This window comes from Salvelinus alpinus, chromosome 12 (assembly GCF_045679555.1).
Source record: "Salvelinus alpinus chromosome 12, SLU_Salpinus.1, whole genome shotgun sequence".
NCBI lineage: Eukaryota > Metazoa > Chordata > Actinopteri > Salmoniformes > Salmonidae > Salvelinus > Salvelinus alpinus.
The window spans coordinates 37,404,794-37,476,256 of NC_092097.1; the positions used below are offsets into that span (position 1 = coordinate 37,404,794).

General features: G+C 42.4%; 3 protein-coding genes across 13 annotated transcripts; 1 reads left to right on the forward strand and 2 right to left on the reverse strand.

Annotated features, from left to right (window-relative positions):
• Positions 1-572: 572 nt before the first annotated feature.
• On the reverse strand, positions 573-8,242 carry LOC139536043 (double-stranded RNA-binding protein Staufen homolog 1-like). 4 transcript variants are annotated; one of them, XM_071336159.1, is made up of 16 exons: positions 8,038-8,242; positions 6,862-7,180; positions 6,665-6,786; positions 6,237-6,387; positions 5,902-6,055; positions 5,582-5,756; positions 5,086-5,181; positions 4,738-4,956; positions 4,396-4,539; positions 4,002-4,148; positions 3,747-3,825; positions 3,289-3,446; positions 2,929-3,096; positions 2,203-2,325; positions 1,832-1,920; positions 573-1,615 (listed from the first exon to the last, which is right to left on the reverse strand). In XM_071336159.1, exons 2-16 carry the CDS (start codon positions 7,049-7,051, stop codon positions 1,531-1,533), a joined length of 2,100 nt encoding a protein of 699 aa, XP_071192260.1. In that variant the 5' UTR covers positions 7,052-7,180; positions 8,038-8,242; the 3' UTR covers positions 573-1,530. The 4 variants fall into 4 exon arrangements, with proteins under 4 accessions (XP_071192260.1, XP_071192258.1, XP_071192259.1 ...); XM_071336157.1 differs by having other exon boundaries at positions 5,902-6,058; positions 8,038-8,241; XM_071336158.1 differs by lacking the exon at positions 8,038-8,242 and adding an exon at positions 7,644-7,996 and having other exon boundaries at positions 5,902-6,058.
• Positions 8,243-8,506: 264 nt separating this feature from the next.
• Positions 8,507-23,703, reverse strand: LOC139536042 (protein polybromo-1-like). 6 transcript variants are annotated; one of them, XM_071336151.1, is made up of 31 exons: positions 23,561-23,699; positions 22,874-23,023; positions 22,543-22,640; positions 22,174-22,321; positions 21,749-21,898; positions 21,265-21,450; positions 20,968-21,066; positions 20,578-20,755; positions 20,218-20,434; positions 19,816-19,957; positions 19,476-19,573; positions 18,955-19,096; positions 18,487-18,624; positions 18,186-18,297; positions 17,790-17,997; positions 17,194-17,494; positions 16,764-16,900; positions 16,325-16,536; positions 16,034-16,216; positions 15,794-15,951; positions 14,897-15,139; positions 14,354-14,499; positions 13,884-14,041; positions 13,507-13,690; positions 12,704-12,872; positions 12,062-12,260; positions 11,664-11,777; positions 10,944-11,105; positions 10,197-10,261; positions 9,827-10,025; positions 8,507-9,585 (listed from the first exon to the last, which is right to left on the reverse strand). In XM_071336151.1, exons 2-31 carry the CDS (start codon positions 23,009-23,011, stop codon positions 9,422-9,424), a joined length of 4,848 nt encoding a protein of 1,615 aa, XP_071192252.1. In that variant the 5' UTR covers positions 23,012-23,023; positions 23,561-23,699; the 3' UTR covers positions 8,507-9,421. The 6 variants fall into 6 exon arrangements, with proteins under 6 accessions (XP_071192252.1, XP_071192251.1, XP_071192254.1 ...); XM_071336150.1 differs by having other exon boundaries at positions 12,665-12,872; positions 23,561-23,698; XM_071336153.1 differs by lacking the exon at positions 10,944-11,105 and having other exon boundaries at positions 12,665-12,872; positions 23,561-23,698.
• Positions 23,704-23,794: 91 nt separating this feature from the next.
• LOC139536044 (calcium/calmodulin-dependent protein kinase type 1-like) lies at positions 23,795-60,354 on the forward strand. Of its 3 annotated transcripts, XM_071336161.1 has the most exons (13): positions 23,795-24,347; positions 28,322-28,423; positions 29,418-29,547; positions 44,128-44,259; positions 46,947-47,021; positions 47,272-47,410; positions 48,218-48,344; positions 48,898-48,973; positions 49,770-49,882; positions 50,143-50,221; positions 50,794-50,881; positions 54,061-54,232; positions 54,533-60,354. In XM_071336161.1, the coding sequence occupies exons 3-13, from the start codon at positions 29,456-29,458 to the stop codon at positions 54,733-54,735; spliced, it is 1,296 nt and encodes a 431-aa protein (XP_071192262.1). In that variant the 5' UTR covers positions 23,795-24,347; positions 28,322-28,423; positions 29,418-29,455; the 3' UTR covers positions 54,736-60,354. The 3 variants fall into 3 exon arrangements, with proteins under 3 accessions (XP_071192262.1, XP_071192264.1, XP_071192265.1); XM_071336163.1 differs by lacking the exon at positions 28,322-28,423; XM_071336164.1 differs by lacking the exons at positions 23,795-24,347; positions 28,322-28,423; positions 29,418-29,547; positions 44,128-44,259 and adding an exon at positions 45,076-45,095.
• Positions 60,355-71,463: the final 11,109 nt, after the last annotated feature.

Sequence of the window (71,463 nt, forward strand, 5' to 3'; positions counted from 1 at the left end):
GGCTGGCACCCTAGGTCCTGTTCAGCTCGCTTTAATAAACCGAGTTCTGCTGGAACTGCGATGGAGAGGACAATGTAAAATAAAACAAAAAACCTGAGCTAGCACAGTAAGGTTCAGGTTGGCAAGATAGTGTAACATGGTTGTGTGTGACACTGAGCAACAGAAGTTGTCCTGATTGCATGTGATGGAATGCCAGTAATTGTCATTGGCCAGAAATTAAGTCTTGCAGGACAGGGTGGTTGTACCATGTGTTTCTGACAGGTCAATAATGTGTCAGCCATTTGTTTGGCTTATTATACTAAACTGTGTTGATATGTGGTAAAAACATCCACTGTTGTCAAAGTAAAGCCACTGTGTGACTGGTTGGTTGTTCACTCATTGATATCACATCTGTGTAGGGCTAGACTCGCTTTGGCAGAAACACACCTGTTGAGAGAGACTAGTTTAGGCTTACACTACACATCCAGTCCAAAAAGTACCCCCAAATGTACCTTTCTCTATCATCTACCATTTTCTCTTGGAACATGAGGGCACATACAGTAAGAAGAACAAATATACAACAACTCTGATGGTTTTGTTTTGTGCGTGATAGCATACAAGTTTTACTTACATTTCATGGGGAGCAGAGAGGTGGTTTGACACTGAGGGAGGGACAACAAGGGGAGAGAGGGGGGATATCGTGCTAGGACCGTACGCAACACAGACTTATACTGCCCCGACACCTCTGACAGTGGGGACAGACAAAATCACAGGACATCACACACGCTATACTTAGTCACAAAACCTTCGCAGCCCTACATGGTAATGTAGATAAACACTGTTCACTTGCGGTGGTTGTTATCAAGCACTCTAGGAAAATCAACAGTGGTTCGCTAGCTGCATCCCATCCTTCTATGGGGTCCCATACTACTTCACAAGTAAACACTATTGTAACAACCAGACCTGGGTTAAAAAGCTATTTTAAATCATTTCAAATACTTTAGCTGGGCTTGATTATTCCATTGCTCCAGGCAAGCTCAGAGGCAAAACGGCAAACTCCACCCATCTGGCACTCATAAAGCAAACTCTTTGAAAGATTTCATTCGTTTTTTAACCCAGGTCTGTTATTAACAACCCCCCAATAATTCCAGGGTCAATGAAGAATTAAACAACATTTAAAAATAAGAGAAAGATCTCATTAACAGAAAAAAAAGGGAAAAATAGACAAAACACTTCTTCTCAAAAGCTGATTTTCACAGTTATCATATTAACATTATTCCATCTTATCTCAACATATATATATATATTGGATATGATGCAGCAATTTTTTTCCTATAAAGCAACAAAAATAATGAATAATGTGCACAATTAAACAAAATCAATTTTTCTTCTATCAATCTTGTTTAACTGTGAATATTTTGGAACATTTAATACAATATGAACACTAGTGATGGTTGCCCTCAGCTTCCTGTGGAAATCTAAAACAGCCTATCAGAACAGTGTTAGTTTTCTTTTCGTGCTTCTTTCAAACAACCAATGGTGTGCGTCTGTCTACACAGTGCCATCCAGAGTCTGTTGTCCCAAGGTGCTTGAGTTAGCCTGTTTGATGATGCCCTCCATGTCCTGTTTACCACACCTACAGAAACCCAACACAAGACAAACAAGTGTTACCAAGTCATATGGACCTAGTTCTCAGGTTGGAGAGAAACTAGGATTTCTGAAAAGCTTTTGGACTGTTTTCGGAGTTTTGCAACCCTAGAAAACAAGACAAATATATTAAACTATTATTATTCAACCTCAATAAGTGTTCTCTTATTGGTCCTCATCTGACCTATTAGATGCATGGTCTTACCCAGAGAGTGGTGCGTTCCCTGTCCTGTCATTGGTCTGCTGCTGGTGCTGGTCCAGCTCTGACAGAATCTTCAGGATATTCAAGGCAGCCTGTAGACAGAGGGAGGATGTGGAATATTTGATGTAGCCTATATCATCATTTCCCTATTGCTTGTGCTTGTATGTCTGATTTAGAGCATCAGCGTCGTGTTCAGAGGGCACATGTGTAACTTTGTGAACATGTCCAATATACTTTTTTTAATAGCAATGCAGTGCCTTAGACCGCTACGCCACTTGGGAGACCAGCTTTTTTTTTGCTACGGTGTGCCCTAATGAACAAGATCCTGGTCTAAACACTAAAGCTCCTTCAGTGTGGTTGTGTGCGAGTCTAACCATGTCGTGACAGGACTCCACGTCCTTGCCTATGCCGTGACTGATGAGGGGGGGCTGGGAGGAGCAGTTGATCAGCGATACAAATTCATTCTTGTTGTTTTTGGGGAAGTCTTTGTATTCCACCTGCAAGAAAAGCAACAGAGGATATTAATACTAACATTAACACTCCACAAAACATTAATATAGTCGTTTCAAAAACGGGGTCGCGACCCCAGGAACTGCAGTGGGATCGCCCAACAACAACAATAAGGTAGAGATTGTATGGGACAACATGCAAACATTTTTGAGAAAGATCATTTTAAAAATGTAATAATATTGAGTAAATATACTTATCAGTTTCTTATCATTTGGATAAGAGATGAAAATGTAATGAATTGAAGGTTATTTGTTGATGTAAAAATGTATGAATTTACTGATTTTAAAGTTGGGGTGGGGTGGAGTAGCCAGAATTTTGTGGGAGAAAAAATTATGTCCCCAGATATTCTGGCGGGGAAAAAATGCGGTCCCCACTGAAAAAGTTTAAATACCACTGCATTAATAAAAGGTTTAATTGTGTGTGTGTGTGTTTGTTCGTGTGCGCACACATGCATGCGCACCATTGTGTCTATGACTACCTGTAGTCCCTGTACATTAGGCCAGGTAGCTGAGCAGTTTGGAGGGTCTGGTCAGGAACCCATGGGGTAGGTGTTTGTGTGAGTTAACGTACATGTGTGTGTATGTGTGTACCTGCAGTCCCTGTACGTTGGCCAGGTAGCTGAGCAGTTCAGAGGGTCTGGTCAGGGGTCCATGGGGTACTAGATGACCCACACTGTTCTGGCTCTTCAGAATGGTATCGGCGGTCAGGGAGGCACCAGCGTAAAGCAGCTCATTGGCGATGATGGCCGTCAGGGTGGCCTTAATATAATAATAACAATACTGTTTATTTGCATAGTGCTTATCTTGCTAATCAAAGACACTTTTACAACAAAATATTGAAGAAGTAAAAGAGAACATCAAAGGACTAAAATAAACATACAAACTGTGAGGTAAAAGATAGCAGAGCTAAAATAATACCAAGGCTAATTCCACTAAAACAAAGGGACACACCTTAGCAGGGTTGGCCCGGGGACCGTAGTCCTTGTTCTGGTGCCCCTGGCTAGGGCTGGCCCCTACAGCCTGGGCCACCTCGGGCACCATGAGCAGGATGCCTGCTGGGAGCTGCTGGTGGCTGAGGAAGGGCAGGCGGTAGTCCTCTTCCTTGGAACCTGAGAGGTGGGGGGGGGGAGGGGTCGCCAGAGACATAGTCATGTAAAACAGGAAGGAAGGAGAACACGGAATGAAACACCCATGTAATGTAAAAGTATCCCACGTTCCAAAATACTAAATCAGTCATCCCGCATAACACTCTGGGGGAAGTTTGTGGATTACCTATGCTCCCCAAAAGAGACAAAATGGTTTAAGTCGAGTAAGTAAAACGTCTCATACCAAATCCAAACAAAGTGTACTGCATAAAACAGTACATATCAAAATATGTGTAGTTTCAACCCTGCGCCTGAACCACTCACCCAGCGACTGGCTCTCCTCCACAGAGCCTGGCTCAAAGAAGGTCACTTTCCTCCCGTCTCCATTTTTCTTCAGTGGAACCTTGGGTCACATGATCAACAGAAAGAATACACGTCAGTTGACGGCTCAATGATCATTCAAGTCAATACAAACTATCTCTGCTATGTACTACTGGATAGATAAGCACATGAGTGGAGTCTAACTAAACCAGTGGTCTGGATGGGATGCCTCTGGTGGTTCTTGGGGACCTACTGTACCTTTTCGTCCGTTTTGAGCGCAGGTTTGTGGGGCTGCGGCTGAGGCACTTTGAAACCTAGAAGCTCCAGCATCTTCTCTGCTGCGTTCTTCTTCGCTACCTTCTTACTGGGGCCCAAGCCCTCCGCACACTGACCACACACCGTCACCTGGTGACCACAACTACAGGTCAGAATCAGAGAACCATAGACACTAGGGAGATCTGAGAGAACTGGCCTAGATAGGCATACACACTATGGCGCAAGCTCCACATTGCCCTCTGATAGGCTAGGTGTTATATTGCTCACACCTGTCCAATCCCGTCAGACCTACACAAGTGCCCTAGGCCAATAGTATGGGGTTGATTTGGTCAAGAGCAGGTAGTGGTAGGCTATGTGCCAGGGCCTCCTGTCTCACCTGCATAACAAACTCCCTGCGTCTGGGCAGCCCCCTCTCTGTCAGCATGTTGTACTCTGGTTCCTTCTCTTTCTTAGCCTGCTGGATCTGAGCCAGTCTGCTGATGGGGTTCATGCCCTGCCCATATTCTGGACTGGTCTGCAGCTGGAGGGGGACGGAGAGAACATGCACAAGATCAAACAATCCTATAAAACAATTTTCCGACCCTGCAAAAGCTTTCCCCATCACCCCTTCTCTCCCTTCTGTTGCCCTTCAAGAATTAACAATGGCCTTCTTAGAAGCCCTTGTTCTTTTTAATGATGTACTCTACTCTCCCTGACCTCATCCACCTGGTCCTCTCACCTTAATGATGGACTTGGTCTTCTTCTTGATGCGTGCTGGCTGCATCTTTTCCACGCAGGGGATCAGCTGGGGCAGTCTCCTCAGTTCCTCCAGCACAGCTGTAGCTGCCAGCTTCTTAGCAATCTTCTTACTCTTGCCCTCGCCCTCACCACAGAACTCCCCCACCGCCACACGCACCATGAAGCTCTTCATGTGGGGAGGACCTGCCTCCTTGAGAACCTGTGGGAAGAAGTAAGGGAAAGACAATTAGAAAAAGACTTGGAAAGGTATATCCTCAGGGGAGAGAACATAATTAGTTCCACTATATAACTGGACTGTTAGTTGAGCCAATACAGGACCAAAGCCTACCTCAAAGTTGACAGGCATGTTCCTCTTCAGTGCGATCTCAAACACCTGGCTGATTTCTGATTTGTTGAGGTTCTCTTCAGTGTCTTCTCCATTCATCTGAAATGAAATAGAATGTTTTGACACAAACTATCTGACAGCTGTGTATGTTGCAGCAGAGTGGCTATAAGATGCAGCGGAATTGCTCTGTGTGGCAGTATTGAATCAAATATGTGCCCTTCACGTTGTGAAGCAGACCGGTGTAGTGATCCATGTAGCAGGTGTTGCCCTTTGGGAACATTTCTGGTATTTTGCCCAAACTTTCATCCAACTTTTTCCAGGAATCCCAGTTGGAGTATTCCCAGAAACAGAAAGGAATAAGCAGGGACTGTTCCATCCCTAGTGTTTTCTCCCCAGTTCTGACCCCAGGCAGTTCTGACCCCAGGCAGTTCTGACCCCAGGCAGTTCTGACCCCAGGCAGTTCTGACCCCAGGCAGTTCTGACCCCAGGCAGTTCTGACCTCAGGCAGCTGCTGCAGCAGTATGGGCTCCTTCTGCAGAGTCTTCAGGGCCTTGGAGGCGGCGTCGTGTTTGGCGAGCTGCCGCGTACGCCCCTTCCCGTGGAACTGCTGGCCCCCGATGTTCAGCTCCATGTGATACAGCACCGGCCCCACCGGGGGAAATGGGTAGTAGTACCTGACCACACACCGAAAAGACAGGAGACGCTCAGGTATAGCTTTTACTGACCGACTTACCTAATCATGCTGTCCTCCAATAAACGCCTGGGGCATTAATTGAAGTTTTACAATGAATACCCCCCCAGAAAAACAAATGGACGTACTGTTGCATGGAGCGTTGGTAAGGCCCCGGGGCCCTGATGTTGTAGTTGAAGCTGGGTGGTCTCATCCCGGGGTAAGGGTCTATGGGCTTGTACATAGGCTTCATCCCTAGCTTCATACAGAGGGAATTCAGCTCCACTGTTTGCGTCATGCATTCTACTGTGGTAGTACACACACAGACGAAACAGAAAACAAACAGAACACATTAAAGAACAATAGGCACCAAAACTTGAATACACCTAGTGATCAAACTCAAACCCTATTTAATGTAGACTACTTAATGCCACTGACTATCAATGTTTCCCTATCATGATACTGAGCAACTCAAAGTGATGACCTGTGTTGTTGCGGGTATTGTTCCTCATGCTAGGTTTGGGCATTGTGGTCTGGGCCAAGGCTGTGGCAGCTGCAGAGTGTTGGGCCTTCTTTATGCTGGTCCCCTCTGCCTCCCAGTGCTGATCCCCTAGCGATAACCGCACTGAGAAGATCTGGGAGAGTAAAGAAACAGAAGAGAGAAGTAGATAGGGATAAATCTCTGTTATAAGTATTAAAGAGCAGGAAGGTAGACATAAAAAGCACACTGATGACTGATCTTTCCAGGCTTGTGTTCAGTTGGCCAGAAATGGTATGGCACTATCTGAACTTGTCCAACAAGAAACATTTGTTTTTATATTCAGTTGCAAAACCTTTTGCTACAGTGAGTGTATCCTTATAAACACGACCTAAGTTTGCTAGTGAGTACCAGTGGCTGGGTTGTTGAGTTACCTTGGAGTGAGCTGGTCCTTGCTCACAGAGCAGCTTATACTCAGGCTGGATCTTATTGAAACGGGCTAACTCATTCACCAGACACATGGGGGTCTTCTCTTTAGGGTTTGCCATGTTAGATACTAAAAACAAACAAACAAAAACAGATAAGCCCATTGAGAGAGACACACAGACAACTTTGACACACACACACACACCTGTGGAGGTGGGGCTGAAGGGAGTGGCTGAGCCCAAGGGCAGGGCTGAGCTCCGGAGAGGGTGACTGGCGCTCTCAGAGGGCAGGGGACTCGAGGCACAGGGGATGCTGTACCCTGGCTGAGGCTGAGACAGCTGCTGCATGGGGCTGGCAGCAGCGCTGGACATAGGGTTACCCGGACACTGGAACATACTGGCTGGTTGGGTTTAGGTGAGTCAGGCGGTTAGCTCAGGTTGAGTTGAGGTGGGTGCTTTTCAGTGCAGCAGCGATAGACGTTTAGTGTTTATTGGATTTTGAGAGGAGTGACTGCAAAGATCTCCCTGAAGAGGATAACAAAGACAATGGTATAGAGTTTGTTTTGGGGTAGCTTGTTAACTGCATTTTGAGATGCCACATTCGCATCACTACAACAAAGCCCACTGTCAGTGCCTTGCACAACTGGCTTTCAGGGGCCTTTGTTGTTCCAGGCCAGCAGTGACAAGACAGAGCAATTAATACGTTGCAACACCTGACAACACCCATGCATGAAATGGTTATAAGGGTGCTGTGATTTTGCGTCAGACATAAAACATGAATGGATTGCAATATATCCAATACAGAGAACATTCAAACGACAGATATTTCCCTGCAATATGGCTAACATAGTCAGTATACCTTAATACCAAACTTGGTGAGAGGACAACTTTAGAAGAGTGTGTCGTTTGAAGGTTCTTTGTAAGGCGTGTTCCGCTAGCTACAACGTCTAGCAAGCTGGCTAACTTCGTTTCATAACACATAACTTACCTACTAACGTTAGTATCCAACTTCTGGTTGTCTAGACAAATTAATGTGGTTGTGCCATTTGTTTGCACGCTTGTTAAGTACCGGTAGATAGCCATCGAACCAAGCCTAATATTAAGCTAGATATGCAAGTTATCTAATTATCGAGGCGACGTCAATACATTTCACACTCACGGCGTTTGTATTTGAATTTTAAATGTGCTTTGAAAACAACTACAGTATAGTTATATTTTGTAATGACACGTTTGCATCCGGCATAGCTACATCTGAAGCACTGAGCTTATAAATGAACGATCCGAAGCCGCAAGCTTAGCTATCTAACGTTAGGTAACTCCTGCAGCAAATCATGTCTGGCTAGCATTTAGCTAGCGTCTAAGAGTCGTCTAATAAACCTCACCTCGTTATCTTTCTGTTCAGTTCTTAGTTATTCCATTTGGATACGTTGCTTAAGTGTGGTATTGGTTTGTTTTTGCGCCAGTGGTGTAGGGTTTCCGTGTGATTTTGGATCAAAATGTTTCTAGTGAAGAGGTGGGGGAAAGGCAGACAAGGCAAACACTAAAGAGAATGGCCCAATCTTGGCTGTCTCTTCCGGGAAATGACATCGTTCAGCTAGGAGGATGTCTGCCTGTAAAGTGGACTATTTTGTAACTAATGAATGAACATTAGATATTTCATAGTATAGACATACATGTCTGTTAGCCACAGACAAGCAGATCCATAGCTCCAATAAAAGGCTCAGAAACCTTTTGTGAAGACTACATATGAGAGTGGCCACACCTAGGCCTGTATTTTATGCGGGATATCTCCCGTTATAAACCTTGTGATGCATGGGTGAATCAAAACAGACAACACAAATGAAACAACCATAAATGTCCTCAGCAAATGTATTTTGTCAGTGACTGACCATAAGCTGCTAAGAACATGAACTTACATTGAGAAATCTTCACAACCATGATACAAAATAAAGAAATGACAAACCTAAGCTTATTCTGCTCTAAAAAATATAAAATCCATGATTGATTCACTATAAAATATTGCTTCTCTATCACCTAATTCTTCTTCCTGTGTCCATTCTACGATGAGGACAGTGAGCATGTGACAGTGGCCGTGTACCAGGTCAACTACATTGCAGACATTTGCATTGAATCAACCAATGGTTGTGTAAGGAATTGTATTAGATATTGGTAACTTGTTTTGACAACTTCTCAACATTAGCTATGGTTGACACAATATACACACTCCCTCTTTCTATTGGACATATGCTGGACTCATTGGACACATGCACGACACCCACAACTCCCCTCCCCCATGACAATCACTCAGACACACACAACTCAGGGTTGGAGCTACAGACAAAGAACTATGTCAGGAACCAATGGAACGTGGACACCAGGCCTGTTCAGGACTACCCAAGACCCAGATCGACCAATCGGAAGGCCAGACTCGCAGATCTACCTACTTTGCTTGTTGTCTATATAATACTGTACGGTTCTTGGAACTATCTTTTTCCCGGACGATTCAATAGGAATCAGACAGAAAGAGCCTTGCTGCAAGATTTTACTAAGATATCTTTACATGTGATTAAACGGCCTTATTATAAAATTATCCACCTCGTCCTATTGTCTCCTCTTGTTCTCCTGTCAACAGTAAACGTTTTACTAACAGTTGTGTGCCATATCATGTGGTTAGCTAATATGTTAAACACCTATCCAAGTATTTTGGAAATCTGGCAGGTGTCTGCAATGTAGTCAGCCAGGAACACGTACAGTTGTTAGAGGTTTCTACAAGTTGTACGCCTGACGTATGTTCAGTGAGTCTCGAAGCATCAAGTCCCGCAGGCGCCACAGTGCGTCTGCCATCGTCGTGTGGGCTCCCTTGCTCTTCAACCAATGGGAAGGGAGCCTGCTCTCCTGCTCTTTGGACAGGTGGACATCTCTCCTACGTGCTGTGGAAATTACATAATGGAAATGTGACACTTTACCCATCACAAGTAATAACACAAACCCCAAAAATTCAACAATAAATACACCTAAGAGGACAGCTATTCAAGAGAAAGTTAGAAAACATGGTAGTACAGTGAGAAGGAAATTGTTGTAGTTCATTCAGTATACTGTAGGACAGGTGCATGGAAAGAAAATAGGCAAACGCAGTACAGAAGAACAGCAAATTTGTGAGTAGAAATATACCTTTGAGAGATTGGTCCCACTTGCTGACAGTGTTGTTCTCTGCGTTCAGGCCCTCAATGTACTTGAGGTAGGCCTCAGAGTGGAGCACCCTCTGGGTCTTGGGCGGTGGAGCCACGAACATGGGGGTCGTGGGCTGGAGGTGGGAGGGTTGCCCTAGCTGGCCAATGCCTGGGTATGGTGGAGGGGCCTGCATCCCAGGCTGAGGGAGATACAGGAAAACAATAACTTTCCCACTGCATTTGGATACAATATAACATATGGAACTAATGGAAATCCAATCAGGAATCATACACAACATGCAAATAGTTCCAGATGATAGAAAACAGTATCAGTGCAGTAGCTCATTGGTCATTGTAAGTTCGACTTTTACCTGTTGCATGTAGTGGTGGCCTCCGGGACTTCCTTGCATGCCATTCATACCAGGACCCATCATACCTATCACAACGAGTTCCCACAAAATCGTGACAAGACGGCAAGCACTGTTGTATGAGGGTAATAGTTGCTGCATGATACATTCATAGTGTAGGCTATATAACATGGTGGATGTGCATAGAACGCATGCTGTAAAATAAATGCGTGTGATCTTTACAGAAACTGACGAGATAGAGGGTTAGCTGTAGTCATAGCTCCACAGGCATTACATGGTTTGTTCATGTGTTAATTGAGGCGAGCATGGATTCCGATGTTTGAGAGAAATTAGATGTGTAGAGAAGTAAGTGTGTAGAGAAGTAAAGGACGGTGGAACCCCTGTAGTGCTTGACGGACAGACGGACTGAAAAGGTAGTCAGTCGCACACTATATAGCTACGATGCAGAGCATCTTCAATTCAAACTGTCTGTCTGCCAGGCAGTCAAGCAAGCACCTCTACACACTACCTTCTTTACTTTCAATTTGTTTTGTTCTGCAGCTCACCAACTCTGGACTGCACTTTATCTCCCAGCAGACAGAGATGTTTGGCAGCCTGAGTGGTCAGTGGGCCACCACAGCACAGCCTGCCTGTAGACCAGGTAAGCCCCTCCAGCAGGAGAGACAGACACGACTGACTGGGAGCTACTGACTGACCAGGACAGGTGTGGCCTTGGCCTGGAGTGGACGGTGGCTGGTTGTGGGTCCTTACCCGGGTGGGGCATGCCAGGGTGGTACCCAGGCATACCTGGCTGGAAGTGTTGGGGGGGCATCGAGCCCATATGGTGAGGTGGCATTGGGCCCATACCCAGCAAGCCCTCATAGGGGCCCTGCATGGGCATACCGTAGGGGGGGCCATAAGCTCCCATCATGCCTTAAGAGGAGGAGGCAGGGAACGAACAACAACATATCCATGCATAAGTGACATGCAACTGACATGCACTACACATATTAAATAATATATATATATATATTTTTTTAAATTGTTCAACCAGTTAGTAGGCAAAACAAGCATGGTGTTACTGTATACATGCTGATGGAATGAAATAAAAAGGTTAAATAAAACAAACACTCTTCTTGGTCATGCAGTTGATTTGGATCATGCATTTGATGCAAAACAAATAAACTGATGGAATACTATACATTTTAATTAGTAGCAACATAAACAAAAACAACCACAGCCTATAATGAGGATGCAGTTGAAAGGCACTGGAAAATTTTCAGATAGGAGAAAAAGGTAAATAAATAAAGGTTGAATCGTTTTAGCAGTCCAGTTTCATTATTTCCTGGTTGTTGCTAAGTCCCAAGCGATCGTGCTGTCTCCCTGAATCACAAATCAACCCCTAGCCCCTATTCTATAGAAACATCTGTGTGCTTAGGGGCTAGTGGTGTATTTGGGTTTCGCTGCCTGTCTCTGCGAGTAAGGGGTTACCTGGACCAGGCGTCATTCCCATCATGGCCCCTACTGGGGTACCTGCTCTAGGGGATGCTTGCTGCTGGGCTGCCCTCTCCCTCTCCTGCTGCTCCACCACCCTGGCTGCCCGCTCTGGAACAAACAGTAACATGCATGCTTAGATAGATTCATAACGCTAACATTGAAGGGACATTACAGTCCAAAATCAAAGTTTGTCAGATGTTTGGCATGGGATTTGGACTACTTTCGTGACCTGAAAACAGATTATGGAGTGTAATAATGTCCCTTTAAATAATAACATTGTCACCTGGCTGGTACATTGATTGCAGATCTCAACCAGTGTATGAATCTACTGGTGTAACTAAAAGGCTTTGTATAGAAACCTCAGTACTAGCATGCTTCCCTGGCCTTCCTACCTTCATACTCCACTTTCTTGGGAGCCTCCAGGTTCCTCCACTCGGTTCCCACCAGACGGCTGAGCTCCCCAAAGGAGAAATCAGGGTGGCGGGTCTTGATGACTGAACGCATCTCACTGCTGAACAGGATGTAGCCGCTCATGTTCATCTTTCTCTTGGCTCCATCCTTCTTAGACACACCCTTTACCTTGGGCGTGGACTGTGAAGAGAAACAGGGGGTAGATGGGTCAATCAACAGTAACACGTACAGTTAATGAATTCAAGCTCAATTCCATAAAGAGATAGATTGAGAGGCCCTAGGTAGTGATGTCTGGCCTGGGTAGTGATGTACACAATGGTTTTGTAGGAGTGTGTGAAGAGCTTTAAGATCTTGGAATGATGGTAATGGGTGTAAAATCTGGGTAGGGCTGTGTGTGATGCATGAGTGGCTGAATGGAGGGGTTATGTGGGGTTGGGTGCGTTTTTGCTTGGAGGTAAGAGACTTGTTGGGGCAAAGGTGGGTGTATGCATGGAGGTGGAAGGGTAAATCTGTTGAGGTGGGTTGTGTGTGGGCAGAAGGGTACAGCATTTGGGCAAAGGGTGTGGGGTGCGTGGATGTAAGACCTGAGGAGGGGTGTAAGGCATGATGTCCAAATCGCTTGCCAGAGGGGTCTGCATGATGGGCATGGAGGGAGTCTCTGGAGCCTCGTCCTCATCCTCCAGGTCATTCAGATCCTCATCCCCCTCATCCATGTCTGCCAGCTTCATCTCCAACTCTTCAATCTTCTTATTCAGCAGAGGAGACGGCTCCTTCTGGGGCACTATCAACTTCCTGGATATGAACCAATCAGAGAAGAGGGTTGATACCAGCCAGACAAGAAACTCACATATGCTATCAAGTGAATAAAATCTTTGGCTGCAGTTCAATTATTTTCCCTTGTTCTCCCTGAAGTGAGCAGAGCAGCTTTCTTAGCCTGTGTGTACACCGGTCTAATCCATGAGGGGGAGTGAATTAGTTCAGTGCACACTTAAGGGGGAAATTGGAATAAACGGAATAGGACTTTTACCTGTTCTATGTTAAAGGCCCAATCAGCAGTTGAAACTATAACAAAGCAACCTCCCGACCACTGTTTCTGTAAAAATCTGAGAGATGCGGCTGGAGAAATGTAATCACTCAAATTTATGGACACAGCTATGGATGCAAGGACTGACCATCCATGTTATTAAAATTATAGTTTAACCATGTTGAGGCTATACAGTGTTTGTTTACAAACACTGGAGAAAATTAAAAAAAAGCTTATATTTTGGGTTCTGATGGGGTACGACATTTGAACTAAGTTCATGAGGCATGCATAAGTTATAATCTTCTAGAATCGATGGGTACATAGGATTCATGCATATTTCCTAAATGGATGAAGCAACTGCTGATTGCCCCTTTAAATGTTCAGTATGTGAGTGGCTCCCACCTGAAGTAGTAGACCTCATCGTCCACCACCTTAGCGTGGAGGGAGAAGCGCTTTAGGCCTTTAAACTTCTTCATTTGCTTCTCACTCTCGATATAGCGGCTCTCGCACAGCAACACGTCCTCCTCAGACACCTCAGTGGGCCGACACGACAGGTAGTCCTTAAAGGACGACACCACACATTTACCTGCAGGAGGGATGGAGAGAGAGAGTGATGGTTAATTACAGGACCACTCCAGGGGGTGCTATATGTCGGAAACGGTTTTCAGAGACTAGTCTGGCAAAAGTTTGATAATGTAAACAGCAATAATGTCTGCATTTTAAGTGTAGATTGAGTATTTGCATGTTGAATGTAGTGCGGAAGCCTTGTGGTACGGTACCTATGACGCAGGTCATGGGACATGTCTCCTCCAGGTTGCTGAGAAACACCTCTCTCTTGTAAAACATCCTGGTGGGCTCGTGTTCAGTCTCCTCTGGGTGGATGAAGATGGGCCCGAAGAAGAACGCTGCTCCGTCACGCACCCACAGCTTCTCTATCCTGTTACAAGCCCAATCAATTAAAACAGAACTGTTAGCTTCCTAATTGTCACATTCACAGACCTAAACCACATTTCCATATTGAAAAACACAAAGCTGACTCAATTATATTTTTCTGGGACTTCACATCCCATCTCCTTCGCCTTCTTCTCAACCGTATGGGAGAAGTAGGTCCAAGGTGCCTCCTCTCAGACCTTGTTCTTCAATACATTTTGAGGAGGCGGCGAGAGGATGCAAGGATTCGACTAAAGAGCCTCTCACACACACACACAATACATATGAAGAGAAATACTAGAAGGTTTGATTGACATACCTGCCGATGCGTGGTTTAATGAGCTCATGTGACTGGATGTAGACACAGTCTCCCACCTTCAGCCACATGTTGTTGTACTGGAGCTGGTCATAGTACTGACAGCCTGGATCCCCTCCAGTCATCTCCACTGGCACATCCTCCCGCTCCTACACATCACACAGTAGGAGAGCACACACACTCAGTAACACCGATACAACAATATTCAGCTTTACCCCTCTAACACCGTTACACCTTTTACACTAAGTGTACTGTGCCGACTGATATTTTCCTTTCCCATTGTCCATTACAGCACAGCTCCAGCAACTATGGTGGAAGCTTAACCAGTACAGCTTGTCTCAGTTTAGTTTGGCTCAGCTCAGTAATATTTAATACATTCCAATGTTTAGTGTTATTTAATATTACATCGGAGGTATTTGCCCAATGATGTGTTGCCTTACAAGTACAGTAATTGTGGTGGTCTTGTGTGTGATGGACATGCCCAATAAGCAGGACAACGGCATTTCACTCTAAAATAAAGAGACCCCCTGTGCTCAGTCTTCTCACCTTGTCGACGATGCTGCGGCTGCCGTTATCAGCCACGGCCAGCAGTTTCTCCTGATCACGTTTGGCATACATCGAGGCCACCCGGACGACGGGCAACGGCACGTCCCGAGGGACAAACCTCACGGCAGTTGGCACGGCCCACAGCTTGATCTTTTTAAAGGCCTTGTTCCTGGCAGAATAACGGGACTCACAGACGTACACGTCCTCTGGTCTGACTCCCTCAGGCTGCAGCTTGAAGTAATCCTGTAGAGGAAGCACACGGATGATCAGTGTGTTGGAGGGGATCAATTTAAAGCAAGGCAATGGCTAATCTTCATCACACAATGAGAAGTTCTTTGGAATACAAGGTGATTTGTAGATCAGTGATTCTGCGCAGTAGGACTGTAATATGTGGTGGGGGGGGGGGGGGGGGGGTAAATCAATATATAATATCCCAATATGTAACTTTGATGATATAGCATATCTTTTTGACAATATTGCGCTAGTTGGCTGTACCTGCATTAAAATATCAAAATAGGGAGTTTTAGGCACTTATTTCAATGACTGATCAAAACTTGTTTTTCATTGGCTCTCTCGTCACTCTACAGCAGACATATGGCGAGCAATATGTTTGGAACCTTGAATCGCAATAAAATAAAATAAAAAAAATCACAGTATCAAATCGCAAACACATTGTATCGGCACCAAAGTATCGTGATAACATTGTATCGTGAGGTCCCTGGCAATTCCCTGCCCTAGCAGTCAGTGTAACTTATATTACAAATGACATTACAATTCAGCTCAAATAATGATGTTATCTAATCCAATAGATGAGCATAACATTTCAATTGAATTACATACATCTATGGTGCAGGTGTGTGTATTATCAGAACCGTTCAGATAGAGATATGACCTTACCTTGACAAACATGACCATGCATTTGCCCAGTATCTTGCTGACTAGTACTTTGTTGAAGTAGTCACTCTTGAAGACCTCTTGCTGGAGGAACTTGCGTGTTGTCAGATGGAAGGTCTCACCGGGCCTGTAGAACCAACAACCATACAGCCACTTCTCGCCTACACACATGGAAAAACATAATAACACATTACTGACAGTAAAGCAGTGTGTGTGTCTCAAAGTGTGTGTCGTGTTGGTTACCTGCTTCGTCCTCCCACAGGCGCTCGATGCAGACGATGTGAGGCTTGCGGTTGGCCTCGGCTGGCTGCACGTAGACACAGTCTCCCACGTGGTAGGTGCTGTTCTCAAAGCTGCAGTCCTGACTGTACATCCTCTTTGGCCCCGCACCTCCCCCAGCTGGGTCCTCAGCCTTCTCTCCCTCCTCTGGAAGCCACATAGAATATGATAATACATCAACCTCACATTATATACGCTTCAGACTCAGTCACAATCACCTGCACTGACACACACCCGGCCCCACGCATCACACACCTTTATTCTCCTCCTCCCTCTTCAGTTTGTCCTCCTCCATCTCCTTGGGTAGTTTCTCTCTCTTCTCCTGCTCTACGTCACTGTGCATGTGTTTAGAGGTGTAGCTGAGAGCCGGGGAGAGGAGGATCTCGCCGTTCTTACACAGCTCATCTCTGATCTTTATAAAGAACTGCTGCAGCTCCACCGCATCTTCAAAGATCTCAGAGTCTGTCCTGTGAAGGGACAGGGCAAGGCATGCAGGGTCAAAGGTTGAGGGTTCACAGAGAGATCAGTTAGATTTAACTTGGTTCATGGTTTAAGTTGTGGCATGTTTCAGCTTTCTATCAATGCCGCAATCTAGAATCAGATGCATAAACTCAAACACAAAACAAAGACTCAGAAAGGTTGGAGAGCAATTCAAAGCGACAAAGGCCTTTCTAATGATGTGCAGACTACATACCTGTGCAGGCGCCTGGCCTTCTCCAGCACCTCAAACATGTGCTCCTGGAACACGTCCAGCCTGCGGTAGCGTCCTCGCTCCACGTTGGCCCGGATCACGTCAAAGTTGAGCAGAGGCTTCTCTGGGCTGGCCGGGTCCTGTTGAGGTTAGTTAACTTAGTTTAATGGTCGTTCAGAACTTTATTAAAAACTCAATGACTGCTATTACAATAAACATGTTGAACAAATAAGAATTTCTAATAGCTACACATCTTTGTTTAAATCTTAAAAAGAGTCTGACCGGAGGCCATTTGAGTGCCGATTTAGTTTTACCTGTTAGATCACACTGAATAAGATTACAAACAGTGGGCACCTGATCCTAGATCAGCACTCCTACTCTGAGAAACTGAATACGGCCCCAGGTAGGGTATGGACGATCTCCTATCTCTTACCTGGGCAGGGATCTCAGCCAGTGAGTCGCTGTAACACCTCCCCTCCTCGTCTTGGTGCCCGAGCACAGACATAAACAGATTCCTGATCAGCTCCCTGACTAGCGGCCCCACAGCAGGGGGCGAGCCACCCTCCTCCACTCCCTCCTGAAGCCTGCGGGTCTCCAGGAGCACGCGGTGTAGAAGCAGAGCGTCGCGGTAGATCAGGCTCTCTGGCTCGTTGTAGGTACAGGCGTTGTTGAACATTAGGGCAAAGTCTTCCACCAGTGCATCCACGTCCTGATAACGGCCGCCCGCCATGTGGCTGGAGAACAGGAAGAACATAGGACTTTTTCTATCGAAAAGGATTTGTCTTTTTTGCTTTATCGGCTCCCAACCCCAGAGACACACACAGAGGTTGGAGCACAGGGCGCACTTTAGGGGATAAGTGCCTTTCGCAAGGGCACAACACCAGAAGATGGTACATCTAGGATACTGATACCAGAAACCCTTCAGTTGCTGGCTCACTCTGCACCAGATTCAAACAGGGCTAACTTACAGTTCCTGGCCCAGCTCTCTAACCTCTCAGCAACCTCACCTCTAGCTAGCCTGTAGCTTACCTGCGCAGGCGCTCCATGTCGATAGGCCTCTTGATGGTGGAGTAGTAGTCAGGCAGCTCGGCGCGGGACGGAAGGCGCAGGAAGATGGTGGAGATACGTCGCCCCCTGCCGTCTGTGTAGTTCCTCACAGCATCATACAGCTCATTGAGGCGCTGCTGCAGCGGGGTCAGGTATTTATTGGACTTCTTGGGAGACACGCCACTCTTTCCTACAGATAGAGATGATGGCGAAAAACATGCATGTGAAAGGGACAAGTATACACAAACTACAAAAAAAGTAGAATTTTCATGTAAATGTTATCAAAACAACAATATACATTTAGCCTTACCTCACTTGTTTTTTTATTACATATTTCAGAAGTGCTGTTAAACACCCATAGAAAAGAGTCAAACATACTTAGTTTGAGCTTAGGAGATCCCATGTTGTCAGTGCCCTCCTCAGGAGAAGCTCCTAACTCCTTCCTCTTGTCCTTCACTATCTTCTCCAGGATGTCAGCATCATCATAAACCTTCACAGCAAAACACGTCATTCAATCCTCCCTCCCATGTTGTACATTTAGCCCAGGGTGGTGTTCATTAGGGCATAGCAAAACAATTCTGTTTCTTATTGGCCAGGTTCAGGTAATAACTCCCCGTTTTACTTTATCTTATGCCTACTGAACACTTTGTGACATGGCCCTGTGAGTGATTGGTCCTACCTGAGATCCCTCCTCGTTATAGTGGCGTGCGTTGCGGAACATCAGCCTCATGTCGTTCATAAGGGCCTCTTCGGTGGCGTAGCGCTCTGAGCGGATGTTATGCTCCATAGTCTTAAGATCCATGGGCTCCAGGATCACCTGGTAGTAGGGAGGAGATCGGTTCATAGATTAGCCGATCTACGGCATCCGTATCCATACCAACATTAGGGAATAAAAAATGTAAATGTTAAAGTAATATTTTCCATTGCTGGACCAAGATCTATGTTTCAAATAAACAAGATTCTGCTTTGATTTAAAATGTGTGGCTTTTCTCCACTGCAATAGGATGTCCAGTACGCCTCACTATATTCTGTTAGGGGGGGAAAGAGGGGGGGGGAAAGAAAAAATAACTTTTCATCTTTGTCTTAGCAGCCCTAGCAAATCCCCAACTAGTGGATTGTGAAAACCTGGTGTTGACTTCATGCCTACCTTGTAGTAGTCTGCGTAATCCTTCTTGGAGGGCTTCACCATGAACAGATCACAGAGCCTCCGGTTGGTCCCTGCCTCTCTGGCTTCAGTCACTGCAGCATACAGTGCCTTCATACGGTTCTTCTTCACATTCTTCTTATGGCTAAATGGCAAGAGGTGGTTGTATTCAATAAATGTTTTTATAAAAAGTATGAATTTGTTGTACAGGACAAAAATAGGTACAGATAAAATGACTCAATGTTGTTGCTAGAAAATCGCACGACCAGTTATCAAAACTCAACTCCACCTCGATATAAGAGAACGGAGTTGGGCCGCCTGTAGGCAACTTGAATTGAGTCTAATTACCTTGGCAAAGGGTAAACTTAAAAGCAGGAGGGCAGCAGATGTAGATAAACACACAAAAAAAAGTGAGAATGAAAGCTATAGGTGGTTGACTTGGTGTGAGATGTCAACGAATGCATCTATCTAGATGTGGTAATGAAAGAAAGAGAGAGCGAGGGAGGAGTGGAGGGTGGTCCTACCTTTTCTTCTTGGTAGCACTGCCAGTTCCTGTGTCAGAGGACAGAATGCTGTCCTGATCCTCTTCATCACCTCTCCTCAACAGCTCCCTCTTCTTCATCTGCAAAACATTCATTACATATCACAGTCAAGAATAACAATACTGTACTCACCATTCAGTCTTATATACACAGAAACACTACCAGAATTTACATTTCAATGTCTTGTATTCCTAGTTGCATTCCCAACTCACCAACAGAAAGAAATCCTACCAGTGTACTCTGAATGACCGTTCATTATATTCAGCACTTTCCTAAACAATCAACAGTATAAAAGGCAGATAAGGTCCAAGACCCTACTGACCAGCAGGATCTGCTGCAGCCGCAGGGCCCGTTTGAAGATGGCCGAGTTGGGCACGTTGTAGCGCTTAGCGTTCTCAAACATCAGAGTGAGGTCAGAGTCCATCTGCTCCACGCTCTGGTACTCCCCGTTCTTCATCTTCTCCCTGGGACAGAGGACAAGGTCAGTCATCATTCACTGAACGGATGGGTTTTATGTATATCCAAAGTAGCAACAGGAGCTGGGCAAAAAGAAGGTCCAAAGAGTTTTGCTGATCACAAAAAAATATCACATTTGGGAGAAGCAAAACAGCAAGTGGACATGATCTTTTCCTCCAGTTAATCATTCAATGACGTTAGTTACACGGCGAAAAACTCTCCATGTACAGTACCTATAGGACGATGTACTGTAGTAGCCTATTCCTACCTGATCTGCTGGAGGGCGATGGGCTGTTTGATCTGCTGGTAGTAGTCAGGGTATTCTTTCCTGGAGGGCACCTGGAGGAAGGGTTCAGAGAGGAGCTGTCCCTGGCTGTTCCTGCCCCCCCTCACAGCCTCGTATAGCTGGAACACTGGGTTAGCCATGTCCATACTGGAGCTCAGGCACTCCGCCTCAGACTCACCCTCGTCATAACGCACAGAGCCTGGAACACATGATGACAGAGGAGTGCACACAATTAGTCACATATACTTAACCCTACCGAAACAAAGCTATGAAGAGGGTTTGGTCTCAAAGATTAAACAATTCAACTCTAGTTGGAGTGTGTATGTGTTGAGACAAACTCACCAGAGAGCAGGGCGTCCTCGTCACTCTCTGAGCCGTACTGCAGCGCCAGAGTGATGGCAGAGAGACGGTCTCCTTGGGCTGACCTCCGGTTCCTGATGCGGACACTGGTCTTAGTGGGCTCAGCATGGTCGATCTCAGTCTTTCTCTGGATAAAGACCTTCTTGATGGTGTTAGCATCCTTAACATCAAATTACGGAAAGCATTGTGATTAGTGTGCTTTGTATAGCATCTACAGTACATTTTGAAAGTTGTAGACATGCAGTAAAATCTAGAGTACAACATAGCTCTACTGAAACTAGAGACTTTCAGCTCAATTGTACACCAGAACATATAATAAGAATACGGAAATGCAGTATAAAATATATTATATTTAGCATAAGATAAATATACCTTAAAAACCTGAGATCCTGGTTCGTTGTATGTTTTTGCATTTTTCGCCAGAAGGTCAACATCCTTGGCCATGGCGGTGACACTTTTGTAGAACCCAATCTGAAAAAGACAAATAATCAGTAGTAGTCACAAAAGATCATGGTTAGGTTACACAGTTATTTCTTATATAATTATACAAAGCAAGAAATTATGTCAAGAAGACCTATATTAACTTGTTTATGTATCAATATGCTTAAATCAATTAGATGTCAATCAATTCTACACAAATCACAATGCTTCAGGAGGTGAATAGGATACTTGTATTCTCTGAGCGATGGCTCTAAGATCAATGGGCTCCTTGATAACGGCATAGTAGTCTGGGTAGTGCATTTTGGAAGGCAGCTTCTGAAAGAGCTCACTGATGACCCGTCCTGATGTGTCCGTGTATGACACCACAGCATCCAACAGCTGCTCCAAAACCTCCTTCAGGCAGCTCGGTGGAGTCTGCAGATCAGAGCATACAGGAACAATAAGCTATGATCCCATGCACATCCACTGACTATGGAACTTGAGTTACAAGTGTTATAGCGCTTATAAAGAATGGTTCAATTTAGCTTGATAGTAGCAGTTGTAGACACATAAAAAGTGATAATGAACAGTATTAGGTGGTTGACCTGACACGAGATATGAGCTATCGAGATTATTTTATATTCTATGATAGATACACATGCACAGCAGCAAGGAAATCGAAGATCATGACAGAGGTAAAAACTGATTTGTCCAGATGATCTTTGAGCTTTACCTCGTCTTCAGTGGAGAGAGCAGGATTATCCAGCATATCTTCACCATCGTCATCATCTTCATCACCATCCCCTGGCTGCACAAACTCATTCCTGATGTGGACGTAGAGTTCCCACAGCCTGCAGGCCGCCTTGTACTCTTCACTCTCAGCCTGACAAGTCAGAGATAAAACCATGACTAACCTGCAGTGTCTAAAGGATGTTTTTCCTACTACCGGTAGTCAAAGAGTAACAATGTCTCAGCCTGACAAGTCAGAGATAAAACCATGACTAACCTGCAGTGTCTAAAGGATGTTTTTCCTACTACCGGTAGTCAAAGAGTAACAATGTTTGTTATTAGTCAAAGTGTAATGGCACAAAGTACAGCATAATCAAGCCTTCAATAGATGTTCATCTCAGAGTTTCCACGGAACATAGTGTGTGTCACCTTATAGTAGTTCTTGGCATTGTTGAACATAAGCTGGAAATCAGCAGTGAGCTGCTCCACATCTTGGTAATCCTCTGACTTGAGCTTCTGCTGGATCTTGGTCATGTCTATGGGCTGGGACACCACCTCATAGTAGTCTGGCAGGTTCCTGAAGGAGGGAGAGGCAGATAGAGAAAAAGCCTCCAGGTTACTTCTACATTACGTCTATGGTCATTTGGCATGAAATGTTAGAAAGTGGGTTGAAATGGGGAGGGACTACTTGGACATGTCAAAAAAATCAACAAGTTAAGTTTACTGTTACGAATGTTTTGTTACCGTGTGCCCTGATGAACATGACCCACCCATCTCTAATGTCAGATGGTACATTACCTTCTCTTTGGTACCCTGATGAACAGCTCACAAAGCAGCCTCCCCTGGTCATCCTTGTGGTCCCTGACAGTGTTGTACAACTCATGGCACACAGCAATCTGTTTAACACAAAACATGATCAAACAATGTGTGTCAAAGCAGGTTACAGTACACAAATCCAAGTTTGGGATACTTGGATTCACTGCATCACACGAATAAAACATGGCAAAGCTGCCCAAGTGTCAAACAACAAGGATGTTAAGAATAACAAGCTCTATGTAAGGGGATAGCTAGTTTGGCCTGATCTCAATAATTTCATATATCAGCGCTATAACTAAGAAAATCAACTCACAGGGTCTACTGTAGGAACATTAAAGGCTCTTCGTCTCTTTCGTCCGCTTCCAGGAGTGGAGGATGCATCGTCAAAGTCCCCTCCGCTCACACTACTGGAGGGAGAGGTGGCCCTTCTTCTTTTCGAACTCATTGGCATAACTGATGGTACCTTCAAAATAACACACACCGCGTTAGCTTGGTGGCTAGGTAACGCTGCAACTTACTGTATAATATATTATACACACTGACTAGCCCTGTAACCGTAAATAATTGTTTGTTGAGACTAACTGACATTAACGCAAATATGACCATGTTCCCTTTAAAGTTGTTAGTTAACTAACTACTTAGCTTGCTATGTAGCCGCTAGTTATACGTTTATGCTCACGTTAGTTTGCTAGCTAGGTATTTCAAACGCGGGACACGGAGATCTTCGTATACTATTGGTTTATTTCGCTACCTAGCGATACTTCATTTAACTTAACCATAACAAATATAGAGCAAAGGTGGTAGCAGACCGTTAGCGCGTAGCTAGCTAATGTAACTAACTAGCTACTGTAGCTGCTAACATTCCAGCTACAAACAAAGGCGGGCGCCTAAAATGTTCACTACACGCTCAAACAGAAATTCGATCAAATAACTAGCAAGCTAGTTGTGATGTTAGCTACTTTGTTAAACTAATTTAAGCCAAAATGCAACGCTGGCTTACCTCAATTATTGTATATTTCCCTGAGCAAAATAATGTGTTGTACTGAATATCTAGCTAAAGTCAATTCATTCGAAACGTTAGCTAGTCAAACTCCTCCCCATGATTGCCGGAAGTGACAATATACAGCGCGTTCGATTTGGAAAAAGTGAGAAATAGCAAAAATTCCTTTCCTAGAGCTGGGGCTAATTCCAAACCTACAACATTATCCTAACCACCTGAATGGTTTACATTTGATTTAATGTAATAGATAAACTACCCAGTCTGAGGCACTGAAGAACTAGACTAAGTTAATTTGGTTGCGTTGAGAATGTGCCTTGCAGCTAACATAGGTAGATGTCTGGATGGTAACTACCTCAATACAGATTCGATTGAATTGACATGCAATATTAGTTAATCATCCGAATCAACATTATTTTGTTTTAAAATTCTGAAATTAAATCTCACACGCAATTTCTATTGTATATATATTGTATGTAATGAAATTGCACCCCCTCATGAATAGCCAGCTCAAATAGCTTATAATAACATCATCATGAAGTCTAATGCGGTATGTTAGCTTTAGGCAATACAATCCATGTCAGGCGATAGAGTTAATTTAAGGTAGGTCCAGATAGTCGGTTACTTTTTATTCAATGATTTAGTACTGTTTCATTTCCTGAGCTCTGAAGCCAGTACCCTTCTTGGCGTCAGGCGAGTAGCCTGAACTGGTCTAGCGATGCGCACAGAGAGCCAAACCTGAAACCGCCCATTGAGAGGGAGAAGCGATTCTTGAGCTCCGTGCATTCAGGTAAGATTTTAATTGTATTTGGATGCATAAGAAAATGTAACCACCTTTCAGTTTTTTGGCCTCGGGTATATTATCGCAGTAGACTATTCTATAGCCTTCCTAATCCTATCCAACCGGAGCATCTTCGATTTTGCATAAACTATGTCTTCTTATACCGTAGCCGACAATTCATATCCAAGATGCTCTTATATGCTTGTAGACTAAACCCTTGAACGTTGAGAACATGCTTCGGCCTATGCACAGCGCACCCACACACTCCTTTCATTTTCATTTCAACAATCGCCTATTGATGTGCGCTATACTTGTACTTGGATAGATTAAAATATGTATGTATGATAATAGTGTAGATTACATTTTTTGCCAGTTCTGATTCATAATTTCACTGGTCAACCCGTCTGCTTTAGTACCGTTTTCGTTGACGTCCTAATCGTGCCAAGAAAGACCAGAATGTTTCTCACTAAATTAAAAGTATACATATTGTAATCCAATCCATTCCATATCAGAATAATTTTTTTCTTAATCTTGCTATTTTACATTTCAAGTGTTGTCATAGCCTGTTGGAATTTGAATAAAGCTACGAGAACTATGAGGCTATGGAACAAGATGTTGCATCTTTCCCATGCAATTGGTGATATTCTGCTATAGCCTATTCGGCCTCTGGCTGTCCTTACTACTTACTATTTATACATAGAGCAATAATGTCCAGGATTTCCACACATTTCCTTGTGACTATGGGTGCACTGTGTTATACACTGGGACTTGGCCAACAGGGTACTTACTAATGGTCATGATCAGTTCTTGACAGGTTGGCTTGAAATACACTTATTAGAGAGGTTGCGGTTGTACAACATATGTCAGGGTCCAGCTAAATCTCCCTTTCTCTGTAGTCCTAAACAAGTACACTATATATACAAAAGTATGTGGACACCCCTTCAAATGAGTGGATTTGGCTATTTCAGCCACACCAATTGCTGACAGGTGTATAAAATCGAGCACACAGCCATACAATCTCCATAGAGAAACATTGGCAGCAGAATGGCCTTACTGAAGAGCTCAGTGACTTTAGCTGTGGCACCTTCATAGGATGCCATCTTTCCAACAAGTCAGTTTGTCAAAGTTCTACCCTGCTAGAGCTGCCCCGGTCAACTGTACGTGCTGTTATTGTGAACTGTAAATGTCTAGGAATAACAATGGCTAAGCCGTGAAGTGGTAGGCCACACAAGCTCACAGAACGGGACCACTCACTGCTGAAGCGCGTAGCGCATGAAAACCGGCTGTCCTCGATTGCAACACTCACTACAGAGTTCCCAACTGCCTCTGGAAGCAACGTCAGCACAATGACTGTTTGTCGGGAGCTTCTTGAAATGGGTTTCCATTGCCAAGCATCCACACACAAGCCTAAGATCACCATGCGTAATGGCAAGCAATGGCTAGAGTGGTGTAAAGCTCGCCGCCATTGGACTCTGGAGCAGTGAAAACGCGTTCTCTGGAGTGATGAATCACACTTCACCATCTGGCAGTCCGATGGACGAATCTGGGTTTGGCTGATGCCAGGAGAACGCTACCGGCCGTAATGCATAGTGCCAACCCTAAAGTTGCGACTCCGGGATGCTGGCCTTCTAGGCAGAGTTGCAAAGAAAAGCCATATCTCAGACTGACCAATAAAAATAGAAGATTAAGATAGGGAAAAGAACACAGACACTGGACAGAGGAACTCTGCCTAGAAGGTCAGCATCCCGGAGTCGCCTCTTCACTGTTGATGTTGAGACTGGTGTTTTGCAGGTACTAATTAATGAAGCTGCAAGCTGAGGACTTGTGAGGCGTCTGTTTCTCAAACTAGACACTCTAATGTACTTGTCCTCTTGCTCAGTTGTGCACCGGGGCCTCCCTCTCCTCTTTCTATTCTGGTTAGAGCCAGTTTGCTCTGTTCTGTGAAGGGAGTAGTACACAGCATTGAACCAGATCTTCAGTTTCTTGGCAATTTCTCGCATGGAATAGCCTTCATTTCTCAGAACTAGAATAGACTGACGAGTTTCAGAAGAAAGTTCTTTGTTTCTGGCCATTTTGAGCCTGTAATCGAACCCACAAATGCTGATGCTCCAGATACTCAACTAGTCTAAAGAATGCCAGTTTTATTGCTTCTTTAATTAGGACAACAGTTTTCAGCGGTGCTAACATAATTGCAAAAGGTTTTTCTAATGATCAATTAGCCATTTAAAATTCTGAACTTAGATTAGCTAACACAACGTGCCATTGGAACATGGTTGCTGAAAGTGGACCTCTGTACGTCTATGTAGATATTCCATAAAAAAAGTGTGCTTTTCCAGCTATAAGAGTCATATACAACATTAACAATGTCTACACTGTATTTGTGATCAATATGATGTTATTTTAATAGACAAAAAAATGTGCTTTTCTTTCAAAAACAAGGACATTTCTAAGTGACCCCAAACTTTTGAATGGTAGTATATATATATATATATATATATATATATATATATATATACATGGACCCAGTCAAAAGTTTGGACACAACTACTCATTCAAGGGTTTCTTTATTTTTACTATTTTCTACATTGTATAATAATAGTGAAGACATCACATCTGTGGAATCATGTAGTAACCAAAAAACGATTAAACAAATCAAAATATATTTTATATTTGAGATTCCTCAAAGTAGCCACCATTTGCATTGATGACAGCTTTGCACACTTTGCATTCTCTCAACCAGCTTCACCTGGAATGCTTTTCCAACAGTCTTGAAGGAGTTCCCACATATACTGAGCACTTGTTTGCTGCTTTTCCTTCACTCTGTGGTCCAACTCATCCCAAACCATCTAATTTGGGTTGAGGTCGGGTGAGTGTGGAGGCCAGGTCATCTGATAAAGCACTCCATCACTCTCCTTCTTGGTCAAATAGCCCTTACACAGCCTGGAGGTGTGTCGGATCAATGTCCTGTTGAAAAAAAAATTATAGTCCCACTAAGTGCAAACCAGATGGGTTGGCGTATTGCTGCATAAACCCGCGAATTCAGACAAACAAAGAGGTGTAATGAGTTCACACTCAAAAATATGTCAATTTTTTTACTGGATCAGGGATATTGTACACAGCCGTTTCGGCTGTACGGCGTTCTTCAGTGTTTAGGTACAATAAAAAAAAAAATATAAAAAAAAAAGCATTTGTAAAGAACAACAGATGAGGAGCAGGTGCTTTTAATCAGGTTTTCCACTCATCTGCCAATCAGGGACGCGGCCCCTCTGGTCTACCTCTATACAAATTATTCACAAAAAAGATACCGAATTATAGGGTATGGGAGCGGGCACGAAGGGCAACTCACACATGAACGCCCCAGGTGTCCGCTCACCTAAATACGTCACATCAATTAATGAGATAGCCCACCACAATGGACATCAGGCAAAGTCGTTCATAAATATGTGGGGCCAACTCATGAACGATATGCAAAATCTGATATGGACAGTGTTCTTGTATAACAGTCTAAAGGTAGCTTATAGCAATGAGGTGACATCTAATTATTTGTTTAAACCGTATGGAGATACAGAATTAAATGTATATATCCACATAGCTATTACATTTTTAGAATACCGAGGCAAAGCAATTCATTAATATAATGATTTTGTTCTATAAAGTGTCTCGGAACTGGCGAGGTGATATCTTAACATCTAATTATGGATTTATATTCTCTAGACGTACTTTCAAGGCGGGGGATGTTTTTCCAATAAAAATCGTATTACAAGAACATTGTAACATACATAACTCCTTTAGTAGCACAAGTTATACATGACTTTATCTCATAGGTCCTAGAAGTCTGAGGGCATACAAAGTTACATGTCCTTATGGTGCTGCAAGAGGTACAAGATCTACAGGGGAAGCATCATTTTATGAATGCCTCTTTTCTCTCTCTGACCACATCTGATTTAACAAAAATGTTTGACAGATTTCTTGATCATTTATAGGTGAATAAAGGTGGACTCTGGAAAGCAGAATTTAAAGAGGAGTCTGATGATGTGCCAATGTTTATGACAATAGACTTGATGCAATAACAGCTATCATTGAAAGTGAGTATATAGTTTACAGAAAACTGTTTATTCTGTTTTTGTTTGGATTTATTAAGTAACTGGCTCCTGTTCAAGCTTTTAATTTGTTTTTGAGCTTTATCATGCCAGGTATCGGGGTATCCTCTCAAGTGAAAACGCTCAAGGAGAGAATTTGATTGTCTATCATATTCTTCTTCTGTATTACAGATGCGACGCAGTCTATGAAGTTGTATTACTGGTCTACCTCTTTTTAGGGGGAGAGGGGGATAAATATCAGCTATCAATATAGTATTTTTATCTGTAGGTTTTCTGTAAACTGTAGTACTTAGAGATTGTCTCTTCTTTGTAACAAGTACATCTAAGAAATGTATAGAGTTAATGGTATTTTCCATAGTGAAGGAAATTAATTGTATTCTAGAGTTAATGTAGTTAAGAAATTCATTTAATTTAATTTCGGAACCTGTCCAGCTCTGACTGTAGAGCCGAAACGTCTGTGTACACTACCCCTGATGCAGTAAAAAATTTAAAACGTTGAATAATGAAGTAAGCTTTATGCAACTTATTTTTGAGTGCGAACCCATTACACCTCTTTGTTTGTCTGTCTCCCTTCCTCCCTTCTCTTAGCCTTGTGGTAAATACAACCTTGAGTGGGGATCACTCTTTTCTCTGGTTATTTATTGATTGAAATGACCTCTGTGAGTTGTAATTAATTAAAATACGAAAGAGAGATGGCATTGGAAAGTGCTTTAAATCTCCCATGGTGATCCATACATCTGATTTCGCATTAAGCACACCATGGGCCCAATGGGGCTCTGGTCAAAACTAGTCCACTATATAGGGAATAGGGAGCCATTTGGGATGCAGCCCATGCCCAGTTAAGACCCTCCATGTCTCATTTAATGCATGAAGTGTGTGTGTGTGTGTGTGTGTGTTTTCCAGTGAGCAGGGTCTGCCTGCTAATAAATGTGGATGCTAAACTTTCTGCTTGACTGTCCACCACTTCATCTCTCCACAGTTCTCCCATGGCCGATTGGATTGACAGAATAGGTTAGGATGCCCCTTGGAGATCTAGAGGACAGGAATGGATGGAAAAAGAAGACGTCGGACATCAAAGAAAACTATGACTTCAAAGAAGTTCTGGGAACGTAAGTGTTCTGACACCACTGTTACAGTTATAGCTAAATACAGGAAGTCTCAATGTATTGCTTGGAGAGAGATGTGCAAGAAGAGGTATATCACGTTTAGCGTAACAGAGAGATTAGTGCTCTTGGACATTATTGTATTTATTTCTAGTGTCTCAGTGAGAGCAGAGCATAGAGCAGCCAGGCCAAATGGCACAGTAACAGCAGCGTGTGAGAGGAGAAAAGAGGGAAAATAAAAGAAGAAGACAAAGAAAAACAGGGTGAGAAGACATTTTATTTAACCAGGAAACACCCTTGAGGTTAGACTTTTCTTTTGCGAGGGTGACCGTGACCTGGATATCATCGAGAAAATAACACACATTTGGATATGATCATTGGTCCAAAATGTAACATCTTTGGCCTTTTTCTGTTGCAAGACATCAAGCTGCCATGGATACATTATGCTTTTACTTGGGTGTTCTGAGGAGCAGAACCATAGAGATCATATCATTCATTACGAATGATATGATCTCTATGAGAACTCCATTATGTCCTTGAGTAGTTAAGTATAGAATGTGTACTTAAAAATGTATCCTTGTTTGCTCTCCCACAGTGCGTGTGTGTGGGTATGTAGCTTAGCATGTCTCTGCTTGGGGTAGAATGCAATGCACATAGTGGGTAATATATGACGCTTCGTTCAGATCCCCCTTGGAAATAGTCATTATAAGGATGCCTGACTAATCTCTCCTGCTAAAGGCAAGAGGTCTAACTGCTAAACTCTGAATATAATAGGAATGGAGTTATAGGCTGGTTATAGGCAGTCTATCACATTCGACCTATACCCTTGTAGACCACATAGCCCATCTATCCTATTTATAAAGGACTGAAGACAGAAACAGATCATTTGAGTGTGGAAAACTGTCATCAAGGCAACTTTGAAGAATATCAAATCTAATATTTGTTTAACTCTTATTTGGTTACCACATGATTCCATATTTGTTAAATCATAGTTTTGATGTCTTCGCTATTATTCCACAATGTAGAAAATAGTAAAAAAAATTGTGGGTGTGTCGAAACTTTTGACTGGTACTGTATATAAATGAAATCAAATAGCCTAGTACACACACTTTTTAAATGTTCAAATCGAAAGGCTATTGCACAGAAAAATGTGGACAGTCGGGTGCATCACAAATTCAGAACCGCTGGACAGAAACATAATAAACTAAAGCACTGATCATTGGGAATGAGACCAAAATGACTGCGAAGGCTTGATCCATAAATTGAATTATTAAATAGGTAGCCTACAAAACTAAAACAATCCATATATTCAAATCAAAAGGCCTGGTTAACATGAGATTAATAACGCAGCCACATCCCAATGTAACAAGTGTTGAATTTCATGTTGTATAAATACACAAAATCTGAATAGTTTCCATGCTTGATATTAGTATACATTCCTTTTGTTGTTGTAAGTGCCCTTTTTAATGTTGCACGATTCCTTCTGTGTTCCCCCTCATAAACATCCTCTGCCCCTCTTACCTCTTCCCTGACTACTCTACCTATGTGGAAGAGAGGAGTAGGTGCATAAGGGCAGCACAACATTCCCTTTGTGGATGTTGTTTGTTTCTTTATCAGAGAATAAAAGATTAACACCAACCCTGATACTTTGGTCATATGTAAGCCGATCAAAACACAACGCAGAGACAGTCTACACCGGTGACACTGAGTCCCCTGTGCCGACACATTCAGAAATCAAAAGATGGTTTAGTATTAGGTTAAAAGCTCAGAAGAAGACCAAGAGAACAAGAAACACTTTTCAATGAGAACAAAAATCCACTCTGCGTAAAAACAAATTAATAAAGTCCTCTGTTTTTAAAGCTGTAGCCAACAAAGCAATACTTGTGATCATTTTAAGGAGAACAAAAACTACTTAGCCTACATTTGAAGACCACCACAGAAGCTTTGCTATTAAGTAGTCTAGTTTTGTTGTTTGGCTACTTGACAAGAACTAGGGCCTATCACTCGCAGCCCACCTCTTCCAATGTATTGTGGAAAAGTATGCATCGAATTCTAGATGAAGAGCTGAAATGAGTATAACATCCCGGCATTTAAACTATACTCCGTTTCTTTTTGAAAATTCACATACTATAAAACATTATATTTTTGCATAATTAGAACGTGACATGCACAATTGTGTTGATTACCACTATTTGTTGATTTTGGTAGTGCATCACGTGTCTAGTTGATCAGCTGTTGTCAAAGCCCAAATGAGTATGACATCCGGGCATTTAAAGTATACAACATTTTCGAAATGTTGCATACTATTAAACGTAATTTTTTCGCACACTCAAACGGCCTACTATTTAGGACACAGTATGGGTATTCTGAAACGGCCACTGTCTGATGCAGCCTCATTCATGTGTTTGTGATCAGACTACAGAGCAACACTCTTATTTAATTTTTCAACTGCATTGTTTTGTTCGTAAGTTAGCACATATTTCTCAGTTGACATTTTAATGGTCCAAACCTTGAAGCACACATGAAGCCTACGATCATCACATTATGTTTTGGTCAGTTCACACAAGCCTATGCACCCCAATGGACCAGAAAATCAATTTCCAAGCAGAAAGCTGAACACAGCCCTTGGCATTATGACTGATGGTTTGTATCTGGAGGGGACAGACTAGATTGAGTAGATGATGACGTGATGGTCAGGGATCGCCTCTCCACCTTTCCGCTCCCCCCCACTAAAGCACCATGCAATGACCATGCACTGGTGTTAACAGAGATATGGTGCTGTGTGTGGATGCTCACCTCTGTCAGGAATCACATATTATTAACAGATGTTTTCCTGGGACAGGAATGGCTGGAGCTGGAGATAAATGGCTCTACTGCAGGCAGCTCAAACAGGGTGACTTGATAGTGGCTTTGTCCTCTGGTCAAAAGTAGTACACTATATAGGGAATAGGGTGCTATTTGGGATGCAACCACTGTTGGTTGGATAATGAGGTGGTCCCTTACAGAATATCAGACCTGGTGTAGCCTGGACTCCAGTCATTCGCTGTGATGTCCTGTACTGTGAGACTAGAACTGGTGTAGCCAAGAGGAGTAAACTGAAGTAGTGAGTCAGAGTAAAGTCTGTGATATACAGTTACAGTATCACACCATATTTACCCCAATGTCACATCAATGTGAGAGAAGTAGAACATCACTGCTTCAATGCTAAACAGTGGCAAAATAACATGAGCTACGATCTTCGTCTGCATATTTCAACCTTTAGAGAACTCAATACAGTGGTGTGGCATCTGACAGAATATTAAGATATTATAAAAGTCTTATATAAGCAGGAGCCAGGAGGATAGCATCGCATTCTTCCTTTGAAAACCTCATAGCAATCTTCCCTCCCTGTTGTCATGGTTCACAGTGAGACATGGCAGAGAGCAGAATATAATCCCACTGTATGTGTTGACGGAAAGCTGCTTACGCTCCCAGACAGATTACTGAATACAGCTTTATCTAGGAATGCAGGGTAGGGAGTTAATAGATTTATTTGGAAATGTTGTATTAAGTTCTTCTGGTTAAATCCTGACATTCCTCATGTGTTTACTCAGTGGCGGCTTTAGGATGAACTGTTCTGTCGGTTCTTGTCCTGTCCTGTGTCCGGTCCAGTCCCGTTCTATCCTTGTGGACTTGTGGGGTTGACGGAACAATGACCTCCAAATATCATTTGTTTTATGGATCCAGATGTTATCATTTACAGTGAGCTCCAAAAGTATCTGGAACGGTGGGAAAGTGACAATTTTGCTGTTGTTTTAGCTCTGTACTCCAGCACTTTAGATTTTAAATAATACAATGACTTGTTGTACATAGTCCCGCCTGATCCGAATCAGAGATAGAGGACACACCCTCCCAATCATACAACCCTAGGTCATACAGGAAATGTTGCTAATTGAAAGTTTAAAAATGTATCCTTATAATAATGTGCGGACGCGATTAATATTGAATTCTTAATATTTAATAATAATATATATTTAATCGTTTAATATCTCTAATGCAGGTAATTGGACAATGGTCACTGAGCTCATTAGCAAAGATTCAATTGGCAATACACTTTTGAGGAGCATTTTTCAGAATGATATCCAAAATAATAGATTTGAAAAAGTTAAAGTTTTCTCAGTACAAATCCACTACATGACCAAACGTATGTAGACAGCTGCTCGTCGAACGGTCTCATTCCAAAATCATGGGCATTAATATGGAGGTGGTCCCCTCTTTGCTGCTATAACAGCCTCCTCTCTTCTGGGAAGGCTTTCCACTAGATGTTGGAACATTTCTGCAGGGACTTGCTTCTGTTCAGACACGAGCATTAGTGAGGTTGGGTACTGATATTGGGAGATTAGCCCTGGCTCGCAGTTGGCGTTCCAATTCATCCCAAGTAGTTCAATGGAGTTGAGGTCAGGACTCTGTGCAGGCCAGTAAAGTTCTTCCACACCGATCTCGACAAACCATTTCTGTAAGGACCTCGCTTTGTGCATGTGGGCATTGTCATGCTGGAACAGGAAAGGCCCTTCCCCAAACTGTTTGTATTTGTATTTATTATGGATCCCCATTAGCTGCTGCCAAAGCTGGGTCCAACCTTCCTTCTAACCTTCCTGGGGTCCAGCGAAATTAAGGCAGTTTATACAATTTTAAAAACATTACAATATATTCACAGATTTCACAACACTCTGTGTGCCCTCAGGCCCCTACTCCACCACTACTGCATATCTACAGTACTAATTCCAAGTGTGTGTGTGTGTGTGTGTGTGTGTGTGTGTGTGTGTGTGTGTGTGTGTGTGTGTGTGTGTGTGTGTGTGTGTGTGTGTGTGTGTGTGTGTGTGTGTGTGTGTGTGTGTGTGTGTGTGTGTGTGTGTGTGTGTGTGTGTGTGTGTGTGTGTGTGTGTGTGTGTGAATGCATGTGTCTGTGCCAATGTTTGTGTTGCTTCACAGTCCCCGCTGTTCCATAGGGTGTTTTTTATCTGTTTTTTTAATCTGATTTTGCTGCTTGCGTCAGTTACTTGGGGAAGGCTTTGCCACAAAGTTGGAAGCACAGAATCATCTAGAATGTAATTGTATGCTCTAGCATTAAGATTTCCCTTCACTCGAACTAAGGGGCCTAGCCCAAACCATGAAAAACAGTTGGATCTATGCATTGGGGCAGGTGCATTTTCCTGGCATCTGCCAAACCCATATTTGTCCGTTGGACTGCCAGATGATGAAGGGTGATTCATCACACCAGATAACGCGTTTCCACTGCTCCAGAGTCAAATGGCGGCGAGCTTTACACCACTCCAGGCAACGCTTGGTGCATGGTGATTTTAGGCTTGTATGCGGCTGCTCGGCCAATTATTGTGCTGACGGAACTCTTTAGTGAGTGTTGCAACGAGGACAGACAATTTTTACGCGCTTAAACACTTGGTGGTCCTGTTCTGTGAGCTTGTGTGGCCTACCACTTCGCGGCTGAGCCGTTGTTGCTCCTATACATTTTCACTTCACAATAACAGCACTTACAGTTGACCGGGGCAGCTCTAGCAGGGCAGAAGTGTGATGAACTGACTTGTCGCAAAGGTGGCATTGTTTCTAGAAATATGATGGCCATACATTGCTTTTGCAAAAAATACGTAGCTTTTTCATTGTAAGCACATTTACAGCCAGTTGCACTTCTTGATCTCATCTGATGAATCAATTTTTTGTCGAATGTGTTGCACTAATGTATTTTCTGTGACGAAAAACTATAGTTGCACATCCATGTTCACTATTTTGAGGCAAAAAACCACTTGACTTTCAATATGAAATGTGACCCCAGTTGGACTCACCTGTTCCCGCTTTCTTCTGTTGTGCTATTTACAAACAGGTCACTAGCTCAACTGTTCTGGGGAACTATGGTAAGCTTCATAATGTAAAATAATGTGACAGGTGAAATGAAGAATGCAGTCTGCTTTATCTCCTGACATATTGCACAAGTTGACTGCAGGTATTTACTTTAAAAGTAGCTACAAATATTAACATTCATTGAAAAACTTCAAATAAATATTTTCAACAGTATTGATGGTATTGAAAGACCCTTCGGTTGCTGTTTCCATATATCCCGGTATACTGTATACCGCCCAGGTCTACGGCGCTCCCTCACTTTTTTCAATTTGAGAATACACGGAGCTGCTAAAACTATTTCTGGAAAATGTATTCTGATAATTTCTAAATAAATGATATTTATTTACCACAAAAATTCAATGAAAACTAACCAAATAAGTTGGTTGAAAACAAACCAAATAAAATGGTGATTTCTTCCCTGTCTTCTCTCTGGCGTTGGCGAGAATGATGAAGAACTATAGGCTATGTGTGTGCACCGCGGAGGCCCGTCAGAGGTTTGACCACTTTTTTCCCGAACCAGAGTGGCCACGGCAAAGCCCAAGGAGCCTGACACTCTGGAAGTTGCTGTAGCCCTGCTTGGGATATTTATCCTACATTGGCTAATGGTTGAGACGCAGGGCCCGTTCTAGATTGGTATGTCAGGGCGGGCAATTGGAAATATGAATTGAGCCAAGTTGGAGGTAATAATGCATTTAGGTTATAGTTTATTGAGATGCATGAATACACCTCAAGCTTGATTTATGGCTTTTTTAAAACACATTTTCTGCAATTACTTTCCTGTAAGTAATGATTTATGTTCACTACTTGGTCAATTGATTTGATAGCATGTTAAATATATGCAAAAATTCTATGAGCTAACGGTTCACCCCTTTTGATTTTTTAAAATTCAGTAATAGGATATATTGTAAACATGTATTCAAGCTAATCAAATCAAAGTTTATTTAAGCTACTCAATACAATGTAATACCTACTCACAATAAAGCTCTTCTCATAAGCAGTGTAATATATTAAGCTATGTATATTTTTGTATTTACATTAGACTATAGCCTACAGATAGCTATACCACGTAGTTGTAGGCCTATTAAGCTAGGCCTACTGCAAACTATTGTTGTTTGTTCCTGAACTGGCCGACTGGCAGAACTATCCTTCATCTACCCTTCAGCACCACAAGTTGGTTCAATTTCTGCAACATCATTGTGAGATCCTGGAGCTGTCCTTTCAGTCTTGCAAGATCACATAATGATTAATTTGCATTTTACATAAGAGAACAGAATATAATACCATAGCATAGTAAGCCCGTAACATTACTGTTACACCAAAAATACCTCCTAATTTCGAATGACATTTTAGGATTTTTAGCTGAAGCTGAATAGTAAAAAGAATTCTCATGCGTCTTAACTCAACTGAGCTCCACTAGTCAGGATATACACAGAGTATACAAAACATTAGGAACACATTCTTAATATTGAGTGGCACCCCTTTTGCCCACAGAACAGCCTCAATTCGTCGGGGCATGGACTCTACAAGGTGTCGAAAGCGTTCCACAGGGATGCTGGCCCATGTTGACTCCAATGCTTCACACAGTTGTGTCAAGTTGGCTGGATGTCCTTTGGGTGGTGGACCATTCTTGATACACACCGTGAACTGTTGAGCGTGAAAAACCCAGCAGCGTTGCAGTTCTTGACACACTCAGACCGATGCACCTGGCACCTACTACCATACCCCGTTCAAAGGCACTTACATATTTTGTCTTGCTCATTCACCATCTGAATGGCAGACATACACAATCCATGTCTGAATTATTTCAAGGCTTAAAAATCCTTCTTTAAACTGTCTCCTCCCCTTCATCTACACTGATTGACGTGGATTAAACAAGTGACATCAATAAGTGATCATATATTTCACCTGGATTCACCTGGTCAGTCTATGTCATGGAAATAGCACTACAATACTCATTGTATGCTTTGATTGATCAAAATACAGGAAAAGCTACTAGTTAACACCATTGGCTATCATTCTTTCAGGGAACAGTAATTCAAGAAGCTCTAAATGCATATTCCCATACGATTGGCATGGAGATGCAGTTTGGACTTTTCACTGGTAAAACGTGAAAAATTATAATTCACGATTGACAGTGATGATGGCCTATTTTGAAATTAAGTAGCCTATGCCTAACTTGGTGTTTGAGGGTATTCAAAATGTAAAGTGTTCTTTAGACAATAGGTGTGGGCATAGGCAGATGTTGTAATTGGAGGATGCATTTTATGCATATTCAAAAATGATAGGTTATTCAATTGGCTACATCTATCGGTACAAACTTTGATTGAGGAAATTATAATTTACAATTTTTTTTGCGCTCCCTCACCTAAAAAACTATGCGTGCGTCCATCCGTCCGTGCGTGTGTGCTCATTTGTGCGTGCGTGTGTTTTTTGCTAGATACCAACCAGACTGTTATGTGGGTTCACTGGGTTGTTCTTTTTTTGTTCCATTCCTTCTATAAAATCTAATAATAGCATCAAACTCTTTCTGCACCTGTGCGTGCGTGTGCACGTGTGCGTGTGCACGTGCGTAAGGAACAAGGGGAATGAGTCACTCCAGAGAGCATAAACAGAAACCAAACAGCCCAATACATCCAAACTGTCATGGGGCGATGCAGGAGGAGAAGGAAACAACACCAGGGAGGGAGGGAGGGAGGGAGGGAGGGAGGGAGATACAGTTAGATAGATAGATACAGTTAGATACAGTTAGATAGATAGATAGATAGATAGATAGATAGATAGATAGATAGATAGATAGATAGATAGATAGATAGATAGATAGATAGAGTTAGGGAGGTAGATACAGTTAGATAGATATATACAGTTCTTTAAACTGTCTCCTCCCCTTCATCTACACTGATTGACGTGGATTAAACAAGTGACATCAATAAGTGATCATATATTTCACCTGGATTCACCTGGTCAGTCTATGTCATGAAAATAGCACTACAATACTCATTGTATGCTTTGATTGATCAAAATACAGACTTTGATTGAGGAAATTATAATTTACAATTTTTTTATATAGTATAGTATTATATATATTTATATATTTATATTATATTATATTATATATATTTATATATATATATATATTTATATAGTATAGTATTGGCTATACTAAAACTCTTTAACATCGTCCTTAGCTCTGGCATCTTCCCCAATATTTGGAACCAAGGACTGATCACCCCAATCCACAAAAGTGGAGACAAATTTGACCCCAATAACTACCGTGGAATATGCGTCAACAGTAACCTTGGGAAAATCCTCTGCATTATCATTAACAGCAGACTCGTACATTTCCTCAATGAAAACAATGTACTGAGCAAATGTCAAATTGGCTTTTTACCAAATTACCGTACAACAGACCATGTATTCACCCTACACACCCTAATTGACAACCAAACAAACCAAAACAAAGGCAAAGTCTTCTCATGCTTTGTTGATTTCAAAAAAGCCTTCGACTCAATTTGGCATGAGGGTCTGCTATACAAATAGATGGAAAGTGGTGTTGGGGGTAAAACATACGACATTATAAAATCCATGTACACAAACAACAAGTGTGCGGTTAAAATTGGCAAAAAACACACACATTTCTTCACACAGGGTCGTGGGGTGAGACAGGGATGCAGCTTAAGCTCCACCCTCTTCAACATATATATCAACGAATTGGCGCGGGCACTAGAACAGTCTGCACCACCCGTTCTCACCCTACTAGAATCCGAAGTCAAATGTCTACTGTTTGCTGATGATCTGGTGCTTCTGTCACCAACCAAGGAGGGCCTACAGCAGCACCTAGATCTTCTGCACAGATTCTGTCAGACCTGGGCCCTGACACTAAATCTCAGTAAGACCAAAATAATGGTGTTCCAAAAAAGGTCCAGTCACCAGGACCACAAATTCCATCTAGACACCGTTGCTCTAGAGCACACAAAAAACTATACATACCTCGGCCTAAACATCAGCACCACAGGTAACTTCCACAAAGCTGTGAACGATCTGAGAGACAAGGCAAGAAGGGCCTTCTATGCCATCAAAAGGAACATAAATTTCAACATACCAATTAGGATCTGGCTAAAAATACTTGAATCAGTCATAGAGCCCATTGCCCTTTATGGTTGTGAGGTCTGGGGTCCGCTCACCAACCAAGATTTCACAAAATGGGACAAAATGGGACAAACACCAAATTGAGACTGCATGCAGAATTCTGCAAAAATATCCTCCGTGTACAACGTAGAACACCAAATAATGCATGCAGAGCAGAATTAGGCCGATACCCACTAATTATCAAAATCCAGAAAAGAGCCGTTAAATTCTACAACCACCTAAAAGGAAGCGATTCCCAAACCTTCCATAACAAAGCCATCACCTACAGAGAGATGAACCTGGAGAAGAGTCCCCTAAGCAAGCTGGTCCTAGGGCTCTGTTCACAAACACAAACACACCCCACAGAGCCCCAGGACAACAGCACAATTAGACCCAACCAAATCATGAGAAAACAAAAGATAATTACTTGACACATTGGAAAGAATTAACAAAAAAACAGAGCAAACTAGAATGCTATTTGGCCCTAAACAGAGAGTACACAGTGGCAGAATACCTGACCACTGTGACTGACCCAAACTTAAGGAAAGCTTTGACTATGTACAGACTCAGTGAGCATAGCCTTGCTATTGAGAAAGGCCGCCGTAGGCAGACATGGCTCTCAAGAGAAGACAGGCTATGTGCACACTGCCCACAAAATGAGGTGGAAACTGAGCTGCACTTCCTAACCTCCTGCCCAATGTATGACCATATTAGAGAGACATATTTCCCTCAGATTACACAGATCCACAAAGAATTTGAAAACAAATCCAATTTTGATAAACTCCCATATCTACTGGGAGAAATTCCACAGTGTGCCATCACAGCAGCAAGATTTGTGACCTGTTGCCACAAGAAAAGGGCAACCAGTGAAGAACAAACACCATTGTAAATACAACCCATATTTATGCTTATTTATTTGAACTTGTGTGCTTTAACCATTTGTACATTGTTACAACACTGTATATATATAATATAACATTTGTAATGTCTTTATTGTTTTGAAACTTCTGTATGTGTAATGTTTACTGTTAATTTGTATTGTTTATTTCACTTTTGTATAATATCTACCTCACTTGCTTTGGCAATGTTAACACATGTTTCCCATGCCAATAAAGCCCCTTGAATTGAATAGATACAGTTAGGGAGGTAGATATATAGATAGATAGATAGATAGATAGATAGATAGATAGATAGATAGATAGATAGATAGATAGATAGATAGATAGATAGATAGATACAGTTAGATAGATAGATACAGTTAGATAGATAGATACAGTTAGATAGATAGATAGATACAGTTAGATAGATAGATACAGTTAGATAGATAGATAGATAGATAGATAGATAGATAGATAGATAGATAGATAGATAGATAGATAGATAGATAGATAGATAGATAGATAGATAGATAGATAGATAGATAGATAGATAGATAGATGGGTGGGATGGGAGCACAATTAGACCCAACCAAATCATGAGAAAACAAAAAGATAATTACTTGACACATTGGAAAGAATTAACAAAAAAAACAGAGCAAACTAGAATGCTATTTGGCCCTAAACAGAGAGTACACAGTGGCAGAATACCTGACCACTGTGACTGACCCAAACTTAAGGAAAGCTTTGACTATGTACAGACTCAGTGAGCATAGCCTTGCTATTGAGAAAGGCCGCCGTAGGCAGACATGGCTCTCAAGAGAAGACAGGCTATGTGCACACTGCCCACAAAATGAGGTGGAAACTGAGCTGCACTTCCTAACCTCCTGCCCAATGTATGACCATATTAGAGAGACATATTTCCCTCAGATTACACAGATCCACAAAGAATTCGAAAACAAATCCAATTTTGATAAACTCCCATATCTACTGGGTGAAATTCCACAGTGTGCCATCACAGCAGCAAGATTTGTGACCTGTTGCCACAAGAAAAGGGCAACCAGTGAAGAACAAACACCACTGTAAATACAACCCATATTTATGTTTATTTATTTTAACTTGTGTGCTTTAACCATTTGTACATTGTTACAACACTGCATATATATAATATGACATTTGTAATGTCTTTATTGTTTTGAAACTTCTGTATGTGTAATGTTTACTGTTCATTTTTATTGTTTATTTGACTTTTGTATATTACCTACCTCACTTGCTTTGGCAATGTTAACACATGTTTCCCATGCCAATAAAGCCCCTTGAATTGAATTGAATTGAATAGATAGATAGATAGATAGATAGATAGATAGATAGATAGATAGATAGATAGATAGATAGATAGATAGATAGATAGATACAGTTAGGGAGGTAGATAGGTACAGTTAGATAGATAGATAGATACAGTTAGATAGATAGATAGATACAGTTAGATAGATAGATATAGATAGATAGATAGATAGATACAGTTAGATAGATAGATAGATAGATAGATAGATACAGTTAGGGAGGTAGATAGGTACAGTAAGATAGGTAGGTAGATAGAGATATACATCTTCATTGTCTCTTACTGCATCTGTCTCTGATTGCACGGTGGCTGTGTGTGTTACTGTGTGTGTGGCTATGTGTGTATTTCAGAGTGGTCTATTGAATAATTCACAATGGTGACATTGCTGTAGTGCCTCTAAAGTGTTTTTCCATGTGAACTTGGAGAGTGACATTGAGGGTGGGGGGGCAACAAAAAACACAAGTTATCCTGAATAGTGGTGAGCGAGAGAGTGGTGAGAGAGAGAGTGGTGAGAGAGAGAGAGTGGTGAGAGAGAGAGAGTGGTGAGTGAGAGAGTGGTGAGCGAGAGAGTGGTGAGCGAGAGAGTGATGAGAGAGAGAGTGGTGAGAGAGAGAGAGTGGTGAGCGAGAGAGTGGTGAGCGAGAGAGTGGTGAGCGAGAGAGTGGTGAGAGAGAGAGTGGTGAGAGAGAGTGGTGAGCGAGAGAGTGGTGAGCGAGAGAGTGGTGAGCGAGAGAGTGATGAGAGAGAGAGTGGTGAGAGAGAGAGAGAGTGGTGAGAGAGAGAGAGTGGTGAGAGAGAGAGTGGTGAGAGAGAGAGTGGTGAGCGAGAGAGTGGTGAGAGAGAGAGTGGTGAGAGAGAGAGTGGTGAGAGAGAGAGAGAGTGGTGAGCGAGAGAGTGGTGAGCGAGAGAGTGATGAGAGAGAGAGTGGTGAGAGAGAGAGAGAGTGGTGAGAGAGTGGGAGTGGTGAGAGAGAGAGTGGTGAGAGAGAGAGAGTGGTGAGCGAGAGAGTGGTGAGCGAGAGAGAGTGGTGAGAGAGTGGTGAGAGAGAGAGAGTGGTGAGCGAGAGAGTGGTGAGCGAGAGAGTGGTGAGAGAGAGAGAGTGGTGAGAGAGAGAGTGGCTCGTAGTAATAAAAAAGGAAATGCTTTATCATCTCAATAAAAGATAGATGGAGTGCAGTTTTTGTGGGAGTCAGACAGGGTTCGGATGGCTGATGTGGATGGATTGTTATGATGGCTGGTGATGGTGAGTGAGAAAACCTAGTCATGTTTTTGTTTGTACAGCCTCTTCTCAGGCCCCAAGGGACCCGGCTGCCATGACACACACGGCTGTGAGAGGCTGCTGGCCTGGGACGTACCGTGCAGTGCTTCTGGGGTTGGATGAGGGGACGGACGGCATGTGATGTTCTTGTTATAATAACTCGCCCTCCGTAGGGAAACCCTCCATGGGTGGAGAGACAACCTGTGGTGCTGCTGGGAAGGTTGGGGTAGGGTGGGGTGGGAGGGATTGGGTGGGATGGGAGACGCAGGATGTGCCTGGTTAGAGACTGGCCGTGGGGACACATTCCCTGGGTAGAGAGGTGCTGCCTGCTGGGCTACTGGGATCACTTAGAGACAGACACAATGTGCCTGGTTATAGCTGGCATGGGGATCCCCTCTCTCGGTGGAGAGAGCCTACGGTGCTGGGAGGTATCATGGGAGGATAGGATGAGAGACCGGCAGGATGTGCTTGGTTAGACCATGGGGATCCCCTCCCTAGGTGGAGAGACACTGTGGTCCTGGGAGGGAAGGGAATTGTGCACACTGGACAGAATGTGCCTGCTAATAGTGACTGGCCATGGGGAATGGGTTAGGGTTGGACAGGTTGTGCCTGGTTAGGCCAGGGGGATCCAGGGGGATACCCTGCCTTGGTGTGTGTTCTCGAGGGGGAAGGCTCTGTCTGTACCCTCACTCGCCCCACCATGAGTCATGCAGCTCACGTGCAAACACTGTCTGAGCAAAGTGAGCCACACAAACACACACAACACACACATCACACACACAGGGTGGGCACTCGCCTTATTTCCCAGGACCTCCACCTATTCATTTGATCCCGAACATTTCCTCTTATTTAAATGTCTCTGTCGTTTTAGTGACCCACCTCAGAGACAGGCTATATTGACTTGGGGTCTTGGGACCAAGACTAACTGCCTCACTTTTTCATTGGTGGCATACGTTCAGCAACCACCCTTTAATACAGTTTACTGCATATGATTTGTTAATGTACAGCATTTGAATTGGTCTTTGCAGTTAGTAAGTGTAACTGTACGTGTGTGTGTGTCATGTTTTTGAAAATGTGTGTTTCCTTTGCTGCAGGGGGGCGTTCTCGGAGGTGGTGCTAGCGGAGGAAAAGGGGACCCAGAGGCTGGTAGCCATCAAGTGCATCCCAAAGAAGGCTCTGGAGGGCAAGGAGAACAACATTGAGAATGAGATCGCTGTGCTGCACAGGTCAGTAACATAGAGAATGAGATCACTGTGATGCACAGGTCAGTAACATAGAGAATGAGATCACTGTGCTGCACAGGTCAGTAACATAGAGAATGAGATCACTGTGCTGCACAGGTCAGTAACATAGAGAATGAGATCACTGTGCTGCACAGGTCAGTAACATAGAGAATGAGATCGCTGTGCTGCACAGGTCAGTAACATAGAGAATGAGATCACTGTGCTGCACAGGTCAGTAACATAGAGAATGAGATCACTGTGCTGCGCAGGTCAGTAACATAGAGAATGAGATCACTGTGCTGCACAGGTCAGTAACATAGAGAATGAGATCACTGTGCTGCACAGGTCAGTAACATAGAAAATGAGATCACTGTGCTGCACAGGTCAGTAACATAGAGAATGAGCTCGCCGTGATGCACAGGTCAGTAACATAGAGAATGAGCTCGCCGTGATGCACAGGTCAGTAACATAGAGAATGAGATCACTGTGCTGCACAGGTCAGTAACATAGAGAATGAGATCACTGTGCTGCACAGGTCAGTAACATAGAAAATGAGATCACTGTGCTGCACAGGTCAGTAACATAGAAAATGAGATCACTGTGCTGCACAGGTCAGTAACATAGAGAATGAGCTCGCCGTGATGCACAGGTCAGTAACATAGAGAATAAGATCACTGTGCTGCACAGGTCAGTAACATAGAGAATGAGATCACTGTGCTGCACAGGTCAGTAACATAGAGAATGAGCTCGCCGTGATGCACAGGTCAGTAACATAGAGAATAAGATCACTGTGCTGCACAGGTCAGTAACATCGAGAATGAGATCGCTGTGCTGCACAGGTCAGTAACGTAGAGAATGTGATCGCTGTGCTGCACAGATCAAGACAACACAATGCAGCGCACTGCACCACACCACCACATAACACAATATCCTTAATAATACCAGGTTGTTCCCCCATCATCAGTCATTGAAATGACTTAATAGTCCTTGTGGTCAGGAACGAGGCTGAGGGATCATAACACACAGGGTCTATCAATGTAAAGGACTGAAAGCATGGTATTGATTGGCTCATCGTGGTAATGTACAGCAGAGCCAGCTTGATGTAAAGCAGTAGTATGTGGTTATAGTATATGCGATTTTAGTATATGGAGGTCAATGGAGAAAGGGGACTGGCTGGATTCATGTTATGGTATGGTATGGTGTTTTATGGTATAGTATGGTATGGTATAGCATGGTATGGTGTATTATGGTATAGCATGGTATGGTGTCATATGGTATAGCATGGTATGGTGTATTATGGTATAGCATGGTATGGTGTATTATGGTATAGCATGGTATGGTGTATTATGGTATAGCATGGTATGGTGTATTATGGTATGGTATCTATGTGTCAGTAGAAACAGTGGGTTGTTCACCAGAAATGTCAGGAGTAAAGAAGATAGCTCTATTTTTAGTGTCCTTGTTGCCAGGGTAACATCACACAGAAGTGGAGGGAGATTGTGTGTGTGGAGTTCCTTTCAGCAGTGTGATGAAGGAAGAGAAAGAGGAGAGAGAGCAAGAGAGAAGGCGAAAGAGAGAGAGACAGCAGGAGAGAGAGGGGTTTGTGATGAGGGAGGAGTAAACAGAGCGTGATACAAAGAAATACTCATAGACAGACACTGACTCGGATCCCAACACACGTATACTTTCTCCTTCCTCCTCTCTCCTTTCTAGCAAGAACACACAGTGTCACATATCACCTACATAACTGCTTATAACAACAGAGCAATGTCCTGCTTCAGCCTCGATTGTCTCTTTCTTGGCTTGTGTATTACCAGTGCTGTTTTTGCCAGTGTATTTCCCTCAGTCACTGTAGAACTCCCTCTAACTGGCTAGTTTCTCTCTCATCAGTGGTGCAGAATGAAGACATGGACACTGGTGTTCAACCAATGTCAGCAGATGGCCCCATATTCTGGCTAGAGATTATGAAACACTCATCTATGTCAGACCAGTGTTTGATGTTGTGAGAAAACAACTGGCCCTACGATATGACTAGTTCTGTATTGATTGGATCCCGTATAGAGCTCTTTCATTGAGCATTACCCTAATGTTTTTGTTTGTGGCGTTCCTACACACTCTTACACACAGCAATGGTGCCACCTGGCGATCATATGACAGTATTGCGAGTGAGACACCGTGGGGCATAGCACTGTTGGAAAACATTGGGCATAGCACTGCTGGAAAACATTGGGCATAGCACTGTTGGAAAACATTGGGCATAGCACTGCTGGAAAACATTGGGCATAGCACTGTTGGAAAACATTGGGCATAGCACTGTTGGAAAACATTGGGCATAGCACTGTTGGAAAACATTGGGCATAGCACTGTTGGAAAACATTGGGCATAGCACTGCTGGAAAACATTGGGCATAGCACTGCTGGAAAACATTGGGCATAGCACTGCTGGAAAACATTGGGCATAGCACTGTTGGAAAACATTGGGGATAGCACTGTTGGAAAACATTGGGCATAGCACTGTTGGAAAACATTGGGCATAGCACTGTTGGAAAACATTGGGGATAGCACTGCTGGAAAACATTGGGCATAGCACTGCTGCATTAGCAGTAGGTTCTTGTTCATGTTGTCAGGGCTGGAATTGTACTCATAACAATATCCCTGTATATCTGTCTTACTCACTTTTTGTCTTTTCAGAATCAAGCACACCAACATTGTTTCACTGGAGGACATCTTTGAGAGTACATCCCACCTGTATCTGGTCATGCAGCTGTGAGTCTCCTCTTTCTTCTCTCTCTTTCTCTCTCTTTCTTTCTTTCTTTCTTTCTTTCTTTCTTTCTTTCTTTCTTTCTTTCTCTCTGGTAATGTTGCATTAAACATGTTTCTTATTCAGTGTTCTGTTAGGAATACTGTAGGTCATAAATCGGGGACAGATTGGGGGATTGGTTTGGAGTATGAGTTCAATACATGTGGGTGTGTGTAAAGCCTCTCCCTTTAATGTTTCTCTTTGTGTCTCAATCAGGGTGTCTGGAGGGGAGCTGTTTGACCGCATCGTAGAGAAGGGTTTCTACACAGAGAGAGACGCCAGCCAACTCATCCACCAGATCCTGGACGCTGTCAAATACCTCCATGACTTGGGCATCGTACACAGGGACCTAAAGGTACACACACACACACACACACACACACACACACACACACACACACACACACACACACACACACACACACACACACACACACACACACACACACACACACACACTCACACTCACACTCACACACATTTACACATGCACGCATGCGCACAAATACATACGCACATCTCCATGACATGAGCATCCTACACAAGGGACCTGAAATTAGGGCTCAGAAGAGGGGAGAGGGCTGATCTGTTTGCTTACTCCTTGGAGAGTCAGTATGTTAGAACTTGTACACTACTCTTGTGCAATGGTAATGGATCCTGTAGAAATAGATACAGAGATGCATTAGATGCTGTCCATTAGATTAGTACTCAAACAAAATAACCACTCCCGTTACGCGTTGTCTTGCATTGCCACACATCCATGTCTCATGTTCACCAACGTGAGAAATCTGGAAATCGAGGTTAATTTACATCCCAGGCTGTATGGAGGTACCAATGTGCTGCCTCAACAGCTTGTCTTGCCAATTCTTTCTTACCAGAATCGTTAAGGTTTCTGTGAGAAAAGCTTCACGTAAACCAAGTTGTATAAATTTTTTCCCTCCTCTCTTTCTCCCATCTTTTCTCTTTCTCCCCTCCTCTTTTTCTGCCTCTCTCCTTCTTTTTTTTGTTCTCTCTCTTTTTCCCCTTTTCTCTCTCTCCCTCTCTCTCTCACTCTTTCTTTGTCTCTATCTTTTTCTTTCACTTTTTTTCTGTCTCTCTCTCTCTCTCTCTTTTTCTCTCTCTCTCTCTCTCTTTCTCTCTTTCTCTCTCTGCCTCTCGGTAGCCAGAGAATCTGTTGTATTACAGTATGGACGAGGACTCTAAGATAATGATCAGTGACTTTGGCCTGTCTAAGATCGAGGACACGGGCAGTGTCATGTCTACAGCCTGTGGGACCCCAGGATACGTGGGTAAGGTGTGTGTGTGTCCGTGGGTGTGTGTGCGGGATCTCTCTCACTACCCCCTCACTCTCTCCCTGATCCACTTACAACCTCCTCTGAAGCATGCTATTATATTGGAGTGCTATTGTGTCATCTGTTAGTGCTTGAAAAGCACACACTCTCAATTCAATTCAAAGGGGAAACATGTTAACATTGCCAAAGCAAGTGAAATCTCTATTTCTCTCTTTCTCTATCTCCCTTTCTTTCTTTCTCGCTCTCTCTCTCCCTTTCTCTCTCCCCCTCTCTATCTCTCTCTCTGTTTGATGTTGCCCACTCGAGCTCTGACTGAGAGGGTAAAACAAGAACTTCAATGGGCTCTGTCTCAGTCACTCTCTCTCCCTCTGTCTGTCACTCTCTCCCTCTCTGTCGCCATCTCTGTCTTTCGCCCGCTCCCACTCTGTCTCTTTCAGTGTCCCTCTCTCCCCCTTTGTCTTTCTCAGTGCTCCTGTCTCTCTCTCCAACTCTGTCTTTCTCATTCTCACTCTCTCCTTCTTCTGACTTCGCTGTTTCATGTTATTGGCAGCTCCTGAGGTGTTGGCTCAGAAACCGTACAGCAAAGCAGTAGACTGCTGGTCCATCGGAGTCATCTCCTATATTCTGTAAGTCATCTGCTTAGTACTCTAACACAAATACAGTCCCTCATACTCTGTATACTGGTGCCTGTGCATTTAAACATCTGTTATATTCATGGGTTGCACCTCAGTCACTCGGTCGCGTCGTTGCCATTGTTATGAACGTTCTACATAGCGCCGTAACCATAATGATGACCGACTGATGATTGATGCCCAGTCATTCTGAGCGGGGGCTGATGACGGTACAATGGCTTGGAAATACGATGACAGTGCTAAAGAAGGCAAATCATTTGTAGGAAACAACTTTGCCATCATTATGATGCCGTCAAATATACTTAAAGAAAGGGCAATGTTGCCTTTAGCTAGTAAAGTTTGTCAAAAATAGCTAGCAATGCTAAAGATAGCTAGCTAAAATTCGGTGCTGTCCCCTCAAACTAGCTAGCTAAATACTGCATCTAAAGTCAATCTGGTGACTTCACAATGATGACAAAAGATTGTCCAACAAATTATTTGCCTCCTTTTAAAATTATATTGTGTTTCCAAACCACTGTAATGGACTTTTAATTAAATCTTAATTAGCGCCAATTGACAATGCATTGAGCAGCTCATTCCAAATGTAAAACAATTCTAAAATGGTTCTGTGCATGACCTTCACACCTCCACATTTATGTCTGAGAAAGTACGGTCCATCTGTGACTGGGACTCTTGGTTAATTGCACTATTGGGATATTATATCCTAACCAAATTTATATTGGACATTTTATTATCTGGGTTCAATGTATAGAGCAATAACTGTTACCTCATGTCATATGAACTCTTTCAGGTTATGCGGATACCCTCCGTTTTACGACGAGAACGATGCTAAGCTTTTTGAGCAGATACTGAAGGCAGAGTATGAGTTTGACTCTCCGTACTGGGATGACATCTCCGATTCAGGTAGCTTATACCCCCTTTTCCTTCGTTAGAAAAAATAATAATGACAGGGACAAACAGAAACAAGACAAAGAGGACAAAACAAACTGAATCAAATTCAAATAGCATGAATCTTTTTCAATTATCTGTAATTGTTTCAAAGACATAGATTACATTTGACTGTGAATTAATACCATGTCTACTTTGTGTGGAATTGTAAGTCATTAGTCATACTGTATTATATCTGTTCTGTACTGATTTGAAACAGTTTTTATTCATTCCAGCTAAGGACTTTATCTGTCACCTGATGGAAAAATACTTTATGAAGAGATATACCACTGATACAGCACTTCAACACCCCTGGTAATACAAGATTTCCTTACCCCTAACTCTAGCTACATGTCCACGTCCCGGTTCAACCCTAACCCTAGCCTCAACCCTAACCCTAACCCTAGCCTTAACCACAAACCTAAGCCTAGCTTCATCTCCACATCCCGATACAACCTTAACCCTACACTCTTAGAAAAAAGGTGCTATCTAGAACCTAAAAGGATTCTTCGGTTGTCCCGATGGGAGAAACCTTTAAAGAACCCTTTTTGGTTCCAGGTAGAACCCTTTCCACAGAGGGTTTTTCATGGAACCCCAAAGGTTTCTACTTGGAACCCAAATGGGGTTTACCTAGAACCTAAAATGATTATCCTATGGGGACAGCCAAATAACTATTTTGGAACCCTCAACCACAACTCTAACCCTAACCATTGCTTCATGTCCACATCCTGGTTCCCTAAGCCCTTCAATGCATTCTTGCGTAACATTCAAGCTGGATAAACCAGGCTAGAATGTCTACGTCCCATAACTCAAACTTTAAACTTCTGACAGCTTGCCCCCTCCTTGCTCTCTTTCTCTCTCTAAACTCTCTCTTTTCCTGTTTGCAGGATCTGTGGAGACACAGCTCTTGATAAGAACATCCATGAATCTGTCAGTGCTCAGATCAAGAAGAACTTTGCTAAAAGTAAATGGAAGGTCAGTGGCTCAATATTACTGCTTTGATAACTCACATTTTCTTTATACTTTTGTTCTTCTTCTAAATGTCTATCTGTCTCATGTACACTACATGACCAAAAGTATGTGGATACCTGCTTGTCAAACATCTCATTCCAAAATCATGGGCATTAATATCAGTTGGTCCCCCCTTTTCTGCTATAACAGCCTCCACTCTTTTGGGATGGCTTTCTACTAGATGTTGGAACATTTCTGTGGGGACTTGCTTCTATTCAGCCACAACAGCATTAGTGAGGTGGAGCACTGATGTTGAGTGATTAGGCCTGGCTTGCAGTTGGCGTTCCAATTCATCCCAAAGGTGTTCAATGGGGTTGAGGTAAGGCCTCTGTGCAGGCCATTCCAGTTCTTCCACACCAATCTCGACAAACCATTTCTGTATGGACATCGCTTTGTGCATGGGGGCATTGTCATACTGAAACAGGAAAGGGCATCCCAAAACTTGTCACAAAGTTGGAGGAATGTCATTGTATGCTGTACCCTTAAGATGTCCCTTCACTAGAACTAAAGGGCCTAGCCCGAACCATGAAAAACAGCCCCAGACCATTATTCCTCCTTCACCAAACCTTACAGATGGCACTATGCATTTTTTTTTACATTTGATTTATTTCACCTTTATTTAACCAGGTAGGCCAGTTGAGAACAAGTTCTCATTTACAACTGCGACCTGGCCAAGATAAAGCAAAGCAGAGCAACAAAAAACAACAACACAGAGTTACACATGGGATAAACAAACGTACAGTCAATAACACAATAGAACATCTGTATACTGTGTGTGCAAATGAAGTAAGGAGGTACGGCAATAAATAGGCCGTAGTGGCGAAGTAATTACAATTTAGCAATTAACACTGGAGTGATAGATGTGCAGATGAGGATGTGCAAGTAGAAATACTGGTGTGCAAAAGAGCAGAACAAAAACAAATATGGGGATGAGGTAGGTAGTTGGTTGGATGGGCTATTTACAGATGGGCTGTGTACAGCTGAAGCGATCGGTAAGCTGCTCTGACAGCCGATGCTTGAAGTTAGTGAGGGAGATATAAGTCTCCAACTTCAGTAATTTTTGCAATTCATTCCAGTCATTGGCAGCAGAGAACTGGAAGGAAAGGCGGCCAGAGGAGGTGTTGGCTTTGGGGATGACCAGTGAAATATTCCTGCTGGATCGCGTGCTACGGGAGGGTGTTGCTATGTTGACCAGTGAGCTGAAATAAGGCGGAACTTTACCTAGCAAAGACTTATAGATGACCTGGAGCCAGTGGGTTTGGCAACGAATATGTAGCGAGGACCAACGAGAGCATACAGGTCGCGATGGTGGGTAGTATATGGGCCTTTGGTGACAAAACGGATGGCACTGTGATAGACTGCATCCAATTTGCTGAGTAGAGTGTTTGAGGCTATTTTGTAAATGGCATTGCCGAAGTCAAGGATCGGTAGGATAGTCAGTTTTACGAGGGTATGTTTGGCCGCATGCGTGAAGGATGCTTTGTTGCGAAATAGGAAGCCGATTCAAGATTTAATTTTGGATTGGAGATGCTTAATATGAGTCTGGAAGGAGAGTTTACAGTCTAACCAGACAACTAGGTATTTATAGTTGTCTACATAAGTCAGAACCATCCAGAGTAGTGATGCTAGACGGGCAGGCGGGTGCGGGCAGCGATCGGTTGAAGAGCATGCATTTTGTCTTACTAGCGTTTAAGAGCAGTTGGAGGCTATAGGATATAGGTCTGTAACAGTTTGGGTCTAGAGTGTCTCCCCATTTGAAGAGGGGGATAACCGTGGCCCCTTTCCAATCTTTAGGAATCTCAGACGATACGAAAGAGAGGTTGAACAGACTAGCAAAAGGGGTTGCGACGATGGCGGCAGATCATTTTAGGAAGAGAGGGTCCAGATTGTCTAGCCCAGCTGATTTGTAGGGATCCAGATTCTGTAGCTCTTTCAGAACATCAGCTGTCTGGATTTGGGTGAAGGAGAAGCAGGGGGGGGGGGGGTATTGGGCTAGTTGCTGCAGGGAGTGCAGAGCTGTTGGCCAGGGCTGGGGTAGCCAGGTGGAAAGCGTGGCCAGCCGTAGAGAAATGCTTATTTAAATTCTCGATTATCGTGGATTTATCGGTGGTGACAGTGTTTCCTAGCCTCAGTGCAGTGGGCAGCTGAGAGGAGGTGCTCTTATTCTCCATGGACTTTACAGTGTCCCAACACTTTTTGGAATTAGTGCTGCAGGATGCAAATTTCTATTTGAAAAAGCTAGCCTTTGCTTTCCTAACTGACTGTGCATATTGGTTCCTGACTTCCCTGAAAAGTTGCATATGGCGGGGACTATTCAAAGCTAGTGCAGATAGCGTACCCCTGGCATTCGCCAAATCCAGATTCGTCTGTCAGACTGCCAGATGGTGAAGCGGGATCCCTCTCTCCAGAGAATGCATTTCTACTGCTCCAGAGTCACATGGCGGTGAGCTTTACATCACTCCAGCCGACGCTTGGCATTGCGCATTGCGGCTATGGAAACCCATTTCATGAAGCTCCAGACGAACAGTTATTGTGCTGACGTTGCTTCCAGAAGGCAGTTTGGAACTCTGTAGTGAGTGTTGCAACCGAGGATAGATGATTTTTACACTCTTCAGTACTCGGCGGTCCCGTTCTGTGAGCTTCTGTGGCCTACCACTTCGCGGCTGAGCCGTTGTTGCTCCTAGACGTTTCCACTTCACAATAACATCACTTACAGTTGACTGGGGCTGCTCTGGCAGGGCAGAAATGTGACGAACTGATTTGTTGGATAGGTTGCATCCTATGACTGTGCCACGTTGAAAGTCACTGAGCTCTTCAGTAAGGCCATTCTACTGCCAATGTTTGTCTATGGAGATTACTTAGCTGTGTGCATCAAATTGATACACCTGTCAGCAACGGATTTGGCTAAAATAGTTTAGCTAATTTGAAGTGGTGTCCACATACTTTTGTATATACAGTGTATATGGTAAATCACTGTGCTTTTATCACCTTCCCCTCTCTCTCTCTATTTCTCTCTCTCTCTCTCTCTTTCTTTCTCTCACCCCCCTTTCTCCTCCCTATCTCTCAACCCCCTCCCTCTGTCTCTCGCTCCCCCGTCATTCTCTCCCTCTCTCTCTGTCCCTCCTATCACTATCCCTACACAGCAAGCATTCAACGCCACAGCAGTGGTGAGACACATGCGGAGGCTGCAGCTGGGTACCAGTCTAGAGAGCCCCAGCCAGATCACCCCCACAAGCCCCTGTCATGCCCACGCACTCCTGCTGCAGGAGGAGGACAAGGAGGAGGAGGGACCAGGGATAGAGGAGGAGGAGAGCTGTAAGTGAGACAAACACTGAGCTTGTCCCCCACTCAGCCAGCCAGCCTCTCAGTCAGCCTCTCTCTCTCTCTCTCTCTCTCTCTCTCTCTCTCTCTCTCTCTCTCTCTCTCTCTCTCTCTCTCTCTCTCTCTCTCTCTCTCTCTCTCTCTCTCTCTCTCAGCACGTAGCCTACAGTACTGTTGAGCCTCTGAGCACGTACAGTGGTGTGTACAGTACTCTAGTGATACTCTAGTAGGACAGCACTCTAGTACAGCACTGTGGAGTACCGTCCCTGTCATCTCCTCTCCCCTCCTCTCCAGTGTCATACTGTGAGGATGAGCAGCAGCGCGGTAGTGCAGAGGGCAGTTCCTACCGGGACAGTCTGACGAGTTGCACCTACTGCCTGCAGGCCAGCCAGTCACGTCTGAGTGACCACAGACCCCCTCCCCTTTTTCGACATGGGGATGCGTATGTTTCCATGGAGCCACCCAGAGCCCACCCTGTCCGCCTAGTCTGGCCATGAATGCAGAATGATGTTATGACAAGCTGTGTCCAGTAGAGTAGGGTGGTGATGAGTCAGCCAGCAGCCATGTCCAGAGCCACCTTCTAGCTCCAGATGCTTGCCCAGAATAAACCATCTACAGTTACTTTTAGAGGGGAGTTTTGGATGCAGGTATTACTTTGTTAAATTCATTGTCCACAAACATTGATGTTTGTGTAGAGTATGCAGTAACACTTTACTTGACACGCAGCATCATAACACATTATGACACGGTCATAACATGTCATACCAGCTGACATAACTTGTCATAACCTGTCATAATATGGTCATAACACTGTCATAACACATATATTTAAACCTGTTGTGACATACATGGCATTATTTTATGGCTCTACATAAGAGTGTCAAAACTCACATTTATTCAAATGTGTTTTTCACTGCCAAGAGGTTTCCTTTCATTTTAAAGTCCTTTGTTGTTGTTGTAATGAATTCTTTATAGTCATTTTCATCATTTTTTAAATAACTTGCAGACACTCTCATGAAGCTTTATGACTATCCTGTGTCACTTTACTTGGACTAAGACAATTCACTTTATGATACTGTCAAGAAGCATTATGACCATCATAATCATATAAGCCAGATAGACCTATCACGTACATGCCCTTATGTCAGTAATCAGTCACAAAGAGGGTGCCTTGTCCTGCTCCTGAAATCTGCTCCTGCACTCATCCCCGTCATCAGCAACCTAGCATTGACGTAGGTACATGTCTGACATCAATTTGTGCTCAATTACTGTACAAGGATAATTTAATATGGTCAATTTCATAAAATGGTATATAACAAACGTATTATTGAGAAGTAGGTTATGGTGTAATGGAATGTTTTGCCTTGTGTGGTAGGTTTTGTGGGTTTTGACATTTTTATGTAGGTGTCATAACCAGCCATAAAAGGATGCAATATTTGTCACAACAGGTCTAAATATGTGGCATGACAATGTTATGACCAAGTTATGTCAGCTGTTATGACATACTACCCACCAGCATCACTACTCTGGATGGTTCTGACCTAGCATATGTGGACAACTACAAATACCTAGGTGTCTGGCTAGACTGTAAACTCTCCTTCCAGACTCACATTAAACATCTCCAATTCAAAATTAAATCTAGAATCGGCTTCCTATTTCGCAACAAAGCGTCCTTCACTCATGCTGCCAAACATACCCTCGTAAAACTGACTATCCTACCGATCCTCGACATGTATGCGCTCATTGGCTGGCCCTCGCTTCATATCCGTCGCCAAACCCACTGGCTCCAGGTCATCTATAAGTCTTTGCTAGGTATAAAGCCCCGCCTTATTTCAGCTCACTGGTCACCATAGCAGCACCCACCCGCAGCACGCGCTCCAGCAGGTATATTTCACTGGTCACCCCCAAAGCCAATTCCTCCTTCGGCCGCCTTTCCTTCCAGTTCTCTGCTGCCAATGACTGGAACGAACTGCAAAAATCACTGAAGCTGGAGACTCATATCTCCCTCACTAGCTTTAAGCACCAGCTGTCAGCGCAGCTCACAGATCACTGCACCAGTACATAGCCAATCTGTAAATAGCCCATCCAACTACCTCATCACCATATTGTTATTTATTTTGCTCCTTTGCACCATAGTACCCCTACTTGCACACTGATCTTCTGCACATCTATCACCCCAGTGTTTAATTTGCCAAACTGTAATAATTTCGCAACTATGGTCTATGTATTGCCTCACCCCCCTTATCCTACCTCATTTGCATACACCATATATAGACTTTCTCTATTTTATTATTGACTGTATGTTTGTTTATTCCATGTGTAACTCTGTGTTGTTGTTTGTGTCGCACAGCTTTGTTTTATCTTGGCCAGGTCGCAGTTGTAAATGAGAACTTGTTCTCAACTGTCCTACCTGGTTAAATAAAGGTGACATAAAAAATCTGATAAAAATATTATGACATAGATATGACAAAAATCAACAGATCAGTGCTGACTTGACTAAAATGACTATTAGGTCAACTAATTCTGATCCTATGCTAGTTTACTAATTAGGTCACACGTCCTTAATTAAAATAATAGAGATGTATGGGGTTAAAATACCCCTATGCAAATGGGAAGTAGAAGTCATAGGAGGTGGGTCTGGACACACATGAAGGTGACGTATTATTGGAGATGTTGTGGCATAAGGACAATGGTTTCCTTTCCCAACATTGTTCTCATTTTATGGCATATCCTTTTGCACCTCCCTATATTCATGGTGTCATATCGCACTGTTAGTCCATACTTCATACTATCAGAGCTGTTTCAGACCAGACCAAACAGTGCATATGGTCTTAGGAGTGGGAAATGTTGTTGTTTTCTGTCTGAGAAAGTAGAATATCTTTGTGCCTTAGTTTATTCACTTAACCATGTTTTATCATTTGTTTCTATGTCACTGAAACCAATACCAGTTAATCAACATTCAAACCACTACTACTTTGTTCCTATGTTGGTTCCGTTTTTCTGTGCTCCATTTTATTTACTTAACAAATAAGGAACACTCAAAATGTGCACTTATAAATCTTAACAATTTTAATCAAAATACAGCTGTAGACAGAAGTCAAAGATCAACCATCACATATGCAACTGATGTCTCTCATGAGTTCTGCCCCATAGGAAAAGTCCCAAGTTATTTTATTAAGCCCGAAGTCCAGCCTAGTAATATCACTGCATACGTCATTACCTGCTACTACTCAGACCAAGCCCATGCATACACAGCTATACAATCTACAGTCATACAGTAGTTCCAGTGTTTTCTAAGACCTCAGCAGTAAATGTCCACTCCCCCAAGTTGATTTATAGAGGTATGTCTGACTAGTCTCTTATCTCTTCTACTCCCCTGCAGGGCTCGATGTTTATCTTTGAAGTGCTTTCTCACAAACCCCATGCAATAATTCACACATTTCTCAGACCATTTCTTCATAAGAGGCAGAGACTTAGAAAAGACTGTGGAACAATTTAAAAACCTTATAATGAATATATATATATTGTTAATCTGTAGTCTAGGACCCTATAAATGTATAGGGAGGGGTCCCTAGCCCCTCCCCTTCTATTAATACAACATAAGCATAATTGTAACGACTCTCGTGGGTTGAAGAAGGAGACCAAGGTGCAGCGTGGTAGGCGTTCATGATTTTTAATAAAACTGAACACCGCAACAAAATAACAAAGTAGAAAAAACTAAAGCGAACAGTTCTGTCAGGCAACAAAACAGCTAAACAGAAAATAACTCCCCACAAAACCCAAATGGAAAATCACAATTTATATATGATCCCCAATCAGAGACAACGATAGACAGCTGCCTCTGATTGGGAACCACACATGGCAAAAACAACAAAGAAATAGAAAACATAGAATGCCCACTCTAATCACACCCTGACCTAACCAAAAATAGAGAAATAAAAGTCTCTCTAAGGTCAGGGCGTGACAATAATAAATTATTATAATACATCAAACATTTGGTGCAGCCCTATGATGACCCCAATTTGACCCCATCACCTACCATTGTAATGTGTTTTTTTTAATTGTCCCATTTGGCTCATTAGTCATCCTTCTCTTACCTGTGTTTGTTTTGGTTTTGAAGTTCACAGCTCCATCAGAAACATTCAGGGTTTACAAGTGAGTTGACTTTCTGGGCTCTGGATTGACTCTGTATTCTGGCTCAGACTGGGCTCATAAAAGCGTTTCTGGTTCGAGGCAAATGCATGCGTCGATTGAATGATAAAAGGTGAAATGTATGGCTATAAAAGGCATACTTTTTATTTTATGGCTGTTCTGTTACCAGAGGTTCACACTGAGATCCCCATGGCAACACACAGACCGTATAGCCTATCAGATTAATCCTATACAACCTCTCAGCCAATGAGCATTTCCATAGTAGTTGAGGTACCACAGGGTTTGATGTTGAGACTATTTCAGTTAGAAATTGTTTGCAATTATATTCCACGTGCTAGGGAATCAAATCAGTTGTGTGCATGTCATTTCTATCTGCAAAGTTCCCTCAATGTTATGCCCATTTAAACAATATTTCACTCTTGTCCTCCGTGGTGGTGGGAGGGATCTCAGTGTGTGTTCTCTGGCTTCTCTGTACGTTGCACCTATCTCTCTTGGAAGAAGTATCGGTCTACCTATCTGCATGACCTGGTTATAATATGTTTACACAGTTGATGATCAACATAGAAATATACAAAAACATGCATATTATTATTATTACTACTCTATTGTCCTGATGAATATTTATTTCTGTAATTCTGAAAACGATATAATGTGACGTGAAAAGAACATACATACGTGTAGCACGGTCTGAACTGTAACGTTACCTTAACCTCTGCATTGACTATATGATGGTCATATCTCTACCCAGTGACACACTGATGCCATTTCCCTGGTAACCATGTTGATTTAGTTAAGATTACAACTCTAGGATGTACAATAAGTTGTTGTGGGATTCTGTTTATTTGTCGTTTTGTAGTCTTTCTCAACCTACCAAATATAAATAGTCCCTGACCCCTCCCTTGCCCTGGTACTGTGTAACAGTTCTGTTTGTAACATACAACATGTTGAGTGACCAAGACAGACCTGAGTTCAAATACTATTTGAAATATTTTAGTTTTCTTAGGAGTGGAAAGATAAAGCCAGTTCTCTAACTGCACAAGTCAGAATGCAGTCTGATAGAACATCTCAAGGTACAGTGTTATCTGCTATGATTACAGTTTAAACACATAAATAAGGCTGACAATGGGTAGGCCTATATTTATTATATAAGATTTAGGGCTCTATTCAATCTGTATCACTGAAGTTCAGCGTTACAGCTTGCTTGAAATTTAAAGGCAATGTTCCCGCGTTAGCAGAGACTGCATTCATGGTAAACACTGCATATGTCAACTCAATCGGAAATTACCTTTATATTTATATTTCGCAATCTGTACCTCTTCAGCGATACGGATGGAATAGAGCCCTTACTCTGGTTCACGCTGCACTGCATTTTCTCTGCTGTTTGGATTAGATACCAAATCCTTATTGTTAAATTGAATCAGAGGTACTAGCTAAAACCTTCTAGTTGAACTCTACCTTGTTTAGGCCAATGACCTGTGTTTGGTCCTTAGCAGGTTATAATTGCTCAAAAACAATCATTCTAGCTTCACAAGACAGTGACTGACTGACTGCAGAATAGAAAATATGCAAACTCTGTGTGAATGGGTTTATGTTATATGTTAGGTATAATTGCTGTTCATGACTTTGTTGATAACCTGATAACCTGTGTTCATTTGTTTGGTAAATACATTGTTCTGTTGAACCTTTCCTTGGTTCCTATTTGTTTTTAACAAACTGATTTATTTGACTCATGACCAACACTTTTAAATGCACAAAGAAATGTGTATGAAAAAAGAATACAAGAAAGTGTCTTAATTATAAGTATATATATATATTGTATATCCTTTTTTGTAAAAGCTGTTTTGAGCCAATAATGTATGGATGCAATGCATCATGGCTTATTGATCAACATGTAAGGAAGGAGACAATGATTTGTACCTTCGATATATGATCGCAGGAAATGAAATACAACTTCCTAGTCTATGCATTGTGTGTTTTGTCATTTTACTGTCATTTCTTTTATTTAGTCAGGGCCATGTTCATTAGGCACCAAACAGAAGAAAACAAACTCAAACAGGGAGGGACTTTAAGAAAACAATTTAAAATGTTTCGCTACAGTGTGCCCTACTGAACACGACTCAGTAGATGTCATTACAGTGAGTCTCATGGTATGTTATAATAATACCATTGCTTATACATGTAGCTTGTGATCTATTCTGCCATTTGGTGGGGGCAGTATATACCTGAGCGTGGCTGATAGAGGATGTATGGTACAACAGACATAGGATGCTGTCTGTTACGCTAAAAATATATCAAATATAGATGCACATTAATAATATTTTCAATGTCCGTTTTATTTATGACAAAGTAAAAATGTGTCCAAGGTCACTAATGTGTCACCAAACAATGATTCACTAGTATCATAATATTTGTTTGGTAAAGAGATTCTTCTGTTGAACCTCTCCTTGGTTTTGTTCTCACTCGTGGGAATTGGTCTATATGGATAAGGCTAGGTATAAGCATAGGCATAACCATGGTAGCAATTCAAGATATTTGTCCAAAGTTGAAGACACAACTGTTCACCTGACACAAGACTGAATCCAAACATTACACTGTTGATTTATGTGCATTTTAAATGTACTGTATCTGAAAATACTCTGGATACATTCAGTAACAAGATAGAGAATATTTCTGGGAAATGTGGGGTAGGTGCAATGGAAGTCAAAAAATGGCAAGGGTTTAATTGAGAGGACTAACTGGTGTCTCCAAGTGGCCACACACCTCTCCAAAGTGTGCACAGTTCCTAAGTCATTTCAATGCACTTTTATGACTCAAAGAAGAGACTTAAACTATAACCAGGTTTCCATCCAACCTTTTCATGCAAGTAAAGTACATGTCGGATAAAACATTTCAAGAGAGGCCTGTGGAAACAGCAAATTTGTCGGTAATCTTTCCAAATGTCACAAAACAAAATACGCTAGAAAAGGTGGAATTTTTTTGTGTCCATAAAAGTAATTATAGTGGCAAGAAAAAGTATGTGAACCCTTTGGAAATACCTGGATTTCTGCATAAATTGGTCATAAGATTTGATCTGATCTTCATCTAGGTCACAACAATAGACAAACACACAAACAACTATATGTGTTCATGTCTTTATTGAACACACTGTGTAAACATTCACAGTGAAGGGTGGGAGAAGTATGTGAACCCAAAGGACTTAATAACTGGTTGACCCTCCTTTGGCAGCAATAACCTCAACCACACGTTTTCTGTCATTGCGGATCAGACCTGCACAATGGTCAGGAGGAATTTTGGACCATTCCTCTTTACAAACTGTTTCAGTTCAGCAATATTCTTGGGATGTCTGGTGTACTCTCTTGAGGTCATGCCACAAGATCTCAATCAGGTTGAGGTCAAGTCTCCAAATCGGCCACTCTAGAAGGCATATTTTCTTCTGTTGAAGCCATTCTGTTGTTGATTTACTTCGGAGTTTTCGGTCGTTGTCCTGTTGCATCACCCAACTTCTGTTGAGCTTCAATTGGCAGACAGATAGCCTAACATTCTCCTGCAAAATGTATTGATAAACTTGGGAATTCATTTTTCAGTCGATGATAGCAAACTGTCCAGGCCCTGAGGCAGCAAAGCAGCCCCAAACCATGATGCTCCCTCCACCATACTTTGCAGTTTGGATGAGGTTTTGATGTTGGTGTGCTGTGCCTTTTTTTTTGTGAGTGTTTTTTTATAGGACAAGGCAGGTCTAACCAGCATCTCCAATCTCGTCTCATTGATTGGACTCCAATTAGCTTTTGGAGAAGTCATTAGCCTAGGGGTTCATATACTTTTTCCAACCTACACTGTGAATGTTTAAATGATGTATTCAATATATACAATACTTTGTGTGTTATTAGTTTAAGCACGCTATGTTTGTCTTTTGTGACTTAGATGAAGATCAGATCAAATGTCCAGGCAATTCCAAAGGGTTCACATACTTTTTCTTGTCACTGTATGTGAGAAATGGCGGTGGAAACACCTTTATGCGCAAGTATTTATATAATAACCATCATATAAAAGTAAACTTGGAGTCACACAATGATATTGTGTGGTCCTCCCATTATGAAAGCATGCAGTTTATTAGGCTACAGATGGAATAAGTTATGAACTTTGCAGTGTGGGAAATGTGCACGGTGATGAGGTTGATGCTCCTTTCCAATAAATATTGAAAAATAAGGTCTTATTTTAATGACATGATGATTGATGCTTGGCTGCCATTTGACAAATAAAACATAATCGGGCTCTTTTTGTCCATAATAATGTCATCATGTAGCCTATTCCCACACTGTATCTGGGAGCTGTTAGCTAGAGCGCAAATGCCATGACCAGAGTGGGCACATTCGCTATTAAACAGCAACATGTTTAGTGGCAAAACCATCAGTAGAGTTGAAAATTAGATGGAAATCCATTTTACTTGAATTCTTTTAGAGATACTTTTGTAACCCTTTCAAGCTTTATGCAAGTCATCAAGTTCCAGATCTGTTTGTGATGTATAGCCAGATCCGACGGTTGAAAACATGTTCATATGAGGTTGGCAAGACAACAGAAGTAGATCTGGGACCAGGATAGGAGGGACTCAATCCCTAATTGGAACAAGTAAAGATGTTCTTCAATGGCCAAATGAACACGTCGAGGATATGTTCAGGTACCAATCTGCACCACGCATGCATCACCACCACCTCCCTCCACTGATCTCACCTTCAGTCTCTTGACCATCGATCTACTCATGATGATTAATGAATTGCTTGTTTTTTGTTGTTGTTGCTTTGAGATTTCTTCATGTAATGAATAGCGCGATAAAAGTTGAATAAATTATACATTATTATTATTATTATTATCTGTACTCCCATGCAGTTGAACCATGCCAAGCATACTATCCCACCAACATGATCTGTCAACAAGATCCAATAGCTCAATGTCAACCAGTCAGGCGGAAAATCTCAATTGCATACTCCTTGCGTCCACTCTCCTCTCCCCTTCTCAAAAGCCATTGGAGGAGAAGGTCAGAGGAGAGGGACCTCCGGCTTTCTCCTTCAATGGGTTTTGAGAAAGAGGTGAGGAGAGAGGATACGAGGAGTATGCAATTGAGATTCTGCCAGGATACTGTATTCCTTCACTACTACACCTCCATGTAGTCACGTATCCCCACCATCCTTTCCACACTTCATGGAGATGCTCTAACAACAGCATAACACTCTAACCATTCTTTACACAGCTTCCTGTTAGTCAGTCCTTTTAAACTGCCTTCTCTCCCACATCCAGTATGGTGGTGCATCTCAGGCTCTCTTTAACTCTGATGAACTCTGGGGAACTCTGCAGGCCCTGTTTTTGTGCCTTTAGCTCTCTCTCCAGCTGCAGGGAAGAGATGGGCACAGGCAGTCAGTGAATACAAGAGCAGATTGGAATTAATACAGTGTGTATGTACAAAGCTGTAACCCAATGGTATACAGCAGGGGTCTCAAACTCATTCCATGGAGGGCCTAGTATCTGCTGGTTTTATTTTTTCCCTTTCAGTTAAGACCTAGATCAGTGACCTTAATCAATCAAGTACAACGGAGGAGTAAAAACCTACAGACACTTGGCCTCCGTGGAATTAGTTTGACACGTGATATACAATATGTAGGCTGGGGGACTTTTTGCTTGAGATCATGTCCTCGTTTTTAATGAAAACTATTTCCCCCAATGTAATTCTTGAAAAATAGCTTTTAGAATTTATATAATTGTACCAACTTGGTCAAATAAAGAAGTATGAGTTAGGCCAGGTTAGGACAGGTGATATGAATATGAGATATGAATCTCAGACTATTTGAATAGTTACCATTATTTGATTTGTAATACAGCTAAGGTGGTTGCTGCTGTAGACTAGCTACCACAGCTGTCACTGGCACTATGAATCCAGAGGTCTGGTCAGAGGTGGGCAGGGCTGGGACTGGGAGTCTACCTACCTCTACAGCCAATCTCTGTTCCACTACCCTACACCTTTGTCTCCATCACACCTCAGCCCTGCCTACCACCCTGGCCACACCTCTATTCACATGATCACTCAGGTCGTCCTGTAGCCTCGCTATCCATCCATTGTCTCCCCTCCCTCCCTCTACCTCTCCACTCTCTTCCTTCCCTTTGCTTTGTGACTCTCTTTCTCCCCTCGTCTTTCTCTCTCCATCTTTCTCCCTCCAGTGTCCCTCTATCTCTATCTCTTCCCTCCATCTCCCTCTCCCCTCCATCTCCCTCTCCCCTCTCCCTCCATTCTGCTCCGTGCCTCACTCTCTAGGCTAGGTTGGATTATCCAGGGGCTCAATCCCCGCCCTGTTTAAATCCACTCACAGGAAAGTAATCCGCGGACCTATTTACATAATCACACCCACCACAATATTGTTGGGGATTTACAGTATCACAAAGCACCTCCACACGCCTCATGGTAGATACACACTACAGGCTACTGTCCTGGACACAGATTAACTTCTTATGGCTGCAGGGGCAGTATTGAGTAGCTTGGATGAAAGGTGCACAGAGGTGCCCAGAGTAAGCTTAATGTGTGTCTGGGAAAACTGCCCTATGTGTTCATTATACAATGACAATACAGATGCATGTTCATTGATCTATCTTTCTTCTATTCTAATGCTAGTATCTGAATGTTATCTCACCTGTCCCAGTCAGAGGTGGTGGTGTTCACTCTGTTGACAGGTTAAACACAATCAATCACATGAGAAACTGTCAGAGGCTCTATGTCACCGGTGTTTCACTAAGATCAACGAACACAGTAGTATGTATCACAGTAATCTCGTCCCCAGCTGGCTCTCTCTCTCTGTCTACAGTATATGCAATAGCAATTGAGCCTGGGGACGCGGTTAGTATCACAGTAATACTATGTTTTTCAAATTTTTAGAATGGTCTGATTTGGAGGTCTATCATCAGGTGACCACACACAGCTCGTTTTGAATGTCTCAATGGACAATCAGGTCAACAATGGTCCTTTGTTGTTTGTGTCAGACGAGACGTGAAGGGCGGCTACAGACCCGGATCACCAGTTAACCGAGAATAGAGGAGAGGCCCTTGTGGGAAACCGGGCTGGACTGGAGGCCTGCCACCCACCTCATTACTGACTAACCCACAAACAACAGGCCTTAGTTACTGCTTAATAACTTTCATTTCACCTGTATGAGCCTTGTGTATCCCTACACCCCATTACCCATATAAACCAGGTAAATCCATGGGCATACTCACATAAAACAGGTCTACCCCAGTGCACAAGCCTCAAAATTCATACAAAAGAGGTGTCTACTCTTGTACTTCAGGCCCAATATTCTTACAGACCAGGTCTACACCTGTACTTCAGCTCTACAACTGCATATCTCAGTCCAAATACCCATACGAGCTAGGTTTACACCTGTGGTTATGTCCCAATACTTTGATAAAGCAGGTCTACCCCTGCTGTGACTATTCCGAAAAACCAGGTCTACCACTGTGCAAGAGACACTAACCAAACCTATTGATATCAAATATTTAAGTTATTAGACTAATTCAGTTGGGTATATACATGGCCAATTCCCCCTGAAATATCAAAATAAGACATTTTACAGTCAAAATCACTGATTTAAACATGTACAGGCTAATTGATAATGGTAAAATCCATAATCCAACTCAACTTCAATCTATTGAAGAAAGAAATAATCTGCTATGATTAAATACACACACATATACATACATACATACATACATACATACATACATACATACATACATACATACATACATATAATAAGTTAAAGCCACTGTATTTTGCCATTGGTCACAAATGTGACCGCTAAGACATTTTTATATAACATGAGCATCATGGATACAATGTATTGAAATTGAAGGCACCTACGTATGTAAACTAGACCATTTAAACATTACATTTACAAAGAAAATATTTTAAAATGTCTTCATAGACAGAGCTATGGATGCAAGGGCTGACCATAAATTACATCAAATGTGAACTTTTAACCATGTTTTGAGGCTTTATAGTGTTAGTTTACATTTACCACTAAGCTCATGAGGCATTTATAAGTTATATTCTTCAAGAATCAATGGGCACATTCATTTATAGGTTAACAAAATATGTAGCAACTGCAGATTGGACCTTTAAATATGCAGAAATTGTTATGCCATTTCCTTGTTGCTAAAATTCTAATAGTTAGCCTAATTTTAGTTTATGTGACAAAACAAGCAATTATAGTGAAGAGAATCTTTGTACCATGTAAACCCACTGTGAAATATATTTTCCATAAACCAATATGTTTTACACTGCATGAACAGAGTGATTGGCTCAAACGTATTAACAAATTAACTTTCAACAAGGCACATGATTGCTACATGATTCCATATGTGTTAATTCATAGTTTTGATGTCTTCACTACTATTCTACAATGTAGAAAAATCTACAAAAACCTTTGAATGAGTTGTTGTGTCCAAACCTTTGACTGGTACTTTATATATTCTGTATGACGTGGAATCCACAAACTGCAGTTCAACAAATAGCCCATAGAGAGAGCCCAAGCTGCATCATTTACATTGAAACAATTTCCTCTACTCTCATTCCACAATGACACAATGAATTTGTGCAAATTCTGTAAACTCGATTAATTTGACTTGAAAACCCCCACAATTCCCAGCCTGTACAGGGAAGTGTTCCATGTTGTTGTGTGATACTGACAGTGGTTTCTTTAATACCTCAATCATCAGTCAAAAGCCAGTCTGGATCCAGTCTAGATCCCTTTTCATAGGATGTCTCTCAAGGCCCTTACTTATAAAACATCTCATAGTAGGAGTGCTGATCTAGGATCCGTTTATCCTTCATAATGAATAAGAATAAATGGACGTGATGGACATGATCCTAGATCAGAAGGCCTACTCTGGGATCTATGTATGGGATGTCTAGTCTATCGGAACTTCCTGGGGAAGCAGCCAACTGTGTGCACTATCTCTTGGCAGGTTACGTACATATTGGTCTTCTGATTATTTGCAACCAGCTGAACAGTAGAAGATAGGAATTAATCAGACACTGTGGTTCCATTAAAGAACCTGTCACACTATACCATCTGTTTCATTACAATTAAAGAGGGAGCTTATAGGTATTAAGTTATACAGTACTATAGATTATACTACAGTTTATACTACTACAGTATAGACGAGAGTACTAGTGCATAGTACTGATGTACTACTCAACATTTTACCCTACAGAATAGGGACTTTATATTGAATGATCTTGATATTTACAGTAGACAGTGTCGATGCTACAGATGCTTTCTCACCTTCTCTCTTTTGTCCCAGAGCCTCCAGCAACCAGCAAACACCCAGACATCCTTGGTCATGCTGCTTCCCAGTCTCACAAATATGTCCCTGATTTCATCAGTCATCCTGAGGAGAGATTGAGGGTCAGAGTGGATGTTTGACTGTTGTAATTTGAACACAGGATGTAAAATGTATGTTGAATTATGAATGAGGAATGGGCACCAATATGGAAAATCTATATCAATATCAGTAGCATTTTTCTCCAATATGAGCACAGAGAGAAAGGTGTGTTGAAATGATATACAGTATTTACAAACCAACAGAGAAAACATACTCATGAAGGTGTAACACATCCTTATAATATGTCTCATGTACAACTAGTCAAGCAACCTATGAAGACTAAACTCTCTTCTGATGAGATCTAAATTGATCCAAAGTGTTACACATGTAATATAAAGTGTGATACAAAGTGTACATTAATACAAGGCGAATGATGATAAGACACTTTTTAAGAACTTTTAAGAAAATCATATTATGAGAGACAGACTTAATTAACATGTAGGACCCCCCTCCTATGTCTATCTTCTTTACAACGAGCGCTATCACGCTCCTAATTCCGATGAAACAGAGTACTGGGTTACTTTCAAGAAGTGAGAGAGGAGGTTATGGATAAATAAAGATGACTGACTGATAGATGACAGAGTTCTGATACATGGATCAGGAACAAAGAGAAAACTTCAGACATCATAAGAGTCTTCTGAACTGTCTGTATCACTTTGACATTCAATTATTTACTTCATAATCAATTATTCCTTTGGAATATTTGGTTGAGGAGATAGGATCAAATTCTAATTGCTGTGTTCAGCTATGAAGAATGATTGAGAGTATTGAATTGGATAGGGAAATAAATTAACCTGTTTAGGATGGGGGCGCTGTTGTGACTATTTATGCTAATCGTGTAATTTTTGAAACGGCTTCCCACAAAGTTCTTGATCGTACAATATGCATATTATTATTATTATTGGATAGAAAACAGTCTATAGTTTCTATAGGAGTTGAAATTTTGTCTCTAAGTGGAACAGAGCCCATTCTACAGCAATTTCCCTGACATGGAGTCAGATTTGAGAAATTTTGGCCACTGTTCTGGAGTCAGTTAAAAGGGCACTGTTATTGCTATGACTATACGGACACTGCTTACGTCTTCCCCTGGATGTCTTTACGTGATGACGATTTGAATGGGGTCGATTGCGCGTTCACAGGCACTATAAATTAAAAAACCCTGAGGCTAGTCACTCTTTTGGAGCTGCGTCATGCGCCTAGAGGACACCGACCCGCACCTGTTCCAAGCATTAGTGGAGGGAGTAATATTACTCTGGTCATGTTTCTACTCGTTATGGGAGTTAAAAACATCATAAGGTAGTTAATTTAAAGCGTTTTATAGCAATTTATATCCGTTTAGTGCGATTTTGGGACATTTATTTCTGAAACGCTGTGAATTGCTGGGCACGCTTCCAGTTCATCCCGAACGCAGTTGGCATTTCCACATGGCAAGAGGACAGCTTTCCACCAAAAGACGATTGGACCCAAGAAAGGATCCTTTGCCCAAGATACTGATGGAAGAACAGCTCAAAGTAGGACATTTTTATTATGATAAATCGTGTTTCTGTCGAAAAATGTTAGTGGCTTAGGACGCCATGTTTTTTGACGTAGCTTCGCTTGGCGCAAGCTGTATTGAAAAGTAAGGATAATTTAAAAAATGTAATTCCGCGATTGTATTAAGAATTAAATTGTCTATCAATCCCTGTCCACCCTATATTTTTTAGTCACGTTTATGAGTATTTATGTATAAGAGTAGATCACTGTCTAAGTGGCGCACAGACATTTTCTGACCAGCTGAGCTACATTTCACATTGTCTAACCATGATTTTGGTGGCTAAATATAAACATTTTCGATCAAACTCTATATGGATTGTGTAATATGATGTTACAGGAGTGTCATCTGAAGAATTCTGAGAAGGTTAGTGAAAAAATTAATATATTTTGGCGATGTTTACTTTTATCGCTCACTTTGGCTAGAATCAATGCTGGGCTGCTATGTGCTATGTGCTATGCTAATATAACGATTTATTGTGTTTTCGCTGTAAGACACTTAGAAAATCTGAAATATTGTCTGTATTCACAGGATCTGTGTCTTTCGATTCGTGTATGCTGTGTATTTTTACGAAATGTTTGATGATTAGTAAGTAGGTAAACACGTTGCTCTAAGTAGTTTTTCTATTCCATTTGTGACGGTGGGTGCAATTGTAACCTATGCCATCTACCTGAAATATGCACTTTTTTCTAACAAAACCTATCCCATACCATAAATATGTTATCAGACTGTCATCTGATGAGTTTTTTTCTTGGTTAGGGGCTATAAATATCTTAGTTTAGCCGAATTGGTGATAGCTACTGGTGTTGGTGGACAAATAAAAGATGGTGGATTATGCTAATGTGTTTTTAGGTAATAGATGTACATCTTTACATATTGTGTCTTCCCTGTAAAACATTTTAAAAATCGGACATGTTGACTGGATTCACAAGATCTGTGTCTTTCATTAGCTGTATTGGACTTTAATGTGTGAAAGTTAAATATTTAAAAAAAATATTGTTTTTGAATTTCGCGGCACTGGTTTTTCAGTGGGGGTGGGGGGGGAGTGCCGCTAGCGGCACTCTCATCCTAGACAGGTTAAATGGAAATGTTCAGTGATCGCTGTTGCTGAAATACGAAAACACAACACAATGATATTATTAGGAGGGAAAACTAATAAAGAGAGGGCAAAAGAGATACACTGTCACGACTTCCTCCGAAGTTGGTTCCTCTCCTTGTTCTGGCGGCGTTCAGTGGCCGGCGTTGCCGGTCTTCTAGCCATCATCAATCCACTTTTAATTTTCCATTTGTTTGGTCTTGTCTTCTCACACAACAGGTTTCAATTCCATCATTACATGTTGTGTATTTAACCCTCTAGTCCCCCGATGTCCTTGTCCGGAATTGTTTATTGTTGTCACGTTCGTCGTAGTGAGGAGACCAAGGCGCAGCGTGATGTGAATACATTCTTCTTTAATAAAACGAAGAACACTTAAACAAAACAACAAAACAAACGTGAAGCTATAATAACAGCGTGCTGACATGCAACTACACATAGACAACTACCCACAAAACCTAAATGGAAAATGGCAACCTAAATAGGATCCCCAATCAGAGACAACGATAAACAGCTGCCTTTGATTGGGAACCAATTCAGGCCACCATAAACCTACATTACCTAGACATACAAAATCCCCATAGATAAACAAAAACCCTAGACAAGACAAAAACACACATACCCACCCTCGTCACACCCTGACCTGACCAAAATAATACAGAAAATATAGAAAACTAAGGTCAGGGCGTGACAATTGTAAGTGCACGTTATTCTGGTGTGCGTCGGATTTTGTACCCATTGTATTAATTGTTCTGTTTACGGTGATTTTTATTATTAAACTGCGCCGTTGTAACACAGCTTTTGCTCTCCTGCACCTGACTGCTCTGTCGCCATTACGCATCTCTTACAAACACAGAAATACAAATGGAGAAAGAGTAACTTTACCTAAGATAACTTGTTGTATGTTTCTGGCTCTTTCATGAATGTAGGGGGGATTGGTAGAGATGATGAGGAGGAGAGTAACAGCACACAAAACATCTAGCAACCACAACCACAACAACACATAAGTGAGATAAGGCAAATTCC

Bases quoted from the DNA above. Each gene is read 5' to 3' on its own strand.
- LOC139536043 (XM_071336157.1), bottom strand. From the start codon at position 7,051: ATGTTCCAGTGTCCGGGTAACCCTATGTCCAGCGCTGCTGCCAGCCCC. The intron at 5,182-5,581 runs GTCAGAACTGCC...ATTTCATTTCAG, and splicing joins TGCTGCAGCAGCTGCCTGAG to ATGAATGGAGAAGACACTGA. The intron at 1,921-2,202 runs GTTAGACTCGCA...CTCTGTCTACAG, and splicing joins TGGAGTCCTGTCACGACATG to GCTGCCTTGAATATCCTGAA.
- LOC139536042 (XM_071336150.1), bottom strand. From the start codon at position 23,011: ATGCCAATGAGTTCGAAAAGAAGAAGGGCCACCTCTCCCTCCAGTAGT. The intron at 16,901-17,193 runs GTAAGAGATAGG...TAACCTCAACAG, and splicing joins TGGCTGAGATCCCTGCCCAG to GACCCGGCCAGCCCAGAGAA. The intron at 12,873-13,506 runs GTGGGAGCCACT...GTTCATATCCAG, and splicing joins GATGAGGTCTACTACTTCAG to GAAGTTGATAGTGCCCCAGA.
- LOC139536044 (XM_071336161.1), top strand. From the start codon at position 29,456: ATGCCCCTTGGAGATCTAGAGGACAGGAATGGATGGAAAAAGAAGACG. The intron at 44,260-46,946 runs GTCAGTAACATA...TTGTCTTTTCAG, and splicing joins GAGATCGCTGTGCTGCACAG to AATCAAGCACACCAACATTG. The intron at 48,974-49,769 runs GTAAGTCATCTG...GAACTCTTTCAG, and splicing joins GGAGTCATCTCCTATATTCT to GTTATGCGGATACCCTCCGT.